Raw genomic sequence first — 72,089 nt, 5'->3', positions numbered from 1 at the left:
TCACAGCCCATGTGTGATTTAGGAATCCATTGTTTTTAGCACTATATTAACAATATAATGCTGCTGTTGAACTTCACTTACAGACCTCAGTGGCATTGCAGTGCTGTGCTGGTTTGGGATCTAAATCACAATTTCCCTGAAAGCAAAGAGAACACATTGATTTAACCAACCAAAGATCTGGCCTCACGTGTGCACAACCATACCCATTTAAATCAAAATTCAGTGTGCCTTGTGGAATTCTGGTGGTTTCAGAGATACATCTCCAGCCATGGTTACATTTTTCTCGGTGTTCAGCATAAAAAATTCTTCAAACCTAAATGGGTCATAAACCTGTTCTATATTGTTTTAGTGGAGAGGGTGGGAAAAGTCTAACTTTTCTTGGTGAGGGTGGAGTGGGAATCTGTGAGGTATGTAAAGAGTGTGGCAGAGAAGAATATAATTTGTTCCTCTAGCTTAAAGATCTATCAGTGTAAACCTGACTGTAATGTGGAAACTAAAAGGCAAATCAGAAATCCCAGTCTTGGAAATTAAGCATCACTTCATGTAAGGGAAAAATGATGGTAGATCAGAAATAGTGATGCATAAGAATGGAAATAATTGTGAATTCCATGAGAGGATTGCTAGTTTGCAGGATTTAAATTGCATGCAAAACTGGGTTTTACATCTCTAATTGAAGATGTGTTGCCTTAGAGGCTTGACTTGACATTGACAAACTTCAACAGAATACAAAGACAGCAAAATGGGCTTTTGTTTGCCTTGGAAGTGATTAACAAACTCATGCTGTGATGTTCCTTTTGTTCCTAGGAATGCCAGTGGGATGATAAGGTTACTTCTACAGCAGATTAAAGGTGCCAGTTACACAGTGGTGGTAAGAGGTATTGAACACAAACAGGCCATGCAGAAAGACTCTGATTTCCCAGAGAAAAACCTCTTATTTTCTAAGATTATAACAAGTAAAAAGGAGGATTTGGGAGTGATGATATTCATGAGGTTTTCTTTTTAATGAATAAAATTCATTCTAGGGAAGACATAAGATGTCTGATTGATTTTACTATTTAAAACTTTTTGCTCATTAGATTAGCAGTTTTGCATGCATTTTGCATGCTTCATCCTGTACAGACGTAATTTAGGAATCATGTAATTTTTTGAGACCATATAACAATGTTTATTACTCATATTTACTGAAATACAGTATCTATTAGTGATTAATGCAACTAATTTTCTGCTTTTGTCTCTTTTCAAGGACCCTGTATATTTTCTTTTCTCAAATTTGTACATAAAGCTGGGCTTTTATTTGAGGAGCAGAATAGATTGCTTCTACATCTGGCAGGATCACTTATATTTTTTTCAAAGAAATCATTGCTAGGTAATAAAAGATTGTGTAATTCTAGGGGATGAACACTTTGTCAATAAAAGTTAAGGCATGATAAAAAAGATAGTGTGAATTCTAAACACAGGGTGCTGTTAGGCCTGGGATATTGTCCTTTAGCTATGGATAAGCCAATGCTGAGTTGCCTTTCCTGAAGCTGGTTTTGAAGAGAGTCAAAATTTTTGTCTTTGCCTTTAGATCCACATGAAAGAATACCTTACTTATTTTTATTACTTTATTATATATTTGTTTTTATTGCGGAACTATCCTTTGGTATGATTTTGCTACTGCTTTATATATAAGCAAATTACAGAAGCTTTTCCAAGAGAGGTGAATGCTCATGTTAAGAGAAGCATAGTCTCTCCTAGCCTGGGGGCTGGAGATGCAAGAATTCCATTCTGTTCTAGGTCACACATTCAGTTTTTTGTTTGTTTGAGAAAAGCAGGAGATCAGCCAGAAATTGCAAGGTAACCCAGATTTTCCAGTGGCAGTTTTGAGAAATAAACAACAATAACGTGTTTTAGAGACCATGGGATGATAACAGTTTACAGGATTTTCTAGAGGATTTTTTGTAATAAAAAAAAATAAAATAATAATAATAATTTTTTTTTTCCTGACTGTAATCCTGAGATTTATATTAAAAGTTTCATCACCTTGTCTTTTCCCTCTTTTGGACAGGGAGAGAAATATGTGCAGATAGAGCAGACCTGCAACAAAAAGTAATGCACAGCTGGTTGCTCAGCGCATGAATTTTCTTCTGATTGTAGCCAAGGGTGAATGAGTGGGTTATTTGTGCCCTGCTTGAAGTAAATTTGCATTTATGGGGTGGCAGAAACAGACATTTCTCAGGTGACTGTCCATTTGTGGGGGGCACCAACAAGGGCTTCAGTGACTGAGCTGTCCATGGGTCTTGTTAAATCCTAGGGACTAAAAAGGCTAAAAGAACCTTGTTATAGTTTTATGAAGACCTCATTTTTGTCTTCTTTACCTGGTTTTCACTATACCCTGTGTGTAATCTTGTGATTTCTCAGTTTGCTGAGCCTCAAGTATGAATAACCCTTAGGTTAAACCCACCTTAATATTATTACAGACTGAGCTCCACTGAAATATTTCATTTATCTGCAAATGATGAAGAAAATTAAAAAAAATTCTGTAGCAGCACCCCTTGCTTTGTCAGGGCAGTACACATCTATTACTGTTATTAAACCAAATAAAAATTCAGTGCAATAATATTGCGAGTTTTTTAAAAAAAAATCCTAAGTTGTTCAATATGCATATAAAGATTATGTGGCTGTATTATATTGTTTCATGCTGCAAGAAGTTACTGTAAGTTCAAGCACCCCTCTCAAATGAAATGCTATTAGAAAAGGCACTTGCTAGCAGCATTAAAATGTTATATTAAAAAATAAGAATTCAGATGCAAATAGACAGTCTGACAGTCTCTCACAGAGGAAATCATGAATGTGACTGGTCTCCATACTGTAAAACAAATCAAAACACAGCAAAATGCATTCCATCTCTTGAAAAATTTTTATTTTTTGGCATTTATGCATGCTTTCAAAGTTCAGTAAGGGAAGATGAAATTTATTTTGGCCACTTTATATATTTGGACTTTTTTTCTCTTTCGTGTAGCAGTTTTGATTTTCTGTGTTTCTTTGTCACCTGAGCAACTCATAAAGGTGGTGAAAAAAATTCATAATGGACAGAAGAAAATGTTTTGTAAGGAGGAACCTGTAGGTTCTTCATTAACAATCTTTGTTGCCATACTGGTCAAGCCATTCTTTGTCAAATGGAGTTCAGTATTCACCAAGGTATGACACTCAGTTTTATGTAAGTATTGCTTGGAATTTGGAATTGCTCCAAAACATCCTTTTAGAATGTAAATAACTCACTAACAGTGCTACCTACAGGCTCTGCCTGCTTTAGTGACTGTGTAATGTCAGGGTAAGGAAGAAGGAATTTGTTGGGAAGAGAAGATGGCCAAAGCATTTATTGGCTTTAGGGATCACATTAAAAAATCATGCCAAATTTTATCTCTGGTTTGCCAAGTAAACCAGTGCCGAAATATTTTTTCAGAATATTTTTACTAATACCAAAACTACACAAATGCATTTCTTGCAAAACAACTTGAGTAACTGTCTGGGATGTACCTTAAATTATACTATATAGACACTCAAAAGGAAAGGAACATTCAGAAGACAGTTAGAATTTGTTTCTCATATATCAAGGCTATCAAAGAGGATAAAAATTCATGAAAGGGTTTATTTTACTTAAATAACTAAACTGTGTATAGAGTGATATAATTTAAGAAATTACTGTATATATTATTAGGTGATTTAACTTCTATATTAGATTGCATAATGCCAGTGAAAATTATTCCTTAAACCAATCTCTTTAAGAATATGGCCATTTGGCTGTTTCTTATGTCAAGCTTATTTAAGCTATGTAACTCATTTTTTGACTTTTCTTCTCCCATCATATTATATGAAGTACATTCTATTCATGGTTGGGGAATGTGAAGATAGAAATACATGACAAGAAGAACTGCACAAATCCATGACACTTCCTTGCAGCCATCCACAATGGAGAAAATAAACAACTGCTGAAGTGGTTGCAGCAGGTTTGGAGGTAAGAGGACAAACAAAAGAATAATGCTGTTTCCAAATTTTGATATTTTTATATTTTTCTGTGTGGTAATTAGTAACACCATTCTTAGGTAATCACAATCTGTCAAGTACACAATTTATTACTTTATCTTCAGCCCAAAGAAGAAAGGACAAATTTCTAATCTTTTAAATCTCTTTCACTGCTCTCTTCACCTGTTCAGATTCTGTTAAATAGTCTGGAAAACTTGCAGAAAAAAGAGTCAAGTTGCTTTTTCACTAAGATAATTCAAGAACGGTATATTCTGAGTCAGTTGCTGTGAAAGCATATCTCTGAGAAATGCAGAATTAGAAATCTGGGTTCATGTTTTCACTAGAATAAACCACACTTTGTGCTTCAGCCTTGTAAGAAGAAAACCCAAGCATTTTCTTGAGAAAGTCCTGGTGCTTTTGAAACATGTGCTGATTAGTAGTGGTGTGTCACCAGCTGGAACTACTTGAACTAGAGAGCACTTTTTATTTTTCCACTCTCCTTTGGTAATTGGTAAGTATATTTTCTGCTTGTAATCAATGACTTTTATATTCTGAGTAACAATTTTAAGTAAGAAGAAATGTTATAGCAGCTAGAGAAGATATTGATTTTAAGTAGAAAATACCCTTTTCCAAATGCCACCCTAGATGGCTGAAATAAAAAGGATATCTGTGACATCACTAATATGGCCAATAGGCCTGTCACTTGGTAAAATAATGAACATGAGTAAATGCGGCTCTTAATTTATCTTCTGTATGAGCTATAGCACACAGACAAGGAGGTATCACATACCAATCTCCTTAGCTAGCGAGTGGAAAAATCCCAACTGGATATTGCATAACAGAGCAGCAGGATTTCTGTTTTGTTTTAGGAAGAAATACAAATACAATTTTTACCATCCTGAAGGCTAACAGGTAGTTAAGAGCCCATGGATAAATAGGTGTGTGGCTGTACAGTTCTAGTACATCACAGCTGATGTTACCTCAGGCTACCTACCATGACTCTTCTGAGCACCATAATCTGTATTTCAAGTGATCCTTGTCAGGAATACATTCTTTTAGCTACTAATGGAAATACAAGATGGAGAGTAATGGGAGCAAATTTCTTGGAGTTACTGTGTCCAGCTGAGAGCCTGCTTGGGTTTGTAGAGGTCAAGAGAAGAGCCAGCTCTGTTCTAATTACTTTATTTTTTTTTGGTCATAAGTGCTGTCTGTCTGTACTATATTTTTGTTATCATCCAGAAGAACTAAATATATTTTTTTTCTGTTTATAAACTTTGCTTTGTGAAAGCTCTGGCAAAAGGCAGATGAATGAAAGATTTCAATAATTTTTTCCCATGATATATGGCAAGTTTGGAAATATCTTTGCGTTATGAGGAAAAACTTACTTTCTAAACTAATGGACCAGCAATTTCTAGACTAGTAATGTGAATTTGTCCAGTGAGAGTCTTGTTCTTATAAATTCCAACAATCTTAGAGGAAGCAGCTTGAATATTATGAGAGATCTCTGGAAAATTATGAGGCTCAACAACCTAGATTTTAGGTAGAGGTTTAAGCAGGCCTTGAAATCTGCTTACCAACAAAACCACCAATGTGATAGCTTAGCACCCTCCCATGTCCACAGCCTGAGTGCTGCATTTTGAAGTATTTGAACAAGAATAAATGTCTTCCCATTTTAATCCCAAGTGTTGTACACCCCATAGGTGAATCTAGAAACTATGAATGTAGAAACATCACAGGAAAAGGTGGGGTGAATGCATGACCTCCCAGTTCTCTCTAAAAGAGGTTTCTGTAAGACTTTATTGTTGTCATAAAAGATTTTCTCTGTAGCTCCAACCCTCTATTTAAAAATTACTTCTGCCTAAATTTTCTAGGAGGGAGATCCATGAGAACTGGCCTGGTTTCCTTCTCTGCGGGTGGCCCTGTGCTCCTGCTGAATATTTTATGGATAATAAACAGGAAAAGAAATGCACTAGGTATATACAGTGAAGGAACTGCTACATCAGCCTCTGTCCATTCAGGGGTACTTCTTTGAAAAAAATATAAAATATAAACTGCAGCTTACTGCCAGGCATTATTATAAATTTTAACCTGTGGTGTGTAACCGAATTTCACAAGAAGAAATCTGTCACTGTGTCAGTGATCTCCTGAGTGAGCAGCAAAGGTGGAATTTCCAGTTAGCACTGTCTGCCCAGCTGGAACCAGATGACTGACAGGGGAAGATGGAGCATGCATGACCAATAATGTTGTTTTGTGATCTGTAAACATTAGTAAATCTCCTGTAGCTACTGAGCAGCTCCTCCGCTTGCTGTTCTGAGCAGCTTCTGTGTGCCTGCTCCTGTGCTTGGCAAAGATCTTTTCCTCTAATCCCATGAACATTTCTGGTTTACTTTTATTTCTGTCCTTAATCTGGTTTCTGGGGAGCCATGCCCTCCTGCAGGTGAGGTAGGAATCTCATTAATATCTCTTTTTCCTGTGAATGGCTCTGTGCTCTAGGACAACTGCACAGGTGCTGCTTAACATGGAACCTGTTTAACCTTATGTTGAAGACTTTGTTGATCTAAAATTTACACAGTATATCAACAGAGGAAGACAGGCCCCCAAATATTTAGGAGACTGAAAATATTAAGATGTAAGGAAGTGAAATCTCCTGCCTTTCTTTTTGGGCTCTCAGTATTAGGCCCTTTTCAATGAAGTTACTCAATAGAGTAAATCTGGCTCATGACATTTCTTTGCACTTTGTTTGAAGCAGAAGGCTGCTGAGCATTTGAATATGTGACCATCTTGGATATGTAAGTTTTAGAGCAAAGAATTAATGATGTTTTATAACCTCAGTGGAAAGAAGCTTCAGTAGGCTGTTGAAAAACCCTCTTTTGATATTTGAAAATGGAACAGCCAAAGAAAGATTTAAAAAAAAAAAAAGCTACAGGCTTCATCTTGCAAGCTTTCATATAAAGGTGAGATGAAAGAGAGCAGATGGATTTATCTTTTTGCTTAGCAGCAAAACTACGAATCATATTCATATAAACAGATCTCTCAGCCAAATATAGCTTGACAGTAATTCTATAAGATTTATCAAGTCAAGCAAAGTGATTAGGTCTGATGTCAAATAATATGAAAATAGGATATCTCATGTGATTTCAGTATTTCAGACTTGAGTCCATTAAATACAACTTTCTGATGAAAATGCTATCCTGTGTTGCAAAAATTTTCATCTTCATATATTCTTCACACTGCTGCAAAACTCTTATACCATTCAAATTCTCATTTTCAATAACCTTAAATATTACTGAAATAATTTCTAGAGCACAGATAATGTTGTGACTTTGAGTTTTTATTTAATGGTCAAGTGAATTTTAAGCTTCTGAGACAGTTTTTTTGGACATAAATCCAAAAAGGTCTGTTTTACACATAAAGGCTATGTATAAAATACTCTGGAAATGCAAAAGCTTCAAAGTGCATGGTGTAAGATATTAAATAAGATGCATCACAGTCTTGCTTTTGTCCTTTAGTAACACCCAAAAGTAGGCCTGCAATGCCATTAAAAAAAGAAAAAAAAGAGGCATCTCCTGTTCAGGGCTCTCAGATATAATTTATTCTTGTGCAATCTCTCTTAGCCTCTAAAATGGCAAATTCCTATTTATTGAGTTCTACAAACTGTGTACTTAAATGGAGCTGGGTTCCCATGCTCTGTGTCATACAAGCTTCTAACCCTTGTTGCCTAAAATCCTTTGGGAGGTTTGACTTCTTTTACAGATTTCACTACACACAGAATTCAGGACTTACTGTTTACCTAAGTCCTGTTTTTATGAGTGATTTAAAGACAGCTTGAATGAAAAGACAAAAATAAACTTCTCAAAATCACATAGGTACCTAAATCCTGTTGATTTTACTGCAAGCTGGGTAGATAAATGACTTCTGGATGTGGTTACTTTTAGATTTTTGATGTTAGGTGCCAGGACATTATTAAATAAGGGATGTGTGGAAGAGTTTCATTGCTTTCTTTACTTGTATTATCTCTCATTACTATTGTATTATCTCTTGTACTATTTAAAGCACAGTGTGCTTTTTGGAAACCTTTTCATGGTTTGTGTAATGTTTGGTTCAGGTGTTATAGGCCTCTGGATGATTAATTGATAGCACCAGAAGAGGAGGTCCTTGCTGAGGAGCCTGGAAGATCAGTGCACCCAGAGTGCAGGGCTAGGGAAGGTGTGCTGCAAAATCCCATTTACAAAAACATGGGCATGCCAAGGAAAAAAACTGATACTAAAATCTACAGAAATCTACCTCAACTATTGTATTTGAAGTGCCCAGTTGTAGGAGCTCTAACAAACTTTTTGACAGGTGGGGTTTTGCTGATATCAAAGTACCAAGTCATGTTTGGTCAGCTTGAAGCTGCTGACTGTGGTTTAGCAGGAAAGAAAAGGAAACCAAATCCAGCAGGCTCTTTCTAATGACACTGATCTCTGGCAATCTCTTTCCTAGTTATACTGAAAGTTAAAAATCAAGGATTTTTATAATGAGTATGAAATCAGTGGGAACATGAACAGAATTAGTGATGCTGGAAACATCTTTAGGGAGAGAATGATTAATTACAATCCTTCTCAGCGACCTCTTTCCCCATGGAAAAACTGTGTTATTGAGATTAGATTATCATGGTCTGGGAATGGTTTTCCCCAATTTAGTGTCCCCACTGAAACCCTCCAAACCATCCTGGCCAGAACCAGGATACAGATGCAAGCAAATTCCTCTCAGCAGGTTTCTCAGGCTCTCAGGGGGATGGTATTTTTGAAAGCAGGAATGTCAAGTCATGTTCCTAATCCTTAACTAGAGTTCTGAATGAACCACATAGATATGCTTCAATTTAAATCTTACAGAATTTCCCAAGAATGTTTATTTCAGATGAAATCTGGTGGAAATGGCTCAGCTTTTGTTTTTCTGGGGCATATTATAGAATATTTACAATTAGATATTGTCTGAGAATTGTATGCTTGGCTGATACAGAGAAAAATAAGTGGGGGGGGGGGGGGGGGGGGGGAACTCCCTGGGAATTTGAACTACATAGATAACAAATGTTTTAATAATGTTATGATCCAGTTATTAAAATTCTCACAGCGATGTCTCTGCCCAAATTAAGGTGCAAGTGAGACAAAATGGCAAAGTCCGTAGTGCAGATTTTAATTTTATTTTATTTAGATTTTTATTTAATTTTTATTTTAGAAAATTATGTGGTAAAGAGAGGTAGAAGCAGGGAATAAGAATACAAAGGGATTTGTCACCACCTGTTGGGTCCCACCACCTGATGCAATTTTGAGGTCTGATAGTCTGTGTTCAACCCACCAGAGGTGACATTTTAGAAAGAATGGAATTAAATAATGATGTTTATTGTTAGTGATGCTTGAATGAAGACAGAGCCTTTCAACCAAGACTGGGAATATCTGAACACAAATTTACCAAGCTACTCAGTGACAAACTCTTCTTGCTTTGTGGTATATGTATAAAAGAACTTGAAAAATTAATGCTGCTTTTTTCTTAAGTACCTTCAATAGTACTTAGAAACGTAGGAGATTTGTCACTTTCAGAAGGCTTGAAACACAAATGAGTGACAAATGATCTTAGTAGAGTTTATAAAGGAATAATTAATGGCGCAATATGCTGAAGTGAATATGTGTGTCAGGCTGCAAGTGCACTCATGGAACTATCTTTTATCTTCAGGAATGTCTTTCATGGTGTTCTCAATATGGATGATGAGTACTTAGATCAATTTATTTTTTTTTAGAATTTAAACGGTGCTTTTGTTTTCTTTTTTTCTATTTTTTAAAAAATATGTGATATAATCACTAAATTAATTTCCCTTTTAAGAGAATTCTTACGAATCTCATTTTCACACATGCCATAATAATTTTCTGGAGATCAAAGACTGTGATCATTAGCTAAAAGTCTCCAAGGCTTTGTGAATTCCATATCATGCGCACAGCAAATGAGGAAGTGTTGGTATTTGTTGGTGATTTCTTGACATTACAGGGGACTGGACTTACTATTGTTCTGGACTTACTTTGCTGTAGATGTCTCCTGAATTGTAAATTACCAATTTGATTTACTGATACCTAACAGCAGATGTCAAAGATAAACACCTGTGCTGATAGAAAATTTTCCTTTGCATATTAATCTCTTAGAAGCCCAGGTAGCAAAGCTGTTAATAATTTATTTTCTGTCTGCACTACAGAAAGCAGATTTTGAGTATCTGTTTTGCAGCACTGTGCCTTTGCAACACCAGCAAGTGGTTACCTAGCTTTGCTTTATTTTCTTTTTTTTTTTATTTTAATTTTATGCTCATACTATTCTTTCCAGTTGTCACAGAAGAATGTGTTTCTCTTTTTACATCCCCTGCAGTAATCTGTTAATAACAAAACCAAAAAGCAGGCCTGCCATTGGTTTACTGTGTTGTGTGAAAGTAGCTGTTGACAGGATACACATCTGCTGCCTAAAATGACATTTTTTTGGCAGTCTGACAGCTCTTTAATTCTTGTCTCCTTAAGCAGTACTGAGGTCCTCTGTGCACTACTGAAACATTTCATATCAGCCAAGTTTTGAATGCTTACAATATGGTTGTTTAACATGCCCATGGTGTTGCTGTCAACTATTTATTTCATGTTAGGATTTTAGTTTTAATTTAATTTTTGTACTGCTTAAGAGCATTTTCAGAACTCCTATGAGCAAAATCATTGTCCAGAGCTTGATTAACATACATGTCTTGCTATATCATCAAAAATATGATCTTTCAGGCATTTCTGGTGATAGTCAGAAACGAATTCATCCAACAGAGAAAATGTGCTGGTCTAGCAATGTGTTGGTCTGTCAAGGTGGTATTTGCTGTCCAGCTTTACTCAGAATAAATACATCTATAAATATCTATAAATATTTCTATCTATGCCCTTTCTATGAATATATAAATTCACCTTCTATTTACATTTCCTAGCAGAGGCTGGAAAGAAGCTAAAAATGAATAGCTGCTTTTTTTTCCATTTCCTTGCTTCCCTTTATAGTTCTGCTCTTTAATTTGTATCTGTTCATGAAGCTTCATAGCTCCCCAATGTTCACTTGAGAGAGATCAATATGTTGATCTATGGTATTTTGTAAAGCTACCTTTTATTTTTGCTCTTTAAAAACTCTATGTTTAGGTCTCACCTTGACTTTAGGTGTGCTGAGAGGACATGGATTCAGCAGGGTGGAATGAAAGATATCTGTTCATTTCTGAGTGGATACCATACACTTCAGTTGTCTTGTTCTTGCCTAGGTGCTTTTGCGTATTAGAAGGACAAAAAATTTTGACAAAATGCATGTGAAGAGGAAAATTCATCAAATCTAGTTAACAGGTCTGTTTCTCTAAGGTCACTTTTTGGTTTTCATTTATTTATTATAACACATGCAAAAGAAAGGGCAGAGGAAACATGTAATCTAATCTAATGTGGCAAGACCCTTTTGGAAGAGAGTGAAACTGATTTATTTAGCATAAAGAAAACCTAGCCGTGTAGAGAGGATCACGTCTTGTTTTGCTGCTACTTTGGCATCTCTGTTGAAGTATAAGGCAGCTTAAAAAATAAAAAAAACCAGTTTTTTGTCTCAGTGGAAATCAGTATGACAATGTAATCTGCAGACTGACAGATATTTTGACTCAGTGGAGATCTTCAGAGTGAGGAAGTGCAAGAACTTAAGGAGCCAGCACGTCTCCCTCCCCACATGGCATTATGAAAGAAAGGAGGATAATTTTTGAAGTGGCCTACAGTGGTAATTGCAAGATATATCTCAACAGATTGAGATGTCATGTTGCAGCTCTGCTGAATTTAAACTGACAGTATTGCAAGTGCAAGTGTTTTTGCTTTTTCTTGGAGTATGAAGAGTGTAAATGAGATGGCTAGGTGTCTAAATCACAGAAATGACTGTTTTGTATGCCACTGTTGCAGATAAAAGTCAGTATAAGCAAATAAAATAAATGACCTAAAATACAATATGAAATCAAATAACAATCTTTTTTTATTTCTACTGATGACAGTTTATTAAGAGTGCTAAAATAACAGCCTGCAGCTATTTATTGAAGCATGTTTTCACAGCAGTACAATAGGGAATGCCTTGCCTTTTTCCCTTTACTGCTACCAGAGTTTAAAGCATTTCCCTGCATCCTTGACTTTGGGAAATTTAGCCCATGGAGCCTTAAGCATTTGAGAAACCAAGGGATAGCTGCAAACTGTGACCAGAGACATGACAGCTGACAAAGGAAAGTGTCCAGCTGCAAGAATTTATCTTTTTCTTTTATTTAAAAAAGGTCTTTCTGTGTTCCTGCTCAAAGAATTAGTTCTATTTCCCTTAAATAGGATTTCTTTGATGAGATATTTTCTTGTCAGGTGTGCACTAGCCAGAGAAATTAAGCTGTATTCACACTTCTGACCTTTTACCTGCTGTTTCAAAGGTGCAAGTTAAATGAAAAGTTTACACTTTTGCAAAGTTTTTAACAGTTAGAGAAGTACCAAAATTTTATTTTCTTTTATTTTCAATGCTTAGCATATCTCTCTCTGCTAATTGATACAGTGAAACAAATGCTTCCTAGTATCCTTTAGTGATCCAGCCCAAAGTTTTTGCTCTTTATCACTATTTTGATCCCTCCTTCCTCACACACTCTTCCTTTTAATAGTACATTAAGACTTCACAGCCAAGAGAACTATTTGGGAGTTTTTTGACAGAATGCTCTCTATCACATTGAAAATTTATGAAGCTCAGCTATGAAAATGCATTCTGTTAAACACAAATTTTTGACATTTATGGTTGGAAGGAAAGGTCTGCTCTAGAAAACAGACCTTCATTTTGTGTCTTATGTCTGCATACGGCAGCCTGCCTTCTCTCAAGGAAAAGGCTCCTTATGAGGCCATGGTTTTAAATTCACATTACTTTGGTTGTTTGGCAGTAGCTCTGAGTAGCTGTACCTTGAATTTGTGAGGCTGGTGCCTCTCTGTTTATTGTTTGGCACGAACATGTTTTGGTGAGGAATATAGTTTGACTGAAACTTTCATTAAAGACTATTTCAATTTTTGCTGAGTTGGTTGCTTGGCAAAATGTCAGCACAAAAATCAGAAGTTTAGGCATGTAAACCAGCCCATTTTAAGCCAGTGGTGTCCAATGGGTCACATTTAGCAATGGCTTAGCTCTAATTGATTCCCTGGAAGTGCATTTAAGTTTAAGTTGGCTCATTATTTTAAGCTAAACCTGTGTTATTTGCATAGAGAGCATGGTTAGGGTTTGGGGGCATGTAACCACTGTATCACAGTTAATGAATGCTGTAGAATCAGGTTTACTTGCCAAGAATTTTTAGTTTTTTTCTTTTCATAATTCTTCCCTTAGGGAATATTTGCTAACTGTGTTGGAGCTTTAAAGCCCAAATTTTTTTATTTGAAAATCCTGGGCATCCCAATAGTGTTCAGATTGTGTTTTATCAATATTTCTTTAGTTTCAGGAGATGACTTTGGTAGAGTTCCTAAAATTGAACTAGGATCTGTGTGGGAAAACAGTGTCTTCCATGCCATTTTTTGGGGACTGACTTATACTCTTGCCCTGTTGTTGTGTGTAAAGATTTTTGTCTTCTCCAAATTGTGAGAAGTATTTTTGTAGGCATTTCTCATGCCATGAGGAGCTTCCTTGTGAATGACTTTTGAATTAAACTATGTCCCTTTTCTGTGCTGTTCTAAAATTTCACTGTTACTGCGCTTCTTATCATGTATTATGATAATGATGCTTTACAATCTTTTCAGTGCAACTGCTTCAGATAAGCTCCTTATAACTAAGAGTCAGGGTCTTAATGTTTATTTTTCTTTGGCAGAGTTATCAGATGTAGTGTGTTTTATATTTTTTTTGCTGAGAGCTTAGAAGAGCAGTGTTCCTAGGACAGTCACAATTTGGAAAGCGCATAAGCTCAGGTCTAGATTGTACAGATCCATTTCTTTCTTTCAGTTATGTCTTTGTTATTTGTCCATGGGGTTGTGATAATTGTGTAGTGGCCTCCAAACCATCATGCAAATAAAACATTGGCGTACCTGGCATGGAAATTCATGAGACTGGAACTTTTTCAAACTCAGCAAATAATGCTCTTTCCACAATCTAACAATCCCTAGTCTTTGTGCAAGCCAGTCAAATTGCACTGAAGTTCAGAAATGGTGAAGAAAAGGCAAAATTTCAATGCCATTTCAATTGAAAGTGAAATTTCTCTGAGCCAGGGTGTCTACACGCTTGCTCAACTGTCACATTCACATTTTCTGTAAAATCCCTATGCCCAGGATTTTTCTCCTGGGAAGCTGAGAATGCTCAGAGAAAAAGGAAAACAATAATTATCTCATTTGCTTCTCCTGTGCTGTGCTCACATGTGGAATGTGTTTGCAGATTGTTTACCCACAGGTGATTGTTTCTTTGGTTTCTGCTGTGGGTTATTTTCACTCATTGGCCAATCAGGGCCAAGCTGTGTCAAGACTCTGGAAAAAGTCACAAGTTTTTATTATTATCTTTTTAGCCTTCTGCAAGTATCCTTTGTGTATTCTTTAGTATAGTTCAGTATTCTTTAATATAATATAGTATCATAAAATAATAAATTAGCCAGCTAAGAGCATAGAGTCAGATTCATCATTCCTTCCTGCCATGGGGCACCCAGCAAATACAAAACTCAACATTTACAGAACAAGTAAGAATCCTCTGTCTCTAAATTTCATAATGAAATATTCCATGCTCAGAAACATTAATGAGGTGAAGCCCAATGCATATGTTTAGTTTTTTGGCCCTGTTTGGTTGGTATGAATCATTCAAAATGTTGGCAACATCAACAAGTACTGGCTTTTTGAAATTTCTATTTGAAAATATTGACTGAGGGAAATAGAAGAGAAAAAGTCTAGGTGTTTTGTGGATTCTGCTTATCAGGTCCAGTGCAATCATCTATTTCCTTTTTCTCCTGCGTTCCTGTCATCTGAGTTCTTAGTTCTTAGCCAGGCTCTAGAGTAAACTATGTGCTTTTGATCTCTGCTTTTTGTTGCAGCTGTTCCATGCCATGTAGAGTGGGAATCAAGCCCATAGGTGTTACAGAAACAAAAAACCAGATAACAAGGATACTGGAGGGAGAAAAGAAGACCTTCATATTTCATGCAGTGTGCTTTGGATTTGACACATGAAAGTGAACTGCTCCCATATGGTCTAAATGAATGACTGGCAAATGGCATTTACGAAGTAAATTGAAGAAGCTTCAGGAAATCTACACACCCTGGTAAGGAGAAAAGCAATACAAAAGCACTGAATGTTCTTTATGCTAGATAGTTTAGTGTCTAAGCATTTAAAGGTCAAAAAGGTAAGACAAATGCTATGAAGAAAAGGAACTTGTTTGTTTCAATCATGTTTGATGGTCAGAGCTCTCTAAATCCTTTATCCTACTCAAAATATATAATCTTTTGTTTTCTAGCTTAGGGAACACGTAAAATCATGAGAGTTTATTGTAATTTTTAATGATTTGCAGCTCATTTAGCTATAGTATAATTAAAGATGGTGTTTGAACTCTCTTATGCTCTCGGTAAGGACACGAATTTGGAGCAAAATTTGCATAATAACATTTGCTTTTGTCGATGTTCAGAGCAGTAATATAATTAAAAAGGTGAAAGGCTTAAGAGATGATGGTTCATAATGTACTTATTAAAACTCTGATTAAAATAAAATGTCTGGGAAAAAAAGGATTAACCAGCTTTGGTGTTTCATTTTTGATTTTGCTCATTCTGTGTACAGTAGGAGATGACTCAACAGTGCTGTAAGAGGAAAAAGCACTACAAGCTACTGCTGCTTGGGCAAACCTATTCAACTGGAGTTTTTAACAGCTGTTCCCAAGCTTCATTAAGGCTCATTATAAGTTGTCATGTAGCAGAGAACTTATATTTTCGGATGATCTGTGCACAGCAGTAAAGATAAAAGTCTATCTTAAGGCTGCACTAAACAGAACAGAAGATGGTACATATTAAAAATAGATTACTGAAATTCCCTAATTAGCTAGCAAAGCCCTATAAAAGCAAAGCAAAATCAGTGAGTTTTAAAGAGGGATGGGGAGGAATGACTCATCTATGGATGGACTCTCAGGCTTGAGTCTGATAAGCTCATTAATGAAAATTATTTACCAATTATCCTTTGATAATATATGTATCCTTAACCACACATTCATGTGCTTTTATTTCCCCAAAATCTAGCACCTAGGTGATCTGTTAAGAATTGTTGTCACATCTGTCCTATCTGACAGCAGAAAGGGCAGTCTAATTTTTGATTGAAACTGTGCAAAAGATCTGATTCTAAAGCAATACATTCCATGAATTTAAGTGTAAAATCTAAGCAGGGCTTCAAGTGTGAATACATCTGACTTCTGGAGAGGGCAGAGTGGGGAAGGACAGTGCCAATAGCACAGATCTCCATTTTGCAGCATTACAACTGGGTTTCCATGTCTCATTTAGCCTCCTATAAATAACTAACAAACATTTGTCCCTCTGTATTTTGAATGGTGGGAGATGTAGATCTTTTGAAGACAATATGTGTTCCACAAAAAAGTTAAGAGGCGGAATGTGGCAAGATCAACAAAATTACTACTCTTGAAGAGAAATTATGTGGGAAGGGACTCAGTAATACTCTAGTTGTTTTTACCAATCTCCCTTTCTTGATGATGCTGGTCATTTGCTAAAGTGATGATGTGGTGTGAAATCCTGATTCTTTTCTGCATAGGCTGTCAGCAAGTGAAAGGGCAGGGGGTGAAAGACACAGGATAAACTTCTCTCCAGTGGGCGTCCCTCATTCTGAGAGCATTGAGCAGGATCAGACAAAACCAGACTTGTGAACAGAAGTTTTGCAAATGCTTCTGCAAGTCCAGCTGGAAATCTGATCCCCCAGTGTTTTGATATTTACCCAGAGATGCACTGTTTGGCTTTTTTTCAGTCTGTTTTTTGGTGTAAAAAAAAAAATCTGAGGAATATGTTGCTTCATAAGAAGTATGTCTACATTTTAAAAATGAATTTATGGTAAAAAAGAAACATTCTGGATAAAATTTATCTGGATGAACATTCTGGATAAACATTCTAAATAAAATTAATGCTGATAGTCTGTGACACAGGCGTCATGTAGGAAGAACTTAAAAAGAAATATTTCCAGTCCTGCTGCTGTTCTGCCTGTAATGCAGCAATACTTACATTCAGAGTTGGGTTCTGATGGGAATAAAATTCTGCTAATGTTCATCTTCATAAAATAGCTCCTCCTCTTGTTGCTGTTGTTTTATTTTAAATTTTGCAGGTATTTTCTAATCTCAGTACTCTCAGCGCCCTTAATTTGTAATGGATATTATGCAATAGGGAATTTCACTAGCTCTGCTCATTTCATTATACTGGTATGTTATCTGGTATAATAAATAGGTTTTTCTCACTAAGGAGAGATCATCTAATGGGCCAAATGATGTTTTTCATCAGGGCAAGACTGAGATGCATCATAGTGCCTTCTGACAATAAAGGCTATTAGAAACCAGTGCTACCAGTGTCAGCTTCCTCTGCACAAAAATTGCCCCAAATTGTAATATTCAATGAGTCAAGTGGGGAGAAAAAATGTCCTTAAGTACTGTTTTCCTTCTGTGCAACTAAAGCTGGAGGGAAACAGGCTCCTTTCTTTTTGGAAATGATGCATGGTGGAAAGCCTCTCAATGTGAAAAATGTCTGAAGCAGATGGAGGTGCTGAAACAGCTGGGGAGAGCACAGGGATGCAAGGCACAAAAGCTGATAGTGCTCTGTGGAGAGGGCCTGAAAAGGTCTGGAGGAGAGGAGAAGAAATTTCCAGCAGGAAGATCAAAGGACACAGAGAATAAGAAACCACCAAGTCAGAGGAAGGACAAGATATAAATACCACCAAGGAAACTTTTAGCAAAGATTACATGAGATGGGGAAGGCTGGAAGGGAGAAAATAGGAGAGAAGAGACAAAGACAAAGCAAATATTTTGTTGTTCTTGAAAATCTGTTCAGACAGAAGTTGCTTCGTTTATAAAGAATCTTCTCCAGGCAGTTAATTAGCTTTGTCAGTCAGCTGTCCTAAACCAGATTATTGAACTGTTTCATATTTGAAATTCTTTAAACTAACGTCTTGACATTGCCAGTAGGTGTGTTAATAATCTGAAGACATGAGAAGAATTTATTAGCTTTGGTGTGCCTGTCTGGGAAATGTAGTAGAGAGTTAACTTCATATTATGCAAACACAACTTGAGCTTTCTCCTGAAAGGTTCTAATTGCATTTTGAAAATGCTATTAGCTTACTTTGAGGTGGAAAATAGCAGCTTCATGAGTGCCACATGGCTAAAGAGAAGTATGAAAAAGGGAAAGAATTTGTATTATTATTTTCAGCTAGGAGATCCTAGCATTTTCTGACATGATCTCAGAGCAATCTTAGCTGTTTTTATTGCTGTCTAAATGCTGAATTGGGCTGAAAATCTGTTGTAAATGTTCATATGGATTTATCTGCTTGGCATGGTGTTTTTTTCTTCTTCCCAAAGTCTTTCTTCACAATAGCCCTGTTGATTTCAACAGCCTGTATATTTTACAGGAATATCTGTGTGTGTGTGTGTCCATGTGTGTGTGCAGAATTATTTGCAGTGTTATTTCCCCTAATTTTCCTTTTCTCCAAACTAATCAGCATGTAATCATTATTTTTTAGCATTCTCATTAGCATTTACACTTCTAGTAGTAAGAAAAACCTGTCATGTCTCATATGAGGTGTCTATGCCATCCAAATTTAAGTTTGTTAGTTTTTTCATTATTTAGAAAGTAGTGTCCCATCTCATCTCCCTTTCTGATACTGACTTAATCTTCTTGACAGGCTGGTCCCTGTTTCCTGTGCCTTCTGCCAACTGCTTTGGCCTTTAGTCTCTTTGCTAATTAGTCCTTTAAAAAAAAGAAATCCATTTGTTAAATTTCCTGAATTTTATTCCATTCCATTCACACGTTCATGTGGTTGATGCTAAAGTCTTGTCTCATCTGCCTTCTAAATCTTACTAATTCCTCTGTTCTGTGGATTTCCACATGAGAAAAGCCATTCCAAGGAGATCTTGTGATCCAGAGGTTGCAAAACACATGGAAACCCTGCTTAGATCCTGCAGCTCCTGGAGCATGCCTGGAATGGCCTCATTCTTCAGGGAATTTAACTCAAATAATGAGATTAACTCAGATCACACTGTAGCATGTACACAGTTAATGTTTTTATGAAGACTTATAGGTTGCCCAAATTCACATTTCTCAGGCTGCTGACCATGCAGTGGTCACAGCTCAGCAGTACACTGTGACCCAGATTTCCTCCATTCCCATCTAACCGAATCCTCTCTTGTATTTCCAGGGAAATATTTTATCATACTCTCACCAATTTTACAGCGTCTGATTATTGAAAAATAACGATGTAAAAAACATTATGAAGCTTTCCTTTTCTGATCTCTGACTATGCCTGGCAGATGGTGATATTGCCTGTAGATCATTCTTCACAAAGCAAGCAGTGCACAGCCCTGCCAGCTTTATCCCACTGTACTTCATACTCATCCCTGGCCAGCTTCCTACAGCCACTTATTAATTCATAGTCTCAAAGTCTCAGCTGTGCCTCTAACATTCCAGATTTTAATCTCTCTTATCATCCATCTCACCTCTACGCACCTTGCATGAGGAATAATTAACCTCTCATTTTCTTTTTCTCATTCCCTTTTGACAAAGCCACTTATCTACCCTCTTTTGGGTCTGTTTTTTTATTTAATTTTTCATTTTGAGAATTTTGGTAAAAATTCCTTGTCCTCCTCCCAAGTTGTTTTCTGCACATATCTGTCTTGTGTCTTGCCTGAACATCTCATTAGCTTTTGGACTTGGATCAAAGATCAGTTCAGTTCATAGTTGTCATTATAATTGTCATTATAATTATCATTTTAATTTTTAAAGCATTACCACTTATTTCATTTTCACCTGATCAAACTTTATAATTACCAAGTGTGTCAGCCTTTAACATTAGATGCTGTGCATTGAAAAACATGAAGCATTTTGAATATTTCATTTTGAGGGGAAAAACAGTAATAATAAAAATCTGTGCTGTAGAAAATGAGTTTTAGAATACATGTAAAAATAGCTGTAAGAATTACACACTGATATTTTAGGAGACTTCATTGTAAATTGAAGGTTTGTAATCATAGTGTTTGGGATAAAGGACCACTGATTGCAACTTGGTCCAATGAATTGTCATGCAGATTTTGTTAGAAACTTCAAGGAGTGTAAGATTTTATTCCATATGTTTCAAAGGGATTTCCAATTTCTTTGCACCTCAGCCTGAATGATAAATGATAGTATTATTTTGCAGAGAAGGTACCCCTGAATTTCTTCCTCTGGTTAGAATTTTAAGGAAAGATTAAGATGAAATTAATTTTTAGGCTTCACTTTGCAAAGCTGCCTGGAGCTCTGATTGCCCAAGTTTAATGTTAATAATTTTGAAAAGCTTGGTTTCTCTTTTCTCTCACTTTGGGGTTACAGCAATACTGGTCACTGTTACTACTGATTTATTTGTAGTTGTACCAGTCTTCCTGCTCATTCTGCTAGCAGACTGTGATGTTAATGTCACACACTAAAGTAATGTTCAAAAAAACCACCAAACAACAAACCATTGTGTTCCATTGTGTTATAGGCTGGGTATATTTGAATAGTGGGGCAATTGCATGGTATTGGAAAGCAAATTGAGGGTTCATGTAATTTGGTCACTTTTCAGAAAATTTACTTGCTAATAAGAAAGGAAGATGTGCTGCCTATCACTTGCAGGGTCTCACAGAAGAATCTGAAGGAAAGATGGGCGTCAGTTAAGAATAAACAAACAGGAAATTCCCAAACAAAAAGAAACTTAAAAAGAGGATGAGTATCTTTTTATGATCCCAAAGTGTGGGATTTCTCTGGTATTTAGTGCAGAGTTATTGTTAATTTCTTTAGGGATGAATAATTATCACTAGTAAACACTAATCCAGCAATGCATTAATTAATTGCACGTTCTTGCCTGATGTAAAATCTTTATGTGAATTAGTTTAATTTGCATGAATTCTTGCCCTTCAACAGACAGCTTGGATTTCTGACAGGAAGAACCATTTAAAATTAATTGGGCTTTCTTAATGATTTTGATAGTATGATACCAAGTATAGTTTATTTATTATTGTGGTAGCCAGCACAAAATTATTATGGTCAAAATTGGTAAGCTTTGCCAGTGTACACCAAAAAGTTCTCTATTTTCAAATGGTAAATCCCAGCAGCTGAGTAACTAAAATGTGAGTCTCTGATGTGAGAACTTCATCCTGCAAGTAATATCCAATGAATCCTAACCTGAACAGAAGAAAACAGAATGATTTGCCAATAGTGATCTACAATGATTTTAACACCTTTCCAAACCCACTGTCCTTTGGCACTTGGATTTATCATTAGCAAGCCAGTCACATTAGCATTATGTATTAAATAGAGGATTTGAAAAATTGTGGGGTTTTTTTGCTTATATTCACAAGGTTATATCTTTACTTGCTATCAGCCTGGGTTTTACCAGTTGTGTTACCAGAGTCCTTCATTGGCAAGGGACTGGATTTACCCTAATAATGTAGTTTTAGTTGAGGAAAAGGATGCTTTGCTTCAGGACAAGTTCCTGTCCATATTGTATTTGTAAACTTCCTTGTTATAATATTTTTCCTAAAAAAAGTACCACTAAAGAATTCTTACCTTGAAACATGGCACTCGTTGTTCTTATGGGTATGACTGCCAAATCTTTGCAGACCTATGGAGAGCTTACAGGTTTGCTCTTTTTCTTATCTTGGAGATAAGATTAATTCTTACCCTAAAAGCAGTGGTGTTTTGCTATTTGCTTCAAAATAATGAACTTACAAAAGAGATTGGCATCTCTAATAATGAAGTAGCAAAAACTAGAGTTGATTAGCATTTCTGGGAATATTTTTAAATCTTGTTCGTACCTTATATTTTTATTCTTATTTAAATAGTTTTTCATGTGATAGAAAACACTTGTTCCAGTGCTTCAATAGGTTCTTTTTGGTGCATTGATTTCTTTTCTCCTCCCCTCATTTCTTTAGTTGAAGGACCCAATTTTTGGTTTCAGGCCTTCAGTTTGCAATTACATCTTGGACTGTGTGAGAGCTTGGAGTTGTGTAAGTTGTGATTAATGTACTTTGCCTTTTAAACCTGGCCTTAGAAACTTTAGCTTTCTTTCCCAACACGTGTGGAAATGTGAATAAGGAACGTGTTTGAAAGCAAATATGGTTTTCAGCTGTTTTAGATACTATAGCATTATTAGAGATAATGATGTCAGTCCCAGGTAATTCCTTCTGGGGGGGAGAATTTGGTGACAAAGTCTGGTGCTTTTGACACTCTCAATCAAAGTGGAGCTCAGCTTTTTGTTTGCATCCTTCTTGTTTTGGTACCTCCAATTTGTTTTTGTACTGTGTTGTGAAGGGAAGTTCTGAGGTCCTTCAGTGCTTGGAGAACCTGTGCCTGCATGCAAACCCTGAGCTGCTTTCTGGGACCCACGACTCTCCAGCAGCCTTTTGTGCCCCTCTTGAGCCCACTGAATCAAAATAAATCAGGAATTTATTTACATGCAACTTCCCCTACACTTTAAACGCAAACACAGCCATCTGCCTGGCAGAGTAATGCTGACGAAATTCAGTGTACTAGGGCATAAAAAGACAATACTGGAGTAGATCAAAATATATTCTCTGACTAAGCATGAAATTTGAAGACTGTAATTCATCATTCTGAGGACAAAACCAGCTGATACAGGCACATAGTTTGGGCAGGTTTTTTTTTTTTTTTTGTGTTTATTTGTTGTTGTTATTGTCATTTTGTTTTTTTTAAGGTGCTCCAATACACACACTGACTGGTAACTCAGAAAACCTACATGTTTTAAGTTGCACATGCTTCTTGAATAGAGTTAGGTACCAAAGGAAAGACAAAGATGTTTTGGGGGCTGGCAAAATTATAGAACTGCTGTAAATTCAGAGCACTAGGTTTTGAAGGGCAGTTGTAATAAATTAGGGTCTAAATTTATGGATGGAATATAGTATAGGTATAGAATTTTTTAAATACACAGTTAAAGGTACTACATACATTAATATTAGCTACTGTATATAACTTCAAACTCATGTTTAAAATGTCATCCATATATATGTATGTAAATATGCTAGAAAGACAAGTAAAAATTAAGAGTTTTTTATAGAGAGAGAAGGAGAATACTAAGGAAGAAAATAAGAGATGGTTTATCTGTACTATATAGAAATTACTGATGTTGTTTTTATGTATGGAGAACAAAAAGAACAGAAGACACAAAGAGAAAAAAAATGAGCTTAGAGTTTGATAAATCACTATTTTCTTTGACATTTGATGTGAGCAAAAACTGTTGGAACTGCTCAAGCCCTTCAAAAATAGAAAGTGAAAGGATAAAAATTATTGATTCATAGCAAGCATAAATTATAGGTCACTTATGAACCATGCAGATCAATATTACGTGTCACATTACATTAATTAATTTTGTGCCTAAATGACTCAGTGACAGATTTCAGAAGTGGTTCATTCTTCAGTAGGACCGAATGTGCAAACTCTCTAATCCCCACATTTCAATGTTTAATTTAAATGCTTTTTAGAGGTCTGAACTGGAGGAACTCTTTGGATGCTGAGGACATTTAAGGGAGCACAGGGATTTCCAGCAGCATTCAGCTGAGGAAAGATCCTACTTTGGGCTGAGACATGACACAGTCTGCAGGAGTGCACAAGGTGAGTGGCTTCACTGTTTTGGCAGAAAAAGCTGGCCTGACAACCTGGGCACTGTTGTACATGTGGAGACCTCTGGCAAAGTTATTTGTCTCAGATATGGATCCATTTTTCCTTTTGAGACCATAAAATTCCTTGTACACCTAAACAGGTAATGGTAGAAATCAAACAAGAGTTTGGATATGAAGTCCCTGGACTACCCTGGAAAATGCTTTTGGCCATGAAGCACCCAGCAGGTCTGGTATTACCGGTGATGAACAAAACCCTGAGGCATTTGGCTGTAATGATGTCAAAGAAACACTTTGTGACTCCAGCTTTAATTGCTGGAATCTAAAAGGAGCTATTCTGAAGTAACTCTGAGGCCAACCACAAAAAAAAAAAAAATACATGCTAAGTAATTTTTTTCCATAGGAAGGACTCTATAAAATTGTACAAATTTTATAAGAGTCTTAGTATATATTAATTTTTATAGAATTTAAATGCAGGCAATTTTTGTCTTGTATTACTCCTGAAAGAAGGACATAATAATTTTTTTTTTCTTTATTGTCCAAAAATCCTAAAAGTGGTCAGGAAAGGGAAAATCCTTTTAACTTCCACAGTGTTGAGGAAAGGAGAAATCTTTTCTAATTGCCACAGTGCTGGGAAAGTTGTCCACAACACATTTCTGTAGCTATGTAATAGCTTCTCATCTGCATCCTGTGTGATTGGAGAATATCCTGTTTCAAACATCCAAACTCAAATATTTATGTTCACTGTTTACAAGGCTCTCAGTTGTCTATTTCTCTTAAATCCTGAATGACTGTGTGAATATTTATTCTTCTTGCCTAGACAAAACCAAACTAGGGGCTGGTTGCTGTGCTGGCTTACATCTAGGCAAATCTGTAAGTCTTGGCTTTTAAGAAGAATTTACTTCAGGACAGTGAAAGAAATTTTGTGGTCAGTATTATCTTTGATGTTGCAGAATGAAAAATTTGCCTGTGGTGTAGATGAGTTGAAAAAATAAAAGTGAGGGTAAATTTGATCTCTTTCAGTTTAAACCAGCAGGCAGAGAGAAAGGGAATTCTTGTATTAAGGTGATAATAGCTGAAAGGCAGTGAAGAATCACTACAAAAGGGAGGAAATCCAGAAGTGCCTTATTAAGAGTTGTGCTGAAGAGCTGGTCCTTGACCTGACTGATGGGTTGTGCTCCTCTTGTTGCTTTTGCTGTTTTACCTATGATCAGCAAGGGAAACTCCCCAGTCAAAAACTGTATCTGAACTCACAGGTAAAGATGATGCTGATTTCTTGGGTATATGCATATTCCTAATCTAATTGAAAGCATTAACCTGTGTGTTGAAATCAAAATTTGTTTTGCTAGGTGACTAGGCAGTGATGTGTGTGTAGAAGAGTGTGCTGCTTTTAAAGCCTGAACATTTAACAAAAATGCAGAAATACAGCTGTTCAGAGACAAGGCTGGTGTTAAGCACTTGCTGAAATGCTTCTCTGAACCAAGACATAGAGGCAACTCTTAAGATACAGCTGGTCTTGAAATTTTCCTGTCCAGTTAAAAATTTGGTTGATCAGTGATAGGAGATCTTTGTGTCTGGCAGTTTTTTGTTCTCTGTCTTCTCTTGGCCAGTCAGGACACCAAGATGCATCTACATTTTCCATCTTAGGTGAAAGTAAGACAGAAAGTGAGATGAACTGAAAAGTGACCCTCCGTTTGGAAATGCCAGAAGTGAAAAGAAGGTTGTGATGTTTACTCAAAGGATTTTCTCCTTGCCAAAAGACACTTACATAAAGGAGATTTAGATGTCCCAGCAGCATATGATTAGAATTTGTGATGGCATTTGGATGTCCCTTCTAGACCTAAAAAATTTAATGTTGCCTCTGGCTTCTGTGTCATAAAATTTAAATTAGAATCTCTAATTCTTTCAGAGTGCCAGAAATATTTTGTAAACAGTATTTTGCAGTGAAAAGCCTCGGCTTTTGGGATTTTGAGAAGAGTTATTTTTAGACAATAGTCAGTGTCTAAGTCAATCTTTGAGAAGGATATAGAAAAAAAAATTGAGGAAATATGAACTGTCTCCTTAACAAGTGAACTCTGTCATATTAAATAAAATGTAGTGAATGTAGTGAGAGTAAGACCCAGTGCCATTAAACAGAGATGTCAGGCTCATGTTGCAAAGTGCAGAATTGTCTACTCTAGGTAAATATGAAATTGTGTTCAAATACATACTAGCCTTCATTTTCAGGTTCATCAATTTGATGCATTGGACAGTAAAAGTAATTTTTTAATTGTGAAAAACACCTAAAGTTTTTTACTGCCTTGTGCAGAGGTTTTGGTTTGTTAATTTTTCTATTTCCTGGCTAATGCACCAATTATGTAGTGGGTACAGTGTTGCCTAAATGCCAGTGTGCTCACTGGAATATATTTATTCATTTTTCTGCTCTGAGTAAGCACCAGGAGAAGGAAGGTAAAACAGGCACACTTTAAAGGGTAGAAAGAAAACTTTATTAACAGGAAAAAACAATAAGAAAAAAGCCCCAAGAATAAACCTTCAGAACTCTTCTCCTCCCCTTTGCTTTCTTTTTTATTTTCCACTGACAACATAGAGAGACAAAACTTGGGACTTTCAGTCAGGGGAAAAATTATCCATCCAGGAAAAGAAAACAAGCAGATAATCACTTTCAACTGAAAAACCTGTTGAACTGAAAAAAATGAAGTTGGATAATTTGGCAATACTTTGTAATGAGATGAGTGAAGCATGTTCCTTTGAAGAGAAGAGGGAAGATGGATTCAAAATTAAACACTGGAACAGGTGTAAATGAAGATTTTTCTTTAGTGAAAGTACAATCCAGTCTCTCATTTTAAAAATTCAGCTTTGTTGCTGTGTTTTCTGGATTCAATTTTGTAACAGAATGGCTCCTATCCAGGGATAGTTAAGTAAGTTTAGAGAGGCTTAAAGACATTATCCCTGGGGGAAAAGAAATATGTGCAGTGAAGAGTGTGTTTCTGGTATGAATGTTATATAAAATCATCTCCTATATAAAAGCATCTCCTAGCAGTGCCCACTATGAAATTATAGTTGTGTGGAAAAAAATTAAAAGCTCTCTTGAAAGAAGACATCCTGCTTCCACCCCAGAAAATTTAATAATGAAGCTAAGTCTGCAATCAATAAATCCAATGTGTGTGTATAGATGTTAAAGATGTTTGGGACAACAGTAAACCTGAAAAAGCTGCTTGGTCAAGTTTGGGCTTCTGAACTGAAACTTGCATATTAAGATATGTTCTCTCCACTTTTGGCTTAAAAAGGCAACAAGAGAGAAAAGCTAAAATGAAAGAGGAAAAGAAGGTTTCAGAAGCATCTGAAAGCATCTTCCAAAGGACAGAAAGAAGAAGCTCTCTTCCCTAGATTCATGAGCTGGCAAGGGCAACCTCACAAGTTACTGTTTGCCTCCTGTTTGTCATTACTGCCAACTGATTGCAAAAATTAACTTTAAGCATTTATGCATTCATGTGTTCTGCAGTTACTATTTAGGTCATAACCTTGTAGCAATGACTTTCACAGACTAACTGCTCTATGCAAGGGAAGAAGGGAAGATAAAGAGTTTTGAATTTTATTTTTTTTTAAAATTTGTCTGACTGGGCCTCTTTTTCAAGACAAGTTTTGTAGGAATTAAACAATTTATATTTTATGCAATTTTATTATAATTTTTTAAGAAGCTATTCCTTGCCATATATAGTCCTTGCCTTGGATATAGAGACTGAGCACATCTGATCACATCTTTTGCTTGTCTCTGAAATAATCAGGAATCATCTGTTCCTTTTGAAATGAAGACCCTTGAAGTGAGCACAATATACCACTTGAATACAAATTTGATTTCTATGATGACTTTATGCCATCTATCATTTTATTCTACTCCCTTTCTTATGTAGATTAGCAATGTATTGCTTTTTTAACTGTTACAGTATACACTGAACAGTATTACTGTTCTTTCAGAAGTGTTTCATTTGGGATTCAGACATTTCCAGAGCTCCAAGTGTCTTTAATGTGTTAATATTTCATGTGAAAATGCTCTTTCTCTGCAACTGGTTTTCTTTTATTTCTTCCATGATGTTTCCAATAGTCTTCTCAGTATCTCTAGGATGTACCAAGTATCTCATACTCACTTCATTTCATGTGGCAAACATAATTTTATGGATAGGATTTTTTTTCCTAGTCTAGTCAGGGCCCTCTGGGAAATCCCACAGGGCAGAATTTTTTGACTCATGCTGTCCTATATGTGTGTTGCTTTAAAGTTGTCATTGTGCAGAAACACACCTCCACCCAGTTATTTGGGGCAATGCTCTTTTTCCATCAGACCTGACACCAGGGAAGCAATTTCTGGCTTGATTAGGTGCTTACCATGACTCTCAAGTTGGTTGCTTGAGGATGACCTGTATTTGAGAGTTTATTTCCAGCTGGCTCCCCCTGCCTTCTAAATACTGCTCTGGGCTCTGTGCTGCTCATGGATGGCATCCTGAGGCAGCCCTCTGTCATGGTGCAAGACCTTTTAGCTGTTTCAGGTTCTGAAATCCCTTTCAGTTCTCTTCTTATTTTGGGCAGATCAACCTTAGTCTGTTATTTGTAGATCTCTAATGGGGTTGATGGGAGGGGTGAGCTTGGTCAGCCATGCCTTGGGAGGTCTGTGAGTGATGTGACACGTGGAGGAGAGAATTTTGAAGAGGGGAAAGTAAAATGCAGCTGGGAGCTGATTTGTACCTGGTGCTGAAGGAAACATTCTGCAGATCTGCCGCTGCCCTCCTCAAGCCAAGCAAGGCAATGTAGGGAACATTTTTCCTCTGAGATTTTTCCAAAGAAAGAGGATTCACTCATGACCTGATGTTTGATTTCCTGTGCCCTACAGGTACTTCTGAACAGGTGGGCTTGTCTGGGTTCAGCAGGAGGGCAAGACTGATAAATGAACTGGTATGACTGGATAGCTGAAGGTTCCACACCAGAATTCCAATTAATGTGACTTCACATTAAGTATGTAGTTGAAGCCTGAAAAGAAAAGCCCTTTAGTAAATCCATTGAGAATAGGGGAAGCAGTGATAGAAGTAATCCATTCAAGATTTTACACTTTTATCGAGTTCAAAATGAATCCGATGAAAGTTTTTTTTTATCTCCATAGTTCAAGTACTAAACTTTTTTTTTCCTTGGTACTGGAATTTTTAACTTTTATATTTTGCTCATGGATATTAAGGGAGGTGTATCTTTATGGTTATTAAGTGGTTGCTACCGTAATGTTGCATAAATCTGTGACAAGATACAGCATAATTTCTTCTGAGGCATATACAGTTTTTAAAAAGCCTTTTAAGGAAAGAAGTCTACTGATTACATTCCATAACTATGAAATGTCTTGCATAAAATATCATAAACATGGAAACTTGCATTAAAAGATGGTAATATATGCAGCTGCCTCTAGTAAAGGACACAGCTATGCCAATGGCATAAATACTACTTCAGTAACTGTTAGAAGCGCACTTTGAAAAACATAGCTGACTAGCATTATATTATTTTACTAGTTTTTTGATGTAGGAAAAGATTTATAGCAAGTAAGTGTGAAACTTGAGAGGGGGGATGAAATTTCACTGCCTATTGAGGTCTTGACAAAAGTCAATAGAGAGAAATAAATTCTTGCTGCTTTAAATCAAAATGGGAATCTGGTTGGCATGATTGTATCAGGGGAACCTCCACCATTTCCTGTCTTTTCAGGGCTGACAGAGAACTACTTAGAATACAGTTGAATCCTGTATATTCACCATTTTGGGGTTTTTGTGGGCTGTGCAAACTTCCGTCTTCTAATGCAGTCTCTCCTCTTTTTTTCCCTCTTCCCTCCCTCTCCCAAACGCCACTGGGAAACTAGCTCAGAAAAACCAGTAGTCTTTAACCTACAAGCAGCTTCTTCCTAATGTCTCTTTCCTAAAGGTAAAATTATGCCTTGAGGATGTTTCCAAGCACAGGAGTTGCCACGATGGTGTGCCCAGTGCGGCTCCTCATTCAGGACTGGCTGGTATGATTTCATCATGTCTCCTTGGCCACAGAATGTAGCTCTATCTGTCACAGCTATAACTTCTACATAATAATTCTCACAGTTGAGAAATCTAGTGCCTGTGAATTGCTGGTCCTTCTTGGGATTATCACTCTCAGTGAAATATTTCTCTTGGGTCTGTCTGTAGAGTGTCACCGTAACAATAAATATGCACACCTAACTTAAAGTTTTGAACTGATTTAGTGCAAAGTCAATTTAAATGTAAGGCAGCAGGATCATTATTAATTCAAAAAGAAAAAGCAAGTTTATGTGTTAGATTCTTTTAATGTGACATTATTTTACAGAGTTAAGGAAATTGTGATAGGGGTTATTAATACCTTGGTTGTCTTCAGTCTAGCAATTAAAACATGATGTTTATATACTGTGAGTAAGACTTTCAGAAAAATGTAATACAAGGGCAGAATTGACTGTTTTTAGTAAAGAAAGCCCCAAGATAGGAGAAGACTTGACTAGGTGTGAGGATGCTTATTTGCAAGTAGGGAGACTTGGGCTTGTGTCCTGCTTCCCAGATTTTCTGAGCTCTGTATAACAAGTGTTCACTGTAAAATATCTATGTTGCCTTCCAAACCTGCAGGTTCCTTTTTCTGACCTCTGTATAACAAGTGTTCACTGTAAAATACCCATGTTGCATTCCAGACCTGCATGTTCTTTTCTCTGTATTCGAAAAGCTTAATGGTAGTTGTCCTTTATCCAGTATATCATGGAGTTTAGAATTTGGGATATTCTTAAAGACTAAGGCTTGTAGTAGCAATTCCCAGGCTTTGTTGTGCCCAATGTCTTTTAAGGGAGCAATACTTTGTAGGTTTTTATCAACATAAGGTGATTAAGCCCAGAAAAGGGCTGCTGTTGTGGCTTTTGGCTTGCAGGCACACAGTGCCAGCAAATCAGGCTGCTGGCTACAGAAATACTGTTGGTCATTTTGTCATTTAAATACAAGCAAAACTAAAAGACCATAGCAGGAGAATTGATTTTTGTTTTCTGGAATTTTTGCTTCCATAGGGAATGCCATTATTTTGGAAGGTTGCCTGAAGTTTTCCCCAATGCTTCTTGCAGAAAAATACAATTGCATCATGAAAGGCAAATTCAATGTGAAAACATGCATGCTCTTTTGATTTCAGGATAAGTTGAATTTGGGGAAGGTAAAAAAATTCTTCATTTAGCAGAATATATATTAAAAAAGTGTTCAACAACTGCAGTAGAATAATCTGTTAAACATGACAGACTGAAATTATCATCATACTGATTAAGAAAGAAAAAAGGAAAAGAAGCACTGATCTCTCAAGGCTTCCATCAGCTTGGGCTAACTTTGAAGTATATCTAGAAAATAGACCTTATCCTTCTTTGACTTTGAACTGAACCAAAAGTGCTACAGAAACAGCTTTGGATCATATAGGTGAGGAATAAACTTAAATTTAAAGAGATTTATGGTGGGAAGTAAGACTCACTCTGACTGTGTTCCATTTCTGGCAGTGGTCAGTATCTTGATTATTTCTCTACTTATGATATCATAGCTTCCCTATGTGAGTGCTGACATTTTAAAAAGTCAAAGTTATGCAGAAGAGTTGAGTGGGGAATTTTTCTGCTCTGAGTTTTTTTTGCCTTTAGAACAGAGCACTGCATAGAAATTTGTGATGGTATAATAGACATTTAACAGATTGATAGCTGTACGAATAAATACTTGTCAGTTTGCTTTTTCACACAGAATATTCTAAGTTGGAAGGCACCCACAAGGGTCATCGAGTCCAACTCTTGAACGTTTTGTACGTTTTCTGTACACTGCCCATTTTGTACACTTTCTGTACTTTGCATTGAGTGACCACTCAATCACTTAATGTTGTCATTATGTTGACCTGTGTTATTTATGTATTAGAAGATAATGAATATAAAAAGTCATTGGTGAAATTCATAAATTAATGTCATACTTCATATTATGATGTGTTTTGAGATGAAGAATACACATGTAAGCAGAGAGCTGTGTGGCTTTTCCTCCTTTAGTAGACATCCATGTGTCTGCCTGTTACTCTGACCTCTGTTTTAAATTGAAGTTTCTATCAGACTGGATAACCTTTCCACTGCAGTTCATCAGTGCATATTATTTATGCACTGTACTTTTTAGATTATACTGGAATCTATTCTTTCCATGGGAGTATCCAGAGCTATGGAATTAAGGAACAGCATCCAGGTGAATGGCCTAGATATGTCACACCATGCAGCTGGGAATAAACAAATGGTTCTCATGTTGTGGTGCATTAGCAAACAGAGTAAATAAGCTCTCATGAGAATCTTTCATCTCAATCAAGGTGAATGGATACATATCAATATTGATTGCAATTGGACGTGGTGTTGAACACTGGAAAGAGTGCCATAACAATATTTAATTTAGAACAAGCCTGTCTTTGCATTGTCAGGATATTCTGTTTTTCTGCTCTGTGTGTCATCTTCTGAGATCACTGTCTCCCATCAGGAATTGGTGGCCTGGAAATCCTGAAAGCGAAGGCAATACATGACCTGCAACTGGAAAACAAGAGTCTAACAAGAGCACCAATAAATTTCATTATAAAGTTTTCTTTAAAAATGGTGAATGAAAAATGAAGCTATATCAACCTTTGTAACATGTTTAGATAAATCTGATGGCATAAGTTTTGTGTGAATAAGTAAGGAGGATAAAAAAAAATCACATTTTGATTTCCTGCTCCCCCTTCCCTGCAATTTCCATGCAGAATATTTCAAATAATGTTTTTAAAGCTGTGATTTCTCTTAAGGAGGATTTTTGCCTTTTTTCTCAAGGAGGAATGGTGAACCTTCAGTGGAAAGCTGCGTACCCCTAGGCTAAGTAAGCTTTAAGAATAACTTTACAATTGATGAACTTTATCAGCTGTGCATGTTTAGAATGTATGTATGCAGGTGCTGAGAAAAATCTCATTTGCACTGTTAGAAATAAACTCAGCTTTTGATACAATTCAGTGGGGACAAAGTCTTTGAAGCAAAAGAAAATTGTTTCCTTATGAGGAGTCAGCAGAGCCTGGTGCCTGTCTCTCCTCCATGAGCTGAATAAAGACACTCTACAACAAAATGACAACTTTTTATACCCTTTCTCATTGGTTGGAATTCAGGAATTTACATTCTCTCCCAGCCACCCACTCTTCTATCCCCTCCCCTCTCATCCTCCTCCTTTTTGGTCCTGTGTTCAGCCCTGTCCCTCTCCCAGCTCGCAGCAGCACCCAACAGATCAACCAGAACAAATCCCAGTCACAGATAACAGCAGATAGGGAACCAACAGTTTTCCTTCTTTTACTCAGTAATCCTTTTTTTGGCTGCAGCAAAATGTTGTTTCATCTCTCACAGCACGAGGACTAGAAAATTAGTGGAATGCTGTAAATTTTGCTGAGCAAGTTGTTTGCAAGCTGATGTGGTGTGGGATGGTGGACATAGAAGGGTATATTGGTGCATTTTGTCCTTATGGGGAACCACACACACTCTCTTGACTATTAAGGGGGATTAATTTCCAAAATTAGGCATACAGTACATTTAATATTGAAAAAGGTGCCAGTTCTTGTTTAAAGGAGTTACTTCTCTTGCTTCATAGTGATTTTTTTTTGTTTTATTTTTCTTGGTTTTTTGGTTTTTGTACAAGATTTCTGGTGATTTTTTAAAAATTGTTTTCTTTTTGTTTCTTTGCTTTGTTTTAATTTGACTTTTTTTCCTCCCAGAAGACTGACACAACATAGGGACAGCAAGCAAAGATTCCTCTGATTCAGGTCTCATATGTGACCCAGAGAAAAAAGTAATTTGAGAAGTTTACATGGCAATCTGAGGAGAATCTTCCAAAACAAGGGGCAGTAGATTTGTATTTATTTTATTTTGTAAGATCCTGTTTCAATAACTTTTGATGGGTTCTTGTAGGGTGTTGTCTAATTCTATGACTGAACCTGTATCCTGCACATGCTCAGCTCTTTATTAGGATTTTTTCCCCTTGTAGGAAGTAGAGGCCAGAGTTCTCTGCATCATTTGCCACCTGTGACATTTGGAAAGCTGTGAGGGCACAAAGTGAGGTACTGATGCACCATGAGGGATAATTTAAACAAATATATCTTGCTCTTCAAAATACCTATTGCTACTTTAATATTGGCTAAGTGATTTTTAAATCACTTTGAAGGTTCATACAGTTTGGATTGTTTAGAGAGGCTCTGTCATTGACAGATTCACGAATTTATATTTTCCTTGTTTATCTCCAAATCCCACAAAGAGAACTTAAAATAACTCTCCATTTAGCTGTATTTGACATACCTGTTGACTCTTCACACTCTGCATGGTTTTTGGAAGCTAGGCTTTGTTTGAACACCTGGTCCATCCAATTTCCTGCAGCTCCTGATTGCTTTTTTTCTCTGGGTAAGCCTTTAAGGCTGCACAAAATGGGTCTGGCACAGATAAGGGTTTGGTTGAACTGTACAAAGGTGTGGTGGAACTCTGAGGGGGAAATGAAGTGTGCCTGTTCTTCAGTGTCACAGCACTTCATCTGCTTCACTTGACCCTGCAGGATTTTTGGTTTTTCCTCTTCAAAAAGCATGGAAAGGATCCTCTCTTGAGCTTCCTCCATGCTGGCCAGGAGCTGGGTAACCCTCCTTAGATGAGTCAGAGCATCAGTCCCACTGAAAATTGTGCTGTGAACCATGGCCAAGACACATTCAGGTCACTTCTAAGTGACCTGGTAACCATCTCTCACTTGCAGAATAATTTAATGTGTTTAAAGTCCCTGGACGGGCCAAAAAAAAGATGAAAGTGCAGTTGTATGGGTACTGAAACAGCCTAAAAAATGCAATGATGTGGTTCTGTTGCTTACCATGTTTTCCTTTCCTCTCCCTCTCTTACAGTTGTGTGTGTGTGGTGCTCCTTGAAGGGTGGTGAACAGGTTTATAAAACAATTATGGATAAACAAGGTTAGAATCTCTATTGAATGAGTTAACTTTATTTTGAAGTTAGATATTTAATTCAGCTGAAATTTAATTCATTTTATTCTGAAATGCTTTAAATACTGAAACTAGCCAAAGTTTGGCACAGTGTTTGTGAGAGTGTCATTTATTTTTCTTGATTTTGACCAATTGGCAAACAAACCTCCAACCTAGTGGCTAAATTTAGCAAAATTCCATTTTATTACAGTGGAGCAGAGTTTTTTTCTGTCCTATTAGCCTTTGATTTGTTAGTCTTTGATTATTTTTTCCTTAATTTCTTTTCCTCTGGTTAATGGATTGATTTGAATGGGTTTTTTAAGGGACTGTGTTTGATTTGTGTTTTTTGCCTCAGTAGAAATTTTGATGCCCAAAGCCAATATATGGCTTGTGTCTAACAGGAAAAAAAAGAGCTTGATTTGAGATTTAGGTTATTGGTGATGTATTGATGCCATCAATCTTGATATTATCATAACTCCAATTTTTGCACAATTTTAATAAAAGGAATACATTCAGTCTCTTGAAATGATTGCAAAACCAATTACAGAAATGTCAGAATTTCCACAGGAAAGTAACCTTCCTCTTAGCAGTATCAGGTGAACAAAACAAACTGATAGTGATTAAAGTGTCAGGATATAATTGCATTTTCTTTCAAATAAACCACCAACTCTCAATAAATAATTAAAACAAGTCATGTTCCTCAAGATGCTGCAGTTGAGTATCTTTTATTAAAAAGTGCTAGGAGCCATTATTAGATTTTTTTAAAATGATAATTTGTTTCTTTATGTCAGATTTTAGTACTTTGCTGTTCTCTGGGGTATATTTTCTTTTCCCCAGGTTTACTGGGAGAACATAACTTGTGTCACAAGCTGTAATGAGATATACTCTCCAAGATGGTTTTACAAGGAGTATGTGAACACAGACTTAGGAATGGTAAGTAAATTTTAAAACCAGTGTCCCAAGAGCTACAACACGTCTATGTAAAGCTTTGACATATAAATTAAACAGTGTCTTTCTCCTTTTTTTTTTTCAATATTTTCTCTAGCTAATTGCTTACTCTCTGCTGTCTTAATAAGACATTCAGTTTTAATAAACAACATAAAACCCAAAGGGACAAGGAAGCCATGAGAGTGGACTGTGTCCTGCTCATTGGTGATGATGAAATATGAACTAGATCAAAGCTTTTTGACTCGAATAATCCAGGGATGTTTTGTGGGACTGACAGGTTGTGATGTTCTTAAACTTCTGACTGCCTTATTAAACATAGTAAATTATGTAGTAGAGTGTTGTTTTATTATATTTCAGCATAAAAACAGAATTTTAAAAAGTGGTATTAATATTTTTCACTTAAGCCTCCTGCTTTTTTTTCTGGGCTAGTGCTTTGCTTTTTTTTTTTTTGGTCTGATCTAAGCTGATCTAATTTTCTCTGTAAAGGCCAGAAACTATTGAAAAGGTAATTTTTTTATCTCCAGAAACTGAAGTTTAAACATGAGCCCTAATTTTTCATTTTGCTTAATTAAAATCCACCATCCAATAAAATCTCCAAAACAAGTATAAATTAAATGAAAACTGAGTAAAATATTCTGTAAGACAAGTAACTAGCAGGCAGTTGTCCAATCTTGTTGCTGGTATGAATAAGCACATAAGTTTCTTTGAGGTTTCAAGCTAACCAAAGGTTAGACTATGCTAGACATAGTTCTCTATGTAATACAAACTTTAAGTGGGAGTTGTTCTAATGCTTGCTTTTATAAAGGTGTGTAAGGAAAAAAGAATGAACAATTTTTCCAAATTTTGCTATTTTTATAAGGCTGTACATACAAAATTTACAAATTCTTAAGCCTGGCATGCAGAGGTCTTGTATAAATGAAACCAACATTTAAAAAAATAACAAATTGGGCAAATGTGTTTAAAAACCTTTCTGTGGATGAAGGCTGTTGCCTTCCTTTTCCAAGCCACACCTTAATTGTGCATTCTCACACTAGTACTTTATCTTTCTTTGCTTGTTTCTGTATGCTGGTGTGATAAACTGGATGTTCTCCTTGGGAACTCCTACTTTCATTAAATTTTAGGGAAGTGTAGTGGATGCTAGTGATCAATGCACAGCATGTGGTACCAGTGGCTCTCCTACTTTTAAATCCCTTTCTTGATGTAGAAGAGTAGTAATATCTGCTGTTCTAAGCATGACAGATTTGTTCCCATTGAGTGTAAGGGTTTGCTGAACATTGATGGCTTAGTAAACTAGCAAAGTTTTCACGTTAATAGCTAATGTTATCCTCATAAGTCACACCAAAGACTTGACTCAATCTCTCGGAGATGATTTCATTGGTAAAGCAAAAACAATTTGATGATTTAATGGACTCTACATCTTCACATTTTAGTCTGCTGTAGTTCTGTACTTTCACATAAAGCCTTACAAATGGCTTGAGCATTGCAGCAATGAAGCTTGAAGCTTAAAGAAAATCAGGATGAGAATTCAGCACGATGAGAATCTCTGATTCCCTTGCGCAAAGCTGTTCTCCAGGTCTTCATTATGCCTGAAACAAATTGCAGAAACAGAACACAGCCAATGAGCAGCTGTTTTCCCAGGTACTGATCCCACCTTGATCAAATCCCAGCCCTGTACAAGTGCCTTGCAGCATGCCCTGCAGCTCTGCTAATGAAGCCTAATTCCCACTGAGGAGCAGATGACAGCATCCTTCAGAACAGAAATGCTCCTCAGAAGATTTAATTGATCCCACGTTGGGGCTTTTGTGAGCTGGGCAAAAAGGAGCTGAAAGAAGGTCCTAAATAATACAAGCATGATGGTTTTAATTCACTTTTGCTAAACCCAAGTAATTTTGGATGTCACTACCCTGGGATGTTATTGCAGCTGGCACAAAACAGCATGTGCATTGCAGACCTCTTGCCACATCTGTATTCTTCCCATCTGCTCTCCTCTAGAAATGCTTCCTCATGAGAGCTTTTCTTTTTCTATATTTTCCTAATTATTTTGTGTTCTTTCAACTGGATCCCATTTTTGTCTGCCTTTCCCCCTCTGATCCCATCTTCCACAGCCTCTTGCTTTTTATTTCTCCAGGTTAACAGTTCTTAATACACCTTTAGCCACCATAATTCTCTATCAAATTCAAAGAAATTTATCAGCATTATTATGAACTTTTCCTTTTCCTTTTCCTTTTCCTTTTCCTTTTCCTTTTCCTTTTCCTTTTCCTTTTCCTTTTCCTTTTCCTTCCCTCCCCTTTCCCCTTTCCTTTTTTCAGAATATATCAATATATTTGTCTTTAAACTATATAAAGTGTCTTTACCAAGAAATAGGCTTATTAATTCAATTTAATGCAGTGAGGAACTAACTATCTACATAGTGACATTGGGTAAATACATAATTTTATCTGCTTCTATATTTTTCCTAGACTGTTTAGGTTAGTAGGTGTTATTGTTAAGGACCATTTGCCTAATCATGGCATTCAAGCTCAGCTGCGGACACATCAAATAGTGATTTATTTTTTCGAGCAGTTACGGCTGAAATGTGGAAAAAAAAGTTTAAAATATTGGAGTTTTCAGAAATTTTCTGTTGTTTGAACAAATTCTCTTGGTGGCCTGTCTGATATGAACTTGTGATTAAAGTTGAGGAGAGATTTGAGCTCTTCTGGCTCTTGTCTTTAGGGGGGAAAAAAGAGTTGGAAGCTTTGTGTTTCATCTGAGAAGAATAAGAGCTGGAGTTCTTTTGGTGAACTTGTTTTCCCTTGTAGCAAGAGAGAGCAGAGATTGACCAGCTCAGAGACTAGTGAGATATCTAACAGGGCAACTCTCTTTCTTTTTCCTTGGAAACTCTCTTTCCATTTCCTTGGAGGTCTTCAACCACCTGCCAGGGCAGAAATTTGAACTAGAGGTTCAGGCATAAACTGAAAAAATATTTTTCAAATTTTATCATCTCAACAAGCAAAAAAAGATTAGATAATGGCCACATGAAGTCAAAGATTATTGTTATCTCTTTTTTCCTGTGATATAGTAGCTCTTACCTGTTCTAGAAATCTCTGGATTTTGTAATTTTTTCCTGACATGAAGTATGGTGCCAATTCTTACTTGCCTAGGCTAAATTTCTGAAGTGTTTTGTATTTGTTGGTGTTTCCAGGTGAATGGTTCTTTGGGTGCAAATGTGTGCTAAGCCAGGAGATCTGCATTAAATTATAAACTTCCTAAATGTGAGATGCAAGAGTGAGATACTAAACCCTTTGTTCTCTGGTAGGTATTGAAATTGTTCTTCTCATGAATAGGCTTCGAGCCTATTAACTTATTTTTTCATTTTAAAGAATGTAATACTAATTGTACCTCTAGTATTCTTTCATAAAGAAGCCAGCAGTGAGAGTGCTTGGAAAGTTTACACTTTTGATCATGATGTTGTAATTGATTTCTGCCTCCAGGACTCTGTGACTGTCCCCTAATAGCAAAACAAATGCAGGGATCACAGGGCCAGAATGCAGCAAGCAGAATGGAGCAAGACTTTTGCCTCTGAAGCTGAGGAAAAAACCCACCAAACTTAGAAAAACCCCAAACAAATTAAAAGAAAGGGCCTCCAAATAACTGTTGAGAAAAGGCAAAACCCCTCAGCTCACCAGATTTAGAATTCTCAAACCAAAGAAATAGGAAATGGGCATCTGATTTTTCTTATTTTCACAGGACTTAAATTTTCAATTTCCAGCAATTTTGTTTGTCCTAACAGGTCATGTGTGTAAATAGATTAACTAAAAGGTTTATTAGAAAAGAAAAAAAGCAACTCTTAACTCTTGGACTAGGCAATTATATATTTCATAATTTTTTCGGACTGGCTTGAAATTCATGAATTTGGTAAACACCAAACATCCAGTGGATGATCTTTTTATTTTTTATGCCTGCTTTTCATCATGCCAATCCTCTTTTCCTCTACCTGTTTTTTTATCATCTGAAAGTAATTTCACACACTTACACAGGTTTCTGCTCCAACTCCAGAGATTCTCTGAAGATGTGGATTACAGGAACTTTGAAGGCTTGCACCACATAAAAGGAGCTGCAATTCCATTACTGATGCTGATTTTTTTTCCGAGTGACTTTTTTTTCCCTTCAAATTGGCTCTTCTTTCTGTGACTCTGCTATGTAAATTTATACATTTTAAATAATTTATCCCCATGTAAACTTGTGTGAATGCCTTAAAGGCCTTTCAAAAAGCTTTCTTTAAAAATTTGCAGACTTCCTCTTGCATTTACATTGTATATTGTCAGTTGAAACTTTCTAAACTTTCTAAACCAATATGTGCTGTAGCATCACATAAATGATCTGCAAGGAGAACTCTTTATCTGAGTGTACATATCTTACTGAAGTGTTTTAAACTGAAAGGCTGAAGTAAAATATTTGCAACCCTCTCCATGCAAATATATAATGATTTTATGAGTTACTAATCTCTGCCACGATAAATCACTTCTTAATGAGCATTTAAAAAATAAATAAATGTTGCTCAGAGACAGTTTATCCACTCCTGAAAATTAGCTGACAAGCCTTCAAGGCATGTATTTGTCTTTGCCTAGGTCATCTTTGGAACACATTGCTGCATCCAATCCTGCACATTTTTATCAATCTAGCAGAACACCCAAGCTGCAATTTTTATCTTTGAAGGCTCTTTGCTTTCCCCCTGCTCCATCTGACAATTATCACACCTACTGACATGTAATTGCACTGGCTTAATGGCTGTGATTAAATTCAGGATTTGAGAAGACTCCCACAGAAATCTCCTCACTCTTGACATCAGAGATGCAGTTTTTGTGGTTTGGTTGCTGTTCCTAATCAAGATGCTGTGGTCCAGGGACAGAGATTTCTCCAGGGGAGTGGGTTCTGTGTTGAGGATCAGTGTATGGGCTGGGGTCAGACTGATGGCTTGCAGAATTATTTGCAGAAAAGGTTTCTGAGTGCTATATTTACACTGGAAGAAATCACAAGAAACTCTGGTAATGCCAAATGGTTTCTGGAATGACAAAATTGGCATGAAATCTTCTGTAGTGGCAGAAAAAGTAAAATGTGTGCTCTGATAAACCTGAAGTGATGCTTAGGTTCACTCCTCTTTTAATATTTTCTGGGTGGAAAACTTAGGAAGTGTTAAAGCCAAGGATGTTCCTGTTGCCAGTTACTTTGGCTGCCAACTGCAGTGCAGATTCTCTGAACAGACACAACAAATGGTACAGGATGTAAGTGATTTCCAACAGAGAGCAACTTACAGGGGTTCCTGCAGAATCAATTACCAAAATCCCATACCAAATGTGGTAACAGCTTCAGGATCTCTTCTAAGCTGGAAGCCATCCTCACCTGCTACCTCATGGCTTTGCTTTTCAGTGTTTTACACATTTTAGAGATGCTGTTAGCTGCAGCTAGGAATGCAGCGCTGTGGTTTTGATTGAGACACTGTTTAAGCAGTGCTCTCTCCTGTTATATTGATCAGAGCACACTGGCAGGGGTTCTGTGGAGAGAAAAAGATGTGTGCATATCCACTACATGTACATTATAGATATGTACATTAAATTTAGACTGATTGTGCACACAGTCTTGGAACACTTACACAGGTAGTGTTTAGCCATTCTAATCATCTTACCCAAGTGGCTGCACTCTTCCTCAGCGTGAACTGAAATTATATTTCCTTCTTTTCAGAAAAACTTACTATAAATTATGTGGTTTTATACTTGCAGCCATTCCTTATTGCAAATCTTTGTTTAAGAAGTTAAAAGGGTCTTATTTTGAAAAAGGATTTTGCCTGTAATAATGATTTTCTTGCATGAAAACACTTCAAACATCTTATTAAAAAAGCATTACAGTTCAAGAGGGCTTTGACCCAATAAGCTATTTAATGATGTTAAAGGGCACAGCATCTTTGGTTTAGAAACAAAGAAAAACAGTCTGATACATAGCCATAAAAAGATGTTCAATTCAAATTTACACCCATGCTGTTTAAAAGTTGAAAGTTTATATCATGGTGTTGTGTTTTAACATTTTATTTCCTCATAGTCTCTTAAATATTTTTCAGATTTATGCTCATGTGAAAATTTTGTGGTTTTCTTTTTTTATTTTATCCTTAATAGTTTATTCCCAAACAGGTTTACTAAAACAGGGAAAAGACTTAAAAATTGTTTCACTGTTTTGTTTTCCTCTATTTATTTTGCCTTCTTGAGCTTGAAGAACTCCTTCCAAAATGGCAGCTAGTGTCCAACATAATATTTACTTAAATTACATCAAATCTAGAGATAAATACACTGATTAATTAACTCACCATGGTCAGTGTTTCAATAGAAAGTTAAAAGAATTTGTATCTTCAGAGGCTGCTGTTGCCTTTAACTTTTCTTGATGATTAGAATATCCAAGTCAATTTTGCTCAATTAATTTTAGTAATAGGCTCAGTGGTCTGGAAGCAGTACCTTTTTGTTTATTTATTTGGGTCATGTTCCTATGTAGATACAATTCTTGAACCTACAGCAGCTCTTGGCAGTTTGGAAATCAGTGTTAATTAAGTTCTCTTCTTATATTCCTTCAAGCTAAAGTGCAGTTGATGAATTATGGTGGAAATACAATAAATCCTGAAGCTATTTCATAAACATAGTAATTTAACCTGAATTAAATGCTTCATCAATGGAGACAAATGAATTCTTTAAAGCCATATTATTTGGTGTTTGGAAATACCTCAGAATTCTTCTATATGAATTTGTAATTCTGGGAAGTAGAGAATCAGATCTTTATAACATAAAGATCTTTACAGAAATGGATGTGTCTCTAACCTAATGCTGCAACTGGGGAATCAGGGACTGATATAATGCCAGTATTCTAGGTATTTTAATATTTTTCTCCCTCTTTAAATCTGCATGTTCTTTATATTGAACATTTTGCTGGATCTGAGAAGAGAATTTCTCAATTTGATGTGATTTATTGGAGTTATTTGCACAGGACCGTAATAATACCATTGAATGAGTTTTCCCCAAAGCGTGTAAGAACAGTAGTTACCTGTTGTAGAGTTTAATTGAATGCTTAATTTATTCTTCAGAAAGCAGTTTGTTCTCTCCAGAGCACTAGTGGTTGAAGATTTAAAAGTAATGTCTTTTCCTCTGATCTTGGATAACAAAGGCACCGTGGCTGTTCAGATGGGAGCAGCTGTTCGTATCTTTTCAAAGTCTGAACTCTGCTCCTGTTTTTTCCTTCCTAGAAAGAAGAGGAAGAAGGAAGAAAGATGCTGATCACTTCAGGTATTGACCACTCAGGGTTCTTATTCCAAGGGGAGTATTTTCTGCATTTAGGAAATGAGTACTGAAAGATGTACTTAATTACTCTGACATCACAGTCTTTGCGCACAAAAATGCAACGGCAAGAATCTGAAATCTGGCCCTAGAGAACGTGATCTCGTGCAAACTGACACTGTTTTAGATGTTTCCAGACTGTCAGTATCCTCAAAGCAAGCCTGTTCAAATTCATTGAGCAGAATTTCAGCTGTTCTCAGAAATCTGTGTATCACTTTCTACCTCATCCTCTAACTTTGCAATAACTGAGGACGCCTGGTACTCTGCGTATTTGTGTTTTGAAGAGGGCAAATTAAAATTTGCCTGAGTTTTTTCCTCTCAAAATTTTTGATGTGGCATAGGAATGGTGTAGGCACACAGTTTGTGGTGATTGGGGTGGGGCTGTGGCCAAGCCTCATCCCTAATTAGTTACAGCTGTGAGCAGCAGGTGAATGCTATTGAAGGTAACGAGAGCCCAGGGCACTGCCCAACCACCAAAGGGAGCAGAGGGCACACAGGTGCAGGGCATCAGCAGGAGGGGATGAAAGGCTGGGCTGAGGGACAGGAAGGGCAGATGCCTGCAGCTTTCTGAAGTGGTGTGGTGTTGCTCTGTGTGGGTAGATGCATGAAGCCTTCTGATGAGGTAAGGTGTTACTGTGTATGGGAGAATGCTTGAAGCCTTCTGAAATTGTCTGGTGATACTCTGTGCATTGTGGCTATCTCAACTGTGACAAAATGGTTCTTTTCCTTCAGCTGTTTTTCTTGAGCTACTAGAGACTGTGGAGCTCAAAATTCAAATAAGGCCCTGAATTCACAGTCCAGAATTTTACCTGGTATCCCCTAAGGCAAATTATTCTGCTGGCATGGATAGACCTGATATTAATTTGATATAACTTGGAACATTTGACTTCCAGCTAAATGTACCCCTTTTTCTCTGTTATTGTTTCTTCTCTTTCTTAAAGTACAAAAAGATGACTTTAAGGTGGTTCTTTGGTATCAATTACAAATTTAAAAAAATTGTATCTCTGACAGAATAACAAATGATGACAAGAGTTATTTTGGGACTGTAAAATATCAAACATGGAGTGCTGTCTTTTCACTTGAATGCATTGTGTGTTCTAGCACTTCACTGAAATTGCTAATATTGACAATGTGGCTGCCACAACATCTAAATGTGAAATTGGAGTTTGAAGGGGCTGATCAGGCTCTGTGATGCTGCTTTGGTGTTTTTGGTGACGATTTGTTCTCTGCTCCCAGACTGCTCCAAGTGTAAATGAGTGAGGCAAGGTAGAGGGAAATAGAAGAGTAGAGATTGGTGTTCTGGATTGTGATGGCAAATATGTGATACCCATAAAATAAAGCCAAGGATTATCCTAGTTTTGGGAGTTTCATCAGCTGGGTAGCTCCTTCTAGACAGCTTACTACTGGTGCCCCATGTTCATAGTGGGCTGTGCTGGCCCAGTTTTTTTGAAATTCCTGTTTGAGTTGCCAACACATGTGGCTGGATTGCCTTGGGGATTTGGGTGCAGTAGCAGGGTGGTTTTTTTACATGCTATTGCAGTGTGAGTGCTCAAGAGTCCACCCTTGTCTGATCTTTAGCTTAATAAGCCAAAGAACAGAGATCCTTTTATCTCTAACAGAAATATGAATGATACTTTTATCATCATAAATGTTTGCTAATATCTATTTAAGTGACAAGTCCCATAACTGTAATTTGTTTTGCATGGTGCTGTGTGAAAAAACTTTGAAGAAAAAACAACAATCATGCCACATTGTCATTTAAATCAGATATTGTTAATGCCTTGAAATGTTATATTTTGATAATAAAATTAAATCTCTTTGCATGAAGAGTGAATTGAAAACTACATTAAAAATCCTTTTCTCTGTGGGGACTAGAAATGCTGTGAAGCTCTTGGAATTAATTTAAATAACTGCTTTTCAGAGACAAAATTCATCTAACTTTTATATATATTGCCTTTATGCTTTTTTTATCATTTCCAAACATAAATTTCCATTATAGTAATTTTTTTGGCAGCTGTGAAAGCTAGCATAATTTGTATCTAGAACAATTTGTAAATAACAAAGAACTTAGTGAAAGAAGTTTCTGTAACACAGGGGCCTGTGCTGTACAGCAGAGATACAAGGGTTTAGAGAAACAGATCTCTCTGATATGTCATGGAAAGGTACATCAGATATTAAGACAATTGAAAAATCTGGTCTGGAATTTTATTTATAGGGTGTGCAGATTTGGAATTGAGATGAACCAGGCTAAAATTAATTCCTTTCTCTTTGTAAACTACTGCTCGATAGCTTGGTTCCTTTTAAAGTCGATTTTCTATTTATTATTGCTGATTTTTCAACATGGACTTTTGAAAGCAATCCACAGGAATTGCATGCCAGATTCTAATTTAATTCAGAGATTTGAGCATCTTACTACTTTGGTATCCTTTGAACTTTGCAACCTTTGTGTATGCTTTTGAGAATCATGGGGTAGCAGCTGCTTAGTTTAAGTATGCTTTCTGTTCACACTGGTTATCTTAGTAAGACATGACACATTTATTCTAATAACTAATAAGAGAAAAATGTTGTATTTTCAATTTTGAAAGAAGAAAATGCATAGATCTTGCCTAAGGGGTTTTACAAAGTGTCAGGGCTTCTGTTAAATTAAATGGGTCAAAGGAAGTTTGTGTGTTTTAAGAATTTGATAACTTAATCTGATTTATTTCTTGGGATTTTTCTGCAAGAGAAGTCTTCTCTGGGCTGAGGATTTTGAAATATGCAGAATTTTAAGCTGATCTATTTGGCTATGTGTGGCTTATATCTGCCTACTGAAGCAGCAGCAAGTACTATACGTTCTCCAATTTCTACCTGTTCCTCTTGAAATTGACTCTCTGCTTCTGGAGATGCTGGGGAAGCTGAAAATGACCCAAAGCTCTGTAATTCTACTGGGCTCTTGGGTTTGGAAGTAAAAATTTTTGTGTCTAAATATCATCTCATTTACTGTGAGCGTGCATGAATGTGTACATTTGTTCCTCAGGTTTTTCTTAGTGCTGGCTATGGATATTTCCAGGCTATGTATAGTAAAGTATTTAGAAGTGGTTTTAAATTTTTTTGGTCTGCTGCAGCTGTTAATACCTGCACGACCTGATTCCCATCAGATTTCACAGCCCTTTGCCTCCTGCTCCTCCTCTTGTGGTTTGCTGGGCGCCTCGTGGTCCTGCTGCTGCGTGGGGATAAAGAACACGAGGCAGCAGTGCCTTGCCTGGCATCCACAGGTGGACACAGAGGATCCTTACCTGTGACAGTTGATAAAAACTTGGCAGCTTCTCTAATCTGAGCAAAATTTCTGTCCTGACCATCACTGCTGGTGTAAAAGTCTCTTCAGATAACTGGCTGCTGGTTTTCTGCACCTTTGCAGTTTAGGTCGCCATCTCAGACTCCCAAAGAAATCCTGAAAGTTACTAATTAGCACAGATGCTAGTGGTATCTCTCCTTTTTCTTTGCTTATTGTTAACCTCAGAAGCATGTTCTTGTTTTCTTGGGACTTTTCTACTGATTTTTTCCCCTTTTTTGTACTCTCCATTGTTACACGTTGACTCTCTGCTTCTGGAGATGGTTATTTACAAATCCTGCATTTAGCATCCTAGCTATTTTAATAATACCCTTTTTGCATGTGCCATAAAATACCTTTTTTTGGCCCTAGAACAGTTTTCAGGAACACATTGCTGTGTTGAGTCAGCTGCACCTTTTTCTCCCATCAGACCTCTTTTTATTTAACTTTCATTTGCTGTTTCATGTGTGCCCATGTTGTCACCGTTTAACACAGAATGGTGAATGTTCTTCCTTTTATTTAATTAATATGCCTCTCCCTTTTGGGTCCATTTTTTTGTTTTGTTGTTGCCAGAATTTTCTCACTTCTGTTTCTAGGCCTAAAACTTAATCTAGTGGATGGATGGGTAGGTTAAAAGTCAGTGTACATTGCAAGTAAAGATAAAGTATCATCTGCCACCCATATGCCAAATCTCAGTGCAAAGTCTGAAAATGCCTTGAAGGTTGAGTTAAATAAAGAGATGCTCACAGTAATTAATTCCAAAGTAGAGGGCAGAAACACTAAAGTGACCAAACAAGTTAGCAGACTGTAAACTGGCACATGTGCTTCACTGACATCTCTCTGTTGCCTTCCTAGGTTTCAATATTTACTAAGTGTCCAATCTCTTAAGCAGGAATAAAAAATTGATGAGAGCAGCCCCAGTAATTTATTTTCCAATAAATTGGAATGAGTTGTTTTATTAGAGAATAGTAGTTGGCTTTTGTATGTTAACAGTATGGCCTGGGGCAATTTTGTAATAATCTTCTAAATGCTTACAAAACAACCCCAACCAAACCAAAGCTCAAGCAGTTGCCACACCAGAAAAAACCCCCTAATAACACTGTTGTTTTCAACACATGCAGTTACTGTATTTCTCAATTAATTTTTAGTGAGCTGTCAATAAATATTAGCCCATTAAATGGAGAATTTAATAGCTGGGATTATGATTTACGTGATTTCTGGCTAGCTTGCTATTTACAATTTCTAGTAAGTGTTGCCCTTGGCAAAATAAACACTTAATTTAAAGCCAATGGTTGAGCGATTAGCTTTGATTTTGGTGACACTACATGTCACTAAAATTCTGCCTGTTTTAAGGGTAGAAATGCACTGTTCTGTTGCCAGGGCTTGCAAATGTATTTGTGTCGGTTTTGGCTGCAGTAGAGATAATTATCTTTGCAGAGTCTGGTACGGGACTGTATCTTGTGTTTGTGCTGTAAAGTGTGTTGATAACTTAGGGATGTTTCTGCTGTTGCTGAGCATTGACACAGGGTCAAGGCTTTTTCTGCTCCTCAGACTGCCTTAACAATGACAAGGTTGGGTGTGCATGAGAATTTGGAAGGGGACAGAACTCTTTTTACTCTTTATACTTGAAGAACTTTGATGGAGAAAAATGTGGAACTGAAGGAAAAGGGATAAAATCTGTTACAGAAGGAGAAGCCCAGGGAGAATATTTTTGCCCCCAGTTTTTCAGGCATCATCACTTGACTCCTATTGCCCCAGCTGAGCTATTTTCACCCCAGAGTATCCCTGATCAGGATCTGTTTGTAGTTCCTTTTCAGTCCTTGTGCTGGATGCAAGTTGACTCTGTAAGGAACAGTGTTTTTGTGGCACTCTTGCTCTGCTCACTTAGATCCATGCAATCTTTCAGTGAGAGGTGTAAAAGTGGAGCTGTGCCAAGCCTGGTGATACTGAAAGGGACCAGAATGGAGCTGCACTGGTTTGACATCAGCCAGTGATTTGCTGATCTGCCACATGCACCAGTAGAGTGCTGCCTGCAAGAACTGCATGGTTTTGTACCTGGGTGGCATTCAGGAAAGCACATCTGTCACTTAGGACAGTAGTGAAAATACAGTTTTATGTGTGCTCATAATTAGAGGTGAATGGTCTGTGATTTTCTTCTAGTCTTTCATTTAAAAAGATGTTGTTCCAAGTAGTCCCAGGTCTGCTACAGCAATTAAAATTCTGTTCTAAACTAAATGCAGGGTCAAAATGAAAATTAGTTTTTAATTTGTCATTATGAAAATAGCTGTTTCACTAGTCTGGTAAAACTTGCAGTGTTTTATTCACTGAGAGGCCAAATCACAGATCTTTTCTGTAGTACTATCTGTGAAGTACGTTGAAATCACTTTTTGAGAGGTAACAGATAATTTTGTACAATTTTTATTCAGAATTATATGACACAGAAAAATAAAAAACAAAACAGAGGAGTAAGTAAAATATCTAAAGTATCTGTCCACTTGTTTGGCATTATGAAGGAAAAAATTTCTTAGCTGCATCATAAACTATGTGGATGCTTGTGAAAGGATGAAATAAATATAGTAACAGACATAAATGTCCCTGGATCCTCATTGTACAGGACACTGAAAGAAATCTGAACTGCTGCCTTGATAGATTTATTTGTTATCATCATTCATGAATGAACCCTCCTCTCCTGGGAGGGAGTGAGGATTTTCATAGTAGCCAAAAGTGAGAGAGCTTGACTAACTGGGTGTGGCTGAGGTCTGTGTCAGGAATGAGTGCTGACAGAGGGATTTTGGCACTCTGGAGTCAGAGAAACTAGAAAGGCATGTGGATGGGATGTATACACTTAGATCAGCTGGGAATTATTCCAGGCAAACTGTTTGTAAATAGTGTTATGAAAGACCTGGACCTTGTGTAAACCATTTAGTGGGTTAGTTGATGCAGAACAGATATTTATTTGGACGCAAGGACAATGTATGTAAAGCATATTGGGCAGGCGCCAGTTTGGAAATAGCTCTGACAGTGATGAGGAATAGATCTGGTCCAAGGGCTGGGTTTGTGAGCTGCAGAATGAGATGGAGACTGGAGATGCAGATGGAGCTCTGGGTGGGAGCCCCTGACAAGAGGCAGCGAACTGCCAGCCTTTGGGATAACAAAGGGCAGGAAAGATGGGTAACACCAGCCAAGGGAACTGAGACCGAGACGTGGCAGGAGTCAAGAATTCCTGACATTCTGGATCATAAAAGGAAATGAATATTGGTGACTCCAGCAAGGTGAATGAACACAGAGAGGGCAGAAGTTGAGGTCTGAGAAGTAAGGGTGAGACCTGTGCATGGGGAGACTGAGGAGGAATAAAAGCCCAGGGGTTCCTCTGCTGGGGGTCCTTCTTTAGAGGCACCAGCTCAACCATTTTGTGAATAAACTGCTTTACAGAATGAGGTACCTGAGGCTGTAATAAGGAAAACCCGATCTGGCTGTGAGTCAGGTGTGCAGGAGTGAAATGGGCACCAGTTGTGCTGCTGAAGCTGTCTGCAGTGAAGAGGCCCTTGTCCTGACAGTCTCTGGCAGTGGTAGTGTGACTCCCAGAATAATCAGGCTGGAAACTTCCCTTAAAAACAGCAACTGATACAAGTATAAATGTGGAATTTAGGAGAAAAAGGATTTTCTCCTTATGTGAAAATTTATTGCTGGAAGGGCTGGCCCAGGAAAATGAGCAATGGAAGACAAAGAGGGAAAAGAGAAGGTGGAAATCTGTACACTCATTAGTACAAAATGTACAAACTACAATTCTGGTTAGGACTGTATCTGGTAAGATGTGAACATGTACTGTAAGATATCTTATTTATGGATGAAATGTGTTTGAATGCTTTTAAGAAGTCTGTAAGAAATGAATCATAATAATGCTTGAACTGAATGGCAATAACCCATCTGATTTGTAGTTTTGTTTATTGGAAAATTTTAAGAGTGCTCCTCTGCATTGTGCTGCATTACTCAAACTTAAAAAGTAACATCACTCCTCTGTTCAGTAGCATGGGTTCTCTCTATGTGTTTAACAAAGGTGAAAGGTCACCAATTCCATGCTCTTTAGATTGATTTTTTTTTTTATTTTACTACATTTTTCATAACAGATTTTTTCATCCTTCATTAGTTGCCTTTTCTTCTATTACTTCCCATGACTTCCTCCACTGAATTCTGACATGTTCCACATTTATTTGATTATGCTGAATTTTAAGTGGTCAGATATAATTTGAAAAGAAATAGACACAACCCTCATTCTTCCTTTGATTAGACATGTGCTTGTCTTTCTGGTAAGGTAATAATTTAAAAATATACCTTACTCTTAAATAGCTTTGTTGCATCATGGTTGATAAAGGCTGGAGACTAAGTTCCATATTAGGTCTTGAATTATTAGAGTAATTTTGCAGCACTAACCAACTTGTACTAGCTAAGTGAGGAAATCAGGTGAAGGCCATCAGAATGTTACCTGTCAGGAATTTATTTATTCTGAACTCAGTTTGTGCAGAGATGAAGCCTTAGATGGGAACAGCTTCCTTTTTCTAGTTCAGTAGACCAAAACTCCTCTAACCAGCTTGCTTTGTGTTTTCTTTTTCGTTCTGGAAGAGCAGGTGTTTTCTCTAACTGGAGTCTGTCATTGCACTCAAGATTGGGAATATCTGGCCCTCTTGTGCCTGTTCCTGTGTGCTTTTACAGACACTGGACAGGAATAAACAATGTTAATTTGGTGTATAAGGCCTTCCCTGCCTGCCTACTATACTATTTTGTGTACAAAAACCTATTATCTCTCTTTAAAATTGAAAGACAATCTTCAGAGACTTGGCTTCCTTGTAGTGAAGAAGGGATCCTATAGAGAAATTAAAATGTAAAGCATCTCAAGCCTGTCTTCTCAGGGCTTTCTAATTGGAGGATGGATGAGCTGAGGCAGATGTCAGGAGAAGTGTGTTTTACACCTCAAAAACTGTCACAGCACAAGTGCTAGCCTGTGGTTCAGCCATGGAATATGAAGCTGGCAGATGGTGCCATAACAGAGATATCTGTCAGAGCAGGGCTGGAAAAGCAGAAAGCTTCAAGTAAGTAACAGTTTTGACTGTGTAGGTTTTAGAAGCGAGCCAGGGAAGGGCAAAATCAATATGCCACACTGTAGACAGCCAGTGAAAAATGCACAGTGGGTTTAACGTCATCCTAACAGATCAATCAGCAAGTGCTACCAGCCAGGGTGGCGCTCTGCTTGCAAGCCAAAGGAAAGAGCCATTGCCAGCTGACCACTCCCTTTCCCTCCATCTCCCCAAAAAATGGAAACCCATCCGATTTGCCCTTGTGTTTTTATGTGCCACTTGCACAAATGTGTTGAAACTAAGTAGAAAAGGAATGATTTTTTTTGTAGTATGCGCAGCTCATCTGTTTTTGAAGAAGAGTTGCAACCCACCCCCCCCCAAGACAAAACCCAAAACTGACCCAACCTTAAGTTTCTTCGTTTGGCTTTGTGCTTCTGAGTGGGATTCTCTAATATATAGAGAAAAATGAGAGAAGTACCTAAACTGAACCAGAAGTAAGACTGATTTTTTTTCCCTCCACCCTAAAGACTAAACCTTTTTTGTTGGTGTTTTATTTTCTCCAATGAAAAATTCATCCTGATAACTTCCATACCTGAGAGTGAGCTACCGAGATTGTGGTTGGATTTGGTGAATAATTAGCATTTTCAAAAGTGCCTTATGAGATATTAGAATGAATTTAAATGTTATTTTGGTAAAGATTTGTAATTATTATTATGGATAATGTTAGTCCCTGAACTGCCCCAGACAAGGTGATTGTTGTAGGTGTCTTCCAACAGAGCTGTTCTATTGTAATATATTAATTTCAGAAGGAGCAAGGCAATAAACCCTGGTTTAGGGCATCTCTGAAATGCCATGCAAAGTTGGTTGGTCTTCCAGTTTCCATTTTATACTCTCTGAAAACCAGCTGTGGGAAATTTATATGTAATTTTTATGAATGTGATGAACAAATGTGTATCTAAAACCCAAAAGAAATTAATTATGTTGGTCAGTACAACATAAAGCTTAAAAAATAACAGTAAGCAATATGAAATTTTCAGAGGAATGTTGCCAGAAAGTCAAAAGAGGTTTCTTTTCTCCCCACTTAGTCTTGGTTTGTTCCCATGGGAATTTATGTTTAGCCCTTGTGGAAGACTTGCTGTGCAAATTATCTTGCAATATTAATATTTTATTCCCTCCTCCCCATTTACATCACTCTTTTATCCTTCAAAAGTCCTTTCAGAGAAAACTTTGTCCAAAAAGAAAATAAAATGAAAAACGCATTTTATTTTTCTAACCTCTAATGTAAAGGTCAATGTATTTGTCAAAGTAATACTTAAATGTAAAAGCAGTAATTTAGTTTCCTGACTGCTACAGGTTATAGTTCTTTATTATGCTAATAAGGCTAGATAACTAATCTCTATCATGTTATAAATGCCATAAAATTAGAAATGGATTGAACTAAAAAATACAACAAGGTTATTTTAAAATGCAGCATTTAACCTCGTTATTTTCAAAATCATTGCCCCCAACTGATGCTGTTTCCCAGTGGTTCATCCAAAGCTTTAAAATACCTAATCAAAGTTTAAATATTGAGTGGTTTGTTAGGTTTGTACTGCATGTATTGAGATGTGTATCTGGTTTTAGTTAAGAAGGATTTGGTAGAGAGGAACTGTAACAATAATTCTGTGTGCAAGGGTGAGAGAATTTCTTAAGAGGGAGAATTAGGACATCTCACTCTTTTTGCAGTTTTGTGGGTTTTTGAAAGGTCTTGAAAAGATGGTGATCAATTTGCTGATCTATAGCTAGGGTGAAGAAATTTTTACATACCAGGTGATTTGGGCGCTTAAACTAGAAGGTAAAATTATAATGAATTCTTCTGTGCATATTGTAATGTGTACTGTTACTTCATTATCAGATTTGGTGAAATGACTGGGGGCAATGTGAAGAAGGCCTATCAAAGCTGTGTGGAATTCAATACAGGGATTTTGGCTGACTGGAGAAGGCGTCTGGCAGAAATTTTGTGAAACAAAACAAAGTAAAATGCAGAGCCCTGTAGCTGAGGAGGAATAACCTCCTGCAATGGCATCTGGATGAAAAGTGGCTTTGCAGAAAAGACTCTGGTGGACACCCATGTGTCCATGAGCCAGTGATGTGCCTGTGAAACAGAAGGTTTAGCAGCCTCCTGGGCTGGATCATGAAGTGTTGTCAGCAGGTGGAGGAAGTTGATCCCTCTTTTCCAGAAAGAACTGGTGAAATGAAATGAAATTAAACTGGAGTGATGGCACGAGGACTGGGGAAATGAAATGAAATTAAACTGGAGTGATGGCACCAGGGTTGGGCCCTACAGAAGAAATGTGGAGGTACTGGAGTGAGTCCAGTATAGGGCAAATTTGGAGGGATAAGAGAATCAGATCTATTGGAGAGAGGCTGGGAGCTGCAGCTCTCAGCCTGGAGAAGAAAAGGTTTGCAGGGATCTTGTCAATATCTATAATTAGATCAGAGGGAGTGAAGAATACGGATCCAGATTCTCAGTGTATCTTGTGACGTGCAAGAGACAATGGGCACAAACTGAGAAATGGGAAATCCATACACATGCAAAAAAACCACCCTTTTTTCCCTTTTTCTGGTCAAGGACTGCAGCAGTTTGGCCAGAGAGTTTGTGGAGTCTCCATCCTTAGAGGTTATTTATGTAAAACTCAGTCTGGATGTGTTCCTGAGTAACTTGGTTGAGGTGACTGCTGGAGCAGGGTGGTTGGATGAGGTGATCCTGAGAGGTGCCTCCCAACTTCAGCTTTGTGGTTCTGTGAGTTTCAGTTTCTATTGCTGGTGATAAACTGCTGCAAAATCCAATGTTAGAAATTTTAGGCACACCTAAAATGAATTTACCTGAATGTCTCTGACCATTGTAAAGCTGCATTTTACTTAAAAAACACTGAGTTCTCTGTTTCACAAACACAAGTATTTGTAACATCTTTGCTTACTTATGTCTTTCATGCTGTAGATGCATTGCAACAGGGACACAATACTGATGTCTATTGAATTGATAATCAGATTGAAATACAAGTCACATACACACTTGCTCACATTCTCGAATTCACCCAAACTGTAGTCCCTTGGACCAGAAAATGCCTTGTTACCTCTACTTTGAACTACTACTTTTTTTTTCTGGGGAAAATGGAATCATTGGTGTAACCCCCACCAGATATCTGCCAGACCTTCTCCTATTCTGTTCTTGGTATAGATACTGTCTAATTGTTTGGGACTGTCATTTCATTACTTCTTCCCTGTAATTAGCATGTTCTGCCAAGACATTTTTCATGGTAAAGATGAATCAATTTCAGCCTCAGCTTTATTGCCATATATAAATGAGAAAAGCAACTCTATTTTCTTATTAGTATGATTAAGCTTTATTCCCTAGTGCTTGTATCAAGGAACATAATATTTATAATAGAGAAGGAAAAATCCACATAATGCTGTTTCTGTAAGATGCTGGTCAAGAGAAGTAGGATTTGCTACTGGTAGAATCATGTAATCATCTGCTAATAATTATAATATTTGGAGGACATTAATATTTGCATTAATATGTGGAGGGAGTTATTTGGTAACACGCTGCCCTCATCAGCCCTGGGCTATGTATTTATTGGTATGATAAATTAAACTTCAGGCAGAAGTTTGAAGATCTTTTAATCAACCTGTGTTTCTCCTGGTAGAGGAAGGCCTGAAGTAGGAAATAATAGATTCTCATCTGATTTCTGCAGCATTCCTACTTATTTTAATTGAAAAGAGGAAAAGATGGGACAGGATGATCCTTTTAGAATATGCCCTTTTAGAATCCTTCTGTGATTATCCCAAAATAATGATTTTGTTCTTATGTTGAGGAGAGGGAAAGGATCATTGAATTGCCACTTTTACCTCTGGATGCAAGGGTTAAGTTAGTGCCTGCTTACACTTAATGAAAATATGGGTGGGGAGGATGGGGGAAGATCAAGACTTGAAAAAAAAAAACCAACCCACCCTACTCATCCTTTCCAAACCAACCCCAAAACCCTGAAGAAACCAAAAACAACAGGAAGACCAGTGGGCCATGTCTCTGGGGTGCCTGAAAAAATAACCTTGACCATATTTGATGGAAATTTTATTTAGTAGCACGTTTTAAAGTGTGGGGCTTTTGTTTGCTAGTGGTTCAAGAGACAGTTGAGTAGTTAGTGAACACTTTTGGGTTCTATGTACACTAGTGGAGAACTAGTTGCTGATTACATTTATTAGACACTTTCTATCTTTGTGTTTGGCAGTAATGCATCACTATAACCAGTTCAAATGAGAAAAGAACAGAGAGAATTTTCAACATGCATTTGTGTTTCACTTTCTCTGTAATAAAATGCACACAACTTCGTTTTCCATGAGGCTGTTGGTGATTTGCTTTTATTCAAACCAAGTGTCCTGTTAATTCACAAAACTGCCTCTTGAGCCGTCCAATGTAATTATTTATGTTATTGTGAGAAGGGTGTGAGGATATAGTACTGCAGATGTTCACAGTTAATATGAAAACACTCTATGGGTTACTTACATTAAGAAATGATGACTGAGATGAAATTTGGAGCCCTTTGGAAGTCAAGATTCCAAGCTAGTCCAATTCTGAGATGTCCACTGAAATCTTTCAGAAATGAAATATAAACTACTGTAATGGGCTATCAAATCTGTCAGGCTGGCTCAGCAGAATGAGTGATGTGTTTGAGTTTGATTGCTTTCAGGAGCTCCATGAAACTTGAAGAGTTTCATCCAAATGGCCAAAAGCCACTTCTGTATCCAATTATCAAAACCAAGCTGAACAAAAGCTGTCAAGTGCTGGATTGTGGTTTGGAATCATGCTGTACAGTGATAAAATGATTATCCTTAAAGAGAACTTTGCACATAGATTAATAAGCATTTTTCCTACTTAAGAAATCTGGAGCAGTAATTAAATATCAAAAGGAAGCAATTCCATTTTTAGCTTGTGCATATATCCAAGGTTTAATTGTTACTTTTGTCTAAATTTTCCCAACAATTCTGTAAAGTGTGCAAGCACAAAAGGTGAGGATTTAACATTAAGCAAAGTCCCACAGACTGTAAGTTCTCACAAAGCTGCCCTTGTAGAAAAACACTGATTATATAAAATTAATTAATATAATCCAGATCAGTGATTCTCTTTCAGTCTAACTGGAATTCATAATCAGCTACTCTTTGTATTTTTAAATATATGCTTCTGACTTCACTGTGTGCATTAAAAATAGAGCTGAAAGAGTTTTTTAGGGAGCCCTGCTGCAACCTCTTATCTTTTTAAAAATAAAATAAAGTCAAGCCAAGCTTATGAGAGGAAATATAATTAAAGTCACAGATGAAGTCAAAGAGGGTAGGAGAAATGAGGACACTAAAGATTTTTCTCTTCTCTCCACTCTAGATTCCAAAGCACTGGGGGTTAAAGAAATAGAAGGGCGGGGGGGGGGGGGGAACTCAAACCAGTTCCTTTTTAATTCATAGAAAAATACCTTAAAATGTTCAATTCAATTGCAATTCCATTTCCCAGGCCTTTTGGAGCTCTGCTGAGACTGGGTCTCTCATTTCCAGTTTTAGCAATGAATAACTTAGACACAGAAGTATGAAGATAGAAAAATGTGATTAACATAGATTTGTTATAGGTACTTTGGTTCTATGTTGCCAGGATTTTTAGACTGCTAATGAGTTTTGTGGGAAGTTCCTTGTTTTGTTGTTCAAGTTGATAGAGGTAGATGAAACTGTTTTCACCTAAAAGGAAAAAAAAAATATAAAGACTTTTTTATCTTTTAAGAAGACAGATAAAAATGAAAATGTAAATGAGTGTCCTGTTGGAAACCAGGGATTGAATGAAAAAATCTGCACGATAGAGTTTTAAAATGCTCTTGTGGAGTGTAACAAATCTTTAAGAGAAAGCTGAATTTTTCTTGCTTGATGTTTAAATTGTTATAGGAGAATTAATTAAAAAAACCCCAAACAAACAAAAATCAGTACCTCTTTTGAAAGTGATGGTGCTTGTTACAGAGAAGAATTCAGCAAAAGCAATTTTTTGTTTTTGAAGAGATTTTACTGTATGTCTATAGAATGAGGTACTTAATTGTTTTAGTATTCCATTTGCTCTTCAAATTTGATTTCTGAAAGACTGAAGAAGTTATTTCACATGTTTAAAAGCCATGATCAGCAGTTTATTAGCTTTTCTTTTACTGTTTTGAGTCATCAGTATTTTCTGGGACTAGCAGGTGAAGGCAAGTAAACTTCTGATTTTCCAAATGCTATATTTGTGTTTTCTCAGGCAAGACAGAAAATAGTACACAGATTAGAAGCAGGTAATGCTTTTCTGTATATTTCATACTCCTTAGTGTCAGGAATTCTTTAACATTTGGATTTGAGAGAATTACTTCTATGAGTAATCTCTTAATCTTTCACCCTTCTTCACAAACTTCACTTAAAGGACTCTAATCCAGTCTGTCTGTTCATATTTTCTTTCCTTGATCATCTTTTGTGAGAAAATGAACAATATTTCTGATAAGTACATTTTCTGAACCAGGAGATGATATTCAATTCTTCTGTAGAGAGAAGCTGTCAGAATAGAGGGTAAATTTATGTCAGCTAGAATAGTTTTTTGTTGTTGGGTGGGATTTTTTTTTGTATGTGCTTTGTGGTTATTTTGTTGGGTGGGTTTTTTTTTTTTTGTTTGTTTGTTTTGGTTTTGTTTTTTTCTGGGGGGGGTGTTATAATTTCTAGTTTTAGGAGAATTCATTTAAAAAAAAAAAAAAAGCCCAAACAAAAACCAGCTGGTTTTGGGGCCCTCTTTTGAAAGTGATGTTGCTTGTTACGGAGAAGAATTCAGCAAAAGCAGTTTTTTGTTTTGGAAGAGACAAAGTGTTAAATGTGATGATAATGTTGGGTTAAAAAGTGGTAGACAAAGAGGAGGTGAAGGCTTTTTAAATGCCAAAACAAGAATTTTGCAAAGCATTCATAAATTCACTTAGCAGTGAATTTTCTCAGTCTCATGGCAGTACCTTCAAGGAACATCATGCTTTGGGCTTTGTGGGGAATTCTGCTCATTCTGGGGAAGTTTGAGATAAACCAATAGGATTTGAGGCTGAAATGTCCTTAAAGTGTTATAGATCAAATTCTGGCCAGTGGACACTTGAAATCCATCACTTGGCAAATATATCTAGGTGTTCTGTGTTGTTGAAGTGGAGATGAGAGCAAGCAGTAAATATTTATAATAAATTTTGACAAAGGATTTAACTGTGATATTTGGGAACTCCCTGGGAGTCTGGTTGGAATAAAGGCTTTAATTCACATTATGCACAAAATATTTCATATTTTTTTTATTAACTGCTAAAACCTTGCCCAGACTTCTGGAGTAGAATTGGTGTCGGACTGCGTTTGCTGAAATTTATAAATGTATAAAGAATACATCTAGTGTTGGTGTTTTGGAACTTGGCTTATCTCATTTTGTCTTACTGCATGTGTCATATTTACTACTTGCAATAATTTTGCTTTTAGGACCTTCACTGCTTCTCCAGCAGATAATGCTTCGTGGTTTATATTGCAAACTACAGCATGGGGATAATTCACATGTCAACTTCATTGCCCCTCCAGTTCCTGATTGAGCCAGGCTAAAGGATGGTTAACCTTTTTAAAACTTTCTAGTTTTGCCTTTTGTCATTTAGACAAAGTTTTGTTGCATTTATTAAAGCAAACAGAACCCGAACGTTTTTTGAAAGACATTTGTGCCTTGTATTATATGTGTGAATTCTGAGTTATATAGCTAAGAACTCTTCCCTTGGAAAAACTGTCATCAAGAGAAGGTATTTTGATAAAAAATATTCTACTAGGTCATATGAGAAAAATATTTGTTTGTTTTTAAAAAAGTTTGATTTGTTGCAGCAAATAAACATAAACAGAAAATGCTTTGACAAAAGAAATTCCTGCAGTTTTATTTGGGAACAGCTGTTACTTATTGAAACAGCAGAAATTAAATGAAAGAAAAGCCATGTCTTAAATTACCATCCTCTAATGAGATGTAGTGAAGAAATACAATTGGCAGGAAAAATAAAGCAGGTAAAATTTCAAATTGAAGCCTAACATTAGATTTCACAAGTATCTGTAGTGAAAAAATGTAAGGTTACAAAATATCTATTCTGTTTGCTTTTGAATGAAAAACGTTGAAAACAAAAAATGCTTATAGTGACTAATATATGACAGTGTTCTTTTTCTTCTATGAAGAACATGAACCAATTGTATTTTAAATAGCATAGCAACTGAATTCAGTCTGAAATCCTAAGCTGTAGTAATACTGTTTGCAATGATTCCAAATTACTTTGTTAAAATAAAAGGAATTATAATAAGATTTTTTTTCTTATTTGTATGAAGTCATTCTGTGTTTTCTATAAGGAAAAGACTTTTTTTCTTGGAAGAAAAGGATATTGTATTATAAGGCTTCTCTAAAACTTGTGACATTGCTAGTGTTGGATATCTGGATAGTTTTTTATGCTTCTGTGATATTTCCTGGTCTCAGTTCTGTATACCAATTAAGCATGTATCTTAGGAAATATTTAAATCTGTGTGTTGGGCAACTGAGTGCAAACTGAGGAAAGATCTTTATGAAATCTTGCACATTGCAATGTTTTACCTTTCACAAAGTAGATCTTCTATCTCTTGGTGCTTCATGCATTATCATGTTGGTACATCTGAGTTTTGGTGCTGAAAAACACGGGCAAGTGGTCAATAAGATGATAGAGCTGGTTATTTTTGATGGCCTGTTCCTTAATGAGTTTGCCTGATATGAGATAAGCTTGGGAGTGAATTTTTGTTTTAACTAATTTATTCTGATCTGTTGCTGTATAAAAGCATGTTTCAGTACATAGTGTCTAATTGCCCTTGAACAAAAATAAATACATGCCATAAAAGCTCAAATGTTTTGGATGGGTAGAGGAGCCCTAAAGAACAGATAGAGCTTTTGTTAACTCTTCACCTCCTCTGCCACTTTTTAACCCAAACTTCAATGTCATTAGTGGCAGCTGAGCTGGCATTCTCAATGAATCAGGTTTTCTTGTAGGATCAGAAGTTGCAAATGATCTATGTGGTAATTAATTCCAGCTCTGGAAAAAGATTTCAGTGTGAAAACACAAGACAAGTACTTTTGAAATTAATACCAAGTGATTGGTTCTGACTTATTTTTACTCCATATCTTCATTGTCATTAATTAAAATCTTCCTCTGGGCACTTGGATGTATCCTGGCAAATATATTGTTTTATTGTTTGGTTGGTTTTCTTGCTTTTCTTAAATTCCCCTGTCTTCATATTCTTTTTCTTGTATTTTGAGGAAAACTCATTAGAACAGACAGCTTTTTTTTTTTTTTGCTTGTTTTTTAATGGGGTGAGATTGATTGTTTCTTTGTTTTAATTGTAACTGTACTGCATACAGCTCAGTGGAGAATGCTGTTATTTGATCAGATCTTCCATGTATTGCAGCAAATAAATATAAATAGACAACTAAGACAGACAATGGCAATAACAATTGTGCAGTTCTGGAACATTTTTCACCTGACATGGAACATGCTTCGTCTTTTGTTCTCTTTTTAGCTCTGCATCTCTTTTAAAGGTACCTGCCATGTTGAAAAATTTAAAAAAAGAGGAAAAAAGGAACCAACACTGGGTTTAGCAGCACTGAGAGGAATACTAATATGAACTTTTGCAAACATTATTCTGAAAATGCCATTCTAAATAGACATACCTTTATGAACAGTAATCTGACATTTATGACTATACTAAATAATGCAACAAAAGAATTTTCAAGGTTCATGTGAACCTTTCCACATGCAGACTTTGCAGTGTCTTAAATTATTTACTGTGTTTAGAAGCCATCTCAGTGAATCAGATTTTTGAAACACAAAGCAAATATTAACTGTTGAGTTACATGAGAATTTAGGGTTTGTGTCAGAAGGAAGATGATGGAAATCTTATGTGACTTGTGGCTTTACAAAATAGTGATGCAAACTATTGCATTTCTACCAGCACAAACACATGCACTTCATGTAATTTTTGCAAGGCAAGAAATGCACCTTTAAATATTTCTGCACTGGATTGGAATATCATGGGGATATTTCTGTAACAGGAGAGGAATGAACAGCTGATTCTCTAAGTCTTATGCACCTAAATAAATTCTGATTTCTTTGAGGAAGAACTTGACTGGGCTGGAGCACATTGCCCAGAGAGGCTGTGGAGTGTCCCTCACTGGAGATATCCCAGAACCATCTGGACACAATCCTGGGCTCTGGGAAGGATTCCTTCTTGAGAAGAGGGTTGGGTCAGATGATCCACCCAATGTGGTCCTTTCCAAACATCACCATTCTGTGTTCTTTCATTTGATTTTAGCAGTATCACTTTTGCGCAACACAGGAAATTTGTTGGTACCACATGGTACCACCACTTAACATATATTTAATGGTATATGAACTACTGTCGGCTACCAAGATACAATTTATTTTCAGATTTTTAAATTTCTCCTTAATGGTCTTTCTTTCATTATAGTTTTGAAAGAAATTTACTTTGTACTTTAACTGAAGTCAGACTTGGTAATACGTGTCCCCTCCAACCTGAGATGTTCTAGGATTCCATGGACTTTTATCAACATGAATATCTGGGAGGAATTTTGTGAATATTCAGGATTTTCTGGTCTGTTTTGTGTTTTTTCCTATGCAGTGGAATGAATGCAGGAGTGCAAGACCTAGGAAACTGTCCCTTCTAGCATAAATTCAAGTGCAGATGCTAATAACCAAGTATTGGAAATGCTCTTCATAATTTTTTGAAAGTCTGTCAGCATCATTGGGGAATATATAATTTGTGATGGAAAAAACAGTAACATTTATCTCAGACCCATGTCATCTTAATAGTTAGTCTTTATAATGCAAGTATTAATGCATGTATGCTAAGGCTTAGTGTCAGGGATTAAAATTCAGTTGTACAAACTCTTCCTTCCTCATGTTTCAGGGATTTGTAGGACAAGGCTGGTTTGCTTACACAGATTTGTTCTTGAAATGAACTGCTCTGGAAATTAAACTAACTTAAGAAATAACCAGATTTTCAGCTGTTGCAACAGTGTAACCTGAATTAATTTATTTAAATCCGAAACAGGTGTCAGGAATCCTGGAGCTGATGCCAAATTTGGGTCTTTCTAAACAAAGCTATTGCGCAACTAAGGCAACAAACCATACAATTTGCTTTGGAAATGAATATTTAAAATATCCAAATCGTCTTGTTTCTCTGTTAAAGTAAAAATACCCTTCAGTTTAGGACTGCTTTGTTTAAGGAGGGTGCTAAAATCCTGTTCTACATTAAGGAATGGTTGCAAAATAATTTTTTTGATAATGGGTGAAAGTTAAGAATGGGAAACTAAACCCATGCACCAAAACAAAACAAAAAAAAAAAAACCAAAAAAACCCCAAAAAACCAAAAAAACCTCAAAACCTCTGTTGCTTTCCCTTCATTAGACTGTATTTTGAAATAGGATGAACTTGAAATTTTTTAACTGATGAATGTAGAATTTTTAAAATGAAGTGTAGGCAGCTGAAATGGTTTATATCAGAGTTTAAAGCATTCAGTTCACACTAAAAGATCTAAGATGTCACAATGAACATCCTGAGATGTCTTGGTTTATTTTTTCAGGGAATTAATTTTCTTCAGGATTAGTTTAGCTACTGCCATGTAGGCTGTGTCAGATTCTCAGTGTATTTGCCTGATAGCCATACATACTCTAAATAGGCAAACAAACAAACAAAAAAAAAAAAAAAAAAAAAAAAAAAAACCCAAAACATGACAATCAGTTTGTGAAATGTCACTTTTAATTTCTTGATTGCCTCACCAAACTCTGCTCTCCCAAGAAAGGATAGGAAGGGAGAAGCAACAGTTATTTTTGACATGCCCCTAGGTGATTATATTCTTCTTCATCAGACAAGAATGTGTATGCTTGACTGCACAATGCAGCAATTAAAAGCTGCTGCACTCATTTGTGAGGCATGTTTTCTTTTGGGGTCTGTGCCACCATTTAGAGCAATCTTTGTCTCATTTGAGCTGTGATCCTCTCTTGGGGACTCAAGGGCGAGTGTGGTTTAAGGTGTATTGATGAAGCTATAGCTGATAAACATACAGCAATGTTTCTTCTTGCAAAACTGAAAGGAACTGTCAGTGGGGATTTGGATTAACTATTTTTAAATATAATAACACAGAACAAGGAGCAGCAGGTGTGGCAAAGATCCTACTGGAGTAATTTATTTTTTAGGGCCAAGTGCCTTGTCTTTACCTGTAAGGTGGTGGCAGTGCTTGGGGAGCAGCTCTGTGTGGTGGTGTTCGCAGGGGTCCCAGGACAAGGGAAGAGATGAGAATCCTGACTCCATGTTTCAGAAGGCTGGCTTATTATTTCATGATATGTATTATATTAAAAGAAAATGATATATTAAAACTATAGTAAAAGGATAGAAGAAAGGATTTCATCAGAGGGCTAGAAAGGAAAAAGAATGGAATGATAATAAAATCGAATGACTGACCAGAGAGTCTGAGACAGCTGGGCTGTGATTGGCCATTAATTAAAAACAACCACATGAAACCAATCAGATACACCTGTTGCATTCCACAGCAGCAGATAATCACTGTTTTTCTTTTCCTCTGAGGATTCTCAGCTTCTCAGGAGAAAAAAATCCTAGTGAAGGATTTTTCAGAAAATGTCTGCACCAGCTCTGCTCCTAAATCATCTTCATGGTGTGCAACTTCTGCCCAGAGCATGGCAGAGATAATTTCTATCTCCTCTGGGGCAGCACATCTCCTGTGCTTTTTGTGCTGAAGAAGATGAATATGATAGACCAAATTAATCAAACGTGGATGCCTGACATCAAACACAAATTTAGGAATTTAAATCAAAAATTGCTTTGTTTTCTGGACACTGAACTGTAGCAGCTGTCCATTTGTGGGTGCTTACCTGATTTTTGTGGTAACATTCTACTCACAGAGCAGCCCTCTGGCCTGTTGAGGTCAGCTTTTCTGTTCCCTCCTAGCTTCTTGTGTGTTTCCTCGCTGTCAGGGTAAGGGAAAATAAAGAGTCCTTGGTTTTGAGGTAAGCTGAAACACCAGTGTGTTATCGGTCTTCTAAATCCACCACAGAGTTAATTTTCCTTCTGGTAGCTGGCATGGTTTTATCTTGTCCAAAAACAGGACAGTGACTTTAAAATGAAGCTGATATGGTTAATGTGCTAAATATGCCTCTTTACAATCAATTACTTAGTATTAAAATCGGAAAATTCTGGTGGAGGCTGTCTATGCAGTAAATTTTTCCTTTCTTCATTTTGCATTTGCACGGTTGTGTGAATTAGGGAATTAACAAAAGAAACCATGATAATGAACTACTCCAACTCAGACATGAGGTACCTAATTCCTGCTTCTCATCTGGCTTTATTTATTTCTGCTTCATTATACTGACCAAATTCACATCAGATACTGTTTCTGAACAGTTTTTCCATTTTGAACCTGATAGAGATGGTTTTGTGCTTGTTTGTTGGAGGGTTTTTATTTTTTAAGGAAAATGAATATCATCTTTGTAGTTCACTAATTTCCTAATGTTGAAAGCCATATTATCACCACCTTAATATAAAGGATGTGCTGATTGATTGACTGGCAGACAGAAGTTTTTCTCACTTGACTGGAAATGCATTTGCCAGAAATAAGCCAATTTTTTGCCAGCCATTTCTTTTCTGAGCACTTTATTCCACTTGAATGTTAAAATACTTGTTTCTGTACCATTATACAGGGAAATAGTTTAGTACTGCTTTCCCCATATTAAAATGCTGCCTGTGCAGAACTGCTTGGAGTGAATGATTATGAATAGATGTTCAGAGCTGCATCTTGAGTATCACATTTGAAGGCAGCCCCAGATATGTGTAGAATAAACCTTTCTGCTTTTGTCATGCTGTTATCATTTATGTGCTCACCACATAGCAAGCTTTGCAAATAAGGTAATTTTGTAGCAGTCTACAGCCAAATATTAACAGCTGTCTTTCTGTTGTGCTCAGATTCAGATCTGAGCTTTTAATGCAGCTCTTCTAGAATGCCCTTTATTATCAGGGGAAGGGGAGAGACAGCTGCTTTGCATTTTTCAGATGTGATGTGGTTTGGGGTTTTACCAAGACTCCAGTCTCTTGATGACGGCAGAGCATACAAGAGTGAAGAGGAGAAAGCCTAATGTTAAAACAGTAAATAAAACTAGCGATAACCTCTGGAAAGGAGCACCTGAGTCACATGTAAAATAATAGCTTTAAAGTGATTACATTTTATTTTTGCTCTTGCTGAATTGCCCCAGTTTGACTTTAAGCCTTATGAGATATGTCTGCTCAGCAGGTGTGAGAAATAGTTTCATCACCTACAGGTAGAAAATTGATTTTTACTTAGTGTAAGGAGATGTGTACTATTTCCTTAAATTTATGGTTGGAAGCAGAACACATCCCCTCATGCTGCACAAAAATCAGTTTACCAGAGCAGAAGGAAACTTAAGTGTGTTCTAAACTGTGAAACAGAGTGGAAACAAACAGTTATGGAGACAGCACTTACTACTGACTGCATTAAGGCTTAATCTACAACTGTAGAGGAAGCCAGCTTTTTATGGTTTTTTTCCCTCCCCCTCAGTTATTTTCATTGTTGGTGCTTGTCTTTCAGGCTTTGTAGTGCAAAACAGCCGCTCAATGGTTTGCTTTGCTTTTTCCTCCTAAATTAATTTGATGGGTTTGCAGGCTGCTAAATTCCGTTTTACAGCCAGGAGTGCTTCGGCGTCTGGATTTTCTGATGTCAGCTTAAAACAACAGGCAAGGCATCGCTTAGCTTGAAATGGGCTCTTTCTCCTGAGATTTTGGGTCACTGTGCCAAGTGGTGCCCTCAAGTGATAGAAGCCACCAGGAGTGTGACCTGTGCCAGTGGCTCCCATGGTGGCAGCTGGGGGGAGGTTAGTGCCACCAGAGTCAGGGATCCGAAGGGCTCAGCCTGGCTGCAAGCAGGAAGCAGAGCTGCCATTTCAGCATTTCTAGGTGCATTATCACTGCTTGGCCAGTGCAGAAATGAGGGCAATTGCAGCAGTGAGACCCTCAGCTGTAGGTTATACACTGCCAGTTCAAGTAGATGGAAGCTGAATTTGGTCCACAACCCAGATAATCAGACCTTGCTCAGATACAGCAACGAGAATTGTAGGCTTGCTGTTGGGTTCTGTTACATTGACATTCAAAATGCAATGTTACGTTGAAATTCAAATTCGTGTTATATTGACATTAATACAAGCCTTAACCACTGCTAAAGATCTGGTAAACCAGTTACAGTCAAGGACAGCTGCTGATAATGATAATCCTTCATACCAGAATTTCAGAGAAGTCATGAAATCAGGAAACTCTCTACTGCACCCGGGTAAATTCTCCCTTCTGTTACAATATGAAGAAAAAGGTATTACTTACATCTGAGATAGTAATTGAGCATACCTCTACCACAATGAATAATGGAATTCATTTTGTATGTGTGGTAAAGTGTGCTGAAGAGACACCCAAAATTGATGAACAGCATGAAAAGCAACTATGCCTGCTTGTCATCCAGTTGTATTTCAGGCATTTCTACATGTGTGTTCTCTGAGCAGTGCTTCATTATATCTGGATTATAACCTTGTAAGAAATCCTTATCGTAAGCCTTATTCCCACATTAGATGGTGAAATATGAAGATTGTTATAACAGCCCAACACAGATTGTCCAGGATAGTTAAATATAAAATTTTATTGTCTTTTACCTGAGGGGCTTTTTCTTTTTAAAGAAATCCATCAGATGAACACAAATCATTTAATAGGATGTGTTATCAGTGCACATTACACAAATTGGCTTCATGCAAGCCTTGTTGGAACAATTGGGCTGATTTTTGTGTGCATGTGTGTGTGTCTGCACAGATAGCCTTCCAGGTTGTGATCTGTGCATGTTCAGCATGAGCTGCAGAATATGCCTTTTTGACAGCTTGGTCATCTCTGAATTCAAAGAGGACTTGTCATGAGAGAGATTGAAAAATGTGATACTTAATATTTTCAATAAGAAGTCCTTGTGCAATCCCTTTGAGGAAACACTGGGCAAGCTTCAGATTTAACATCATGTTATTTAAATTTGATAGCCTGAATCCACCAGCAGTAAAAAAACACCCCTTGAAATTGTGAAAGTAACACTCTACAGCTACTTGATCTACCCAAGAAATAGCATTTTAAAAGAGTGTTTGAAAAAAAATGGTATAGCCACAGATCCTTTCAACCCCTTTTTATTGCAAATTAAAGCCTGTAGTATTTCTACCTTTTTACCAAATCCAAGCCTGGTGATAATACCCATCCCCTACACCATCAAAACCTAAGTCATAGGATTACTGAGTGGTGTTTTCTTGGTCAGTGCTTTGTTGTTCAGAATTACCAAGTTTTGCTGTGCTGAGATTCCCTACATTAAGCACAGTTTGCATTGGAAAGAGGTGCTTGGTCTGTATGCACTGTCTTTATCCATATTTGTAAAGCATGGTCAGGAAACTGAACAGCTTAGCCTGTCACTGAAAAATGAGAAGTTTAGAAGATTGATTATGTTAGTAAAATATCTGCTCTGCCTGGATTTTTGCCCTTCTCTTGCTGTGTCTTTGTTGCTGAGCATGAGAGCCTATTTTGTTTGAATTTATTTAAAACCAGCACAAATTCTAAATTTATATATAAATCAATTTATTCTGATTTCTGAGTTCGGCTTTCCTGCTGTGAGATCCAGCCTGAAAACCAATTGTCAGGACAGGCAGGACTTCAATCAATTGTCATGACTTTATGTTAGTAAGACAGAATTATAGGAAAACATGACTACCTGAAGTCCTGATAGTAAATACTGTAAAATGGTAAGAAAATGAGGGATGTTAAAATTGACAGCTTAGTATTGAACTGTTGCTTTTTCTGCTTTGCTATGACAGCAGTAGTTGCGTGTTGGTATTGATAAATATTGATGGTTTGTAGATAGGGAAGCTTTGCTGAGGTTAGTAATGCCAGTTTGGGTTGGGATATGTGTGTGTCAGCACAGGGCCATGAAGCAGGGCTTTATAGGGCTGGTTTTGGTGTTTTTTGGGCTTCCAAGTGTAGGCTGATTTGTTTGGGTCTCAGTCAGTTTGGGGGTCTCTGTGCTGCATGCCTTTGTGCTGCTGTAGGTATGAAATAATGCGTCTTTTCTTGGGAAATAAAATAATTTTTTTACAGTCCAGTCCTTCATGACCATCTGCATTTGTAAAAATGGAATCTCAGGCAGGGGTATATATGTTTTTTGTGCTAGTATTTTACACATATGATTGTATATACATGCAATCTTATATATACTGGACACAATGATGAAGGCTCATGGGCTCATACCTAATGTCCTTCCTTGTCTTTCAAAATTAGTGTTAACATTGTCTTCCACATCATATAACCTGCTCTGAGTGCTTTTTAGATTTAGAAGACCAAAAGGAATGAAGTCTTTTAATTTATAAATAAATTTGTGTCCATATTAAGAAATGCTTCTAAAAAGTTTCTCACCTTGATTTACAGACTTGACTTCTGCCTTCTCTCTGAAATGTTTGATTTATCCAGTCTCCTGTTAATCCTTATTTTTATTTATTTAAACAAATCCTTGTTTAAAGTTTTTTTTTTCATGTTTTCATGTTACTCTTTCCTTTGAAGTTTAGTCTCCACATAATAAAGAACAAAGCCACGTTTTTGATGGACAACAGTGACTTAAATGAAAATATCCCTTTGAGGGAAGCCTTTATAAGCGTTCAGTTTATCTGCTTTCTTAAGGTTCAGTGCCCTTTCTCATAAATGATACAATATTTCTTAAGTGGTTTATCTTGTCTAACATTGTTAAAATGTAAATAAAATTGATCTGAAACCACAGGGTGCCTTTAATAACATTCTGGCCCAGATGTGAAAAAAATATGGACTATATATAAACAGCAGATGTCTTTGAAATCGTAGATAATGATAGTTACATTCCTATGATGTTCTCTATAGCTTTTTCTGGCTTTAATTTTTGGAGTCAAGGGACAAAAAGTCAAACCTATGGATTTTGTGTTAAGAAGTTCATAAATTACGGATGAAGAGTGACAGTTATTGGTATTTAAAGGCATCATTCTTGTAGATGAATATTAATAGGGGCAAAAACCTGAAGGAATTCTGAATAAAAACTTTCTGAAATAGAGCAACTTGAAGACAGATTTGCATTATTTTTTGATTTGTGAATTGATACAGAAATGATGGATTATTGAGCAATGCATCTATAAGTATGGATCCATTTTTTGCCTGTTCTTTGTGTACAGGAGGGAATCCTCATGGAACAACTCCTTCACAGCTAAACCAGTCTTCAAAATTCAAAGTGGTCATTCTTATGCAAGCAGCATGAATTAAACCTTTGGGTCTTTAATTTGTGCTCTGTGTTTGGGGCAGGTTTATGCAGTGGTTGGCCAACAAGCAACCAGAACCAGGCAGAAATATGCATGTTTGACAAACCAGTTGTTAGGGATGTTTTCTCTGATAAAAGAGGTAAGTGTACTATCCAGTCCCAAAAGCTTCCATAAAATAGATTGCGCTTCACAGATGATTTAAAAACATTTAAGATTGTACATTTTATTTCCACTTCATTTTCTCATGAAGAAAATGGAAATATTCCTGATAAAATAAATGTGCAACATGCTAGGTAAGAACAGTGGAAGTGGGAATGCAGAGAGCACATGCAAGATGACAGTGAAAGTCAAGAGAAGAAAACTAAATACAGGTGTAATTTATGGACTTAAAATAGACAAGTCTAATAGAACCTGGTATTGATTTCTGTTACTTTTTTTCTCTCCCTGTCCTTGTGAAATAACTGATGGTTCTGTTCCTGCTCATCCAAAATGGGAGCTCTGGCTGGGTCTGATCCCCTGTCATACAGAGTTTTGTTTACTCATTTTACATGGAATGCCAGGAAAGCAGCTATTCTCTTGTGCTTCTTTTTTAGGTTTTATTGTACTGCTGTAGCTTGCTAGAGGATGTGAGAGGGATGTCTGTGCTGCTGCACAAGGATTTCATGAATTTATAAAGAAATTGCCGAGTTTACTCTCTATTTCTAAACCTTAGCGAAAGAAGTATAATTGATCATTTTAGAGTAATGCTGGTTTTGTTCTCAATGAGTATTTCCTTCAGATAATTTATTTCCACACAAATTAGCTATTTGTTTTTAAGTTTTGGTGAATCTTGCAAAGTATATTAGAGATGTGCTGTGCAGAGGCTGAAACAGTAATTACAGAGTCACTGTGTGGAGCCTTGTGAGATTATGCCCTTACTGTAAAGCATTCTGTTTTGTCAATAAGCTTACATCAATACTTGGCAGGTCATTTATGCAGCTTTAATGTTTCAGAATATAAACTAGACAAAGTGACTAATATAAAATTGAAATTGCTTTGCATCTGCAATTGACAAATCCTATTTTGAAAGCATGCATGAACATGAGGATCAAACTTAGCTTTTATCATTTACATTTTTTTTTCCAATGGGGAAGTGTCTGATCCGCTTCTAATTCACCTGTTGCTGGTTTCCTCGTTCTTTCCTAATCCCCTTGAAGTTGAGATGTCCTCACCATTAGGGGAGAAATTAACAAAATCCCTGACTGGAGTGTATGGAGCATCCGTTAGGGAAATGTAAGAGGTTAACCTAAATCCTAGCACGCAGAGATGTCTAGACTAGAAAAAAATCAGCATGGAGAAATACCTGGAGGTGGCACAAGGTTAAGGAGGAGCATACATGTATCATAGAAAGTTTGTTTATTCCTAGCAGAATTGATTTTTCTGGATGAGAAGCTCAAACAGGCAGAAATGCAGATGTGCACAAGTCCATGGTGAGCAGAGATGGTTTTAGGCTCCAGGTTTCACCTGGCAAGCACCAAGCTGGAATATTTTAGTGCTTTTGATATGTCCAAACTAAAAATACCTAAGTGTAGGGTTAGAGAAATTACACGGCTACTGGATGGATGTACCCTTAGCAATCAGTTACATTTTAAGCTCATTTTCATCCAAATGTATTTTGGACTAGTTTGAACAGATGTGTTGAATAGATTCTGAAGAAGGCTGTTCCCTTTTTCTTTCCTTACCCCCTAGTGTAAGATGTTTTAACCCTTCAAACTGGAGTCATTCAGCCAATTTCAAATTCAGCACATGTTGGTACAACAGCATTTTGCAGCATATGTATTAATTGACTAATTTACAAATCTAAATACTGTGACTTCTATGATTCCTATGTCTGAGACAGGAATGTCTTAAATTAATGATGTGTATATCTATATCATAACTGTAAAATAATGGAAACATTCAGCTTGGGTCTTGGTAGGACATGGACAGGCATTGTTCTGCTGCCTCTCTTGCTCAAGCTAGGCATGTATTCTCATCCCTGGAAGTCTTCAAGGCCAGGTTGACTGGGATTTTGGGCGAC

Source organism: Melozone crissalis, unplaced genomic scaffold, assembly GCF_028551555.1.
Source record: "Melozone crissalis strain CALT ecotype California unplaced genomic scaffold, PUWL_Pcris_2 ptg000039l_1, whole genome shotgun sequence".
NCBI lineage: Eukaryota > Metazoa > Chordata > Aves > Passeriformes > Passerellidae > Melozone > Melozone crissalis.
Note: the sequence above shows the minus strand (reverse complement) of the source record.